This window comes from Salvia splendens, chromosome 19 (assembly GCF_004379255.2).
Source record: "Salvia splendens isolate huo1 chromosome 19, SspV2, whole genome shotgun sequence".
Classification (NCBI taxonomy): Eukaryota; Viridiplantae; Streptophyta; class Magnoliopsida; order Lamiales; family Lamiaceae; genus Salvia; species Salvia splendens.
In genome coordinates this window covers 20962789-21033108 of record NC_056050.1, presented here as the reverse complement: position 1 = coordinate 21033108, position 70320 = coordinate 20962789, and the positions used below count along the sequence as shown (strand labels likewise).

At 36.9% G+C, this 70320-nt stretch overlaps 8 protein-coding genes and 3 pseudogenes across 16 annotated transcripts in view; 5 read left to right on the top strand and 6 right to left on the bottom strand.

The window, feature by feature from the left end:
- Positions 1-4916: 4916 nt before the first annotated feature.
- On the bottom strand, positions 4917-5637 carry LOC121778675 (lachrymatory-factor synthase-like). Its single transcript, XM_042176066.1, has one exon. It carries the CDS (start codon positions 5538-5540, stop codon positions 5073-5075), a length of 468 nt encoding a protein of 155 aa, XP_042032000.1. The 5' UTR covers positions 5541-5637; the 3' UTR covers positions 4917-5072.
- Positions 5638-10905: 5268 nt separating this feature from the next.
- On the bottom strand, positions 10906-11626 carry LOC121779350 (lachrymatory-factor synthase-like). The gene has a single exon (XM_042176679.1). It carries the CDS (start codon positions 11556-11558, stop codon positions 11064-11066), a length of 495 nt encoding a protein of 164 aa, XP_042032613.1. The 5' UTR covers positions 11559-11626; the 3' UTR covers positions 10906-11063.
- A 1793-nt stretch (positions 11627-13419) lies between these two features.
- LOC121778521 (protein SAWADEE HOMEODOMAIN HOMOLOG 2-like) lies at positions 13420-17665 on the bottom strand. Of its 6 annotated transcripts, XM_042175886.1 has the most exons (10): positions 17156-17665; positions 16335-16423; positions 15661-15746; positions 15529-15574; positions 15294-15429; positions 15146-15209; positions 14750-14801; positions 14383-14526; positions 13811-13930; positions 13420-13726 (listed from the first exon to the last, which is right to left on the bottom strand). In XM_042175886.1, exons 2-10 carry the CDS (start codon positions 16386-16388, stop codon positions 13673-13675), a joined length of 756 nt encoding a protein of 251 aa, XP_042031820.1. In that variant the 5' UTR covers positions 16389-16423; positions 17156-17665; the 3' UTR covers positions 13420-13672. The 6 variants fall into 6 exon arrangements, 5 of the variants coding, with proteins under 5 accessions (XP_042031820.1, XP_042031822.1, XP_042031823.1 ...); XR_006045683.1 differs by lacking the exon at positions 17156-17665 and having other exon boundaries at positions 13811-13964; positions 16335-17135; XM_042175888.1 differs by lacking the exon at positions 16335-16423 and having other exon boundaries at positions 17156-17664.
- A 3244-nt stretch (positions 17666-20909) lies between these two features.
- On the top strand, positions 20910-24468 carry LOC121778282 (pseudo histidine-containing phosphotransfer protein 5-like). 3 transcript variants are annotated; one of them, XM_042175600.1, is made up of 6 exons: positions 20910-23036; positions 23555-23685; positions 23774-23842; positions 23930-24001; positions 24160-24181; positions 24305-24468. In XM_042175600.1, the coding sequence occupies exons 1-6, from the start codon at positions 22692-22694 to the stop codon at positions 24323-24325; spliced, it is 660 nt and encodes a 219-aa protein (XP_042031534.1). In that variant the 5' UTR covers positions 20910-22691; the 3' UTR covers positions 24326-24468. The 3 variants fall into 3 exon arrangements, with proteins under 3 accessions (XP_042031534.1, XP_042031532.1, XP_042031535.1); XM_042175598.1 differs by having other exon boundaries at positions 24160-24232; XM_042175601.1 differs by lacking the exon at positions 23930-24001 and having other exon boundaries at positions 24160-24232.
- A 783-nt stretch (positions 24469-25251) lies between these two features.
- Positions 25252-28722, bottom strand: LOC121778281 (annotated as a pseudogene).
- A 7551-nt stretch (positions 28723-36273) lies between these two features.
- On the top strand, positions 36274-37295 carry LOC121779151 (signal recognition particle 19 kDa protein-like). The gene is made up of 4 exons (XM_042176484.1): positions 36274-36369; positions 36585-36668; positions 37024-37048; positions 37168-37295. Exons 1-4 carry the CDS (start codon positions 36274-36276, stop codon positions 37293-37295), a joined length of 333 nt encoding a protein of 110 aa, XP_042032418.1.
- Positions 37296-44807: 7512 nt separating this feature from the next.
- On the top strand, positions 44808-46425 carry LOC121778178 (annotated as a pseudogene).
- LOC121778177 lies at positions 46324-47713 on the bottom strand (annotated as a pseudogene).
- A 360-nt stretch (positions 47714-48073) lies between these two features.
- Positions 48074-52013, top strand: LOC121778545 (RNA polymerase sigma factor sigC-like). Of its 2 annotated transcripts, XM_042175919.1 has the most exons (8): positions 48074-48297; positions 49605-49762; positions 49887-50072; positions 50187-50450; positions 50544-50774; positions 51018-51158; positions 51243-51443; positions 51625-52013. In XM_042175919.1, the coding sequence occupies exons 1-8, from the start codon at positions 48207-48209 to the stop codon at positions 51910-51912; spliced, it is 1560 nt and encodes a 519-aa protein (XP_042031853.1). In that variant the 5' UTR covers positions 48074-48206; the 3' UTR covers positions 51913-52013. The 2 variants fall into 2 exon arrangements, with proteins under 2 accessions (XP_042031853.1, XP_042031852.1); XM_042175918.1 differs by having other exon boundaries at positions 48075-48297; positions 49887-50450.
- Positions 52014-53414: 1401 nt separating this feature from the next.
- Positions 53415-54201, bottom strand: LOC121779150. Its single transcript, XM_042176483.1, has 2 exons — positions 54103-54201; positions 53415-54021 (listed from the first exon to the last, which is right to left on the bottom strand). The coding sequence occupies exons 1-2, from the start codon at positions 54199-54201 to the stop codon at positions 53506-53508; spliced, it is 615 nt and encodes a 204-aa protein (XP_042032417.1). The 3' UTR covers positions 53415-53505.
- A 6684-nt stretch (positions 54202-60885) lies between these two features.
- The window catches only part of LOC121779753, a 10636-nt gene continuing 1201 nt past the window's right edge, over positions 60886-70320 (top strand). The window contains exons 1-19 of the mRNA XM_042177148.1: positions 60886-62068; positions 62832-62947; positions 63025-63230; positions 63405-63524; positions 63764-63892; positions 63973-64098; positions 64254-64309; positions 64393-64492; positions 64636-64753; positions 64950-65159; positions 65411-65738; positions 66880-66973; positions 67475-67583; positions 67886-68157; positions 68247-68374; positions 68538-68772; positions 69428-69616; positions 69749-70038; positions 70318-70320. The exon at positions 70318-70320 is cut by the window's right edge and continues 199 nt beyond it. Coding sequence (XP_042033082.1) covers positions 61167-62068; positions 62832-62947; positions 63025-63230; positions 63405-63524; positions 63764-63892; positions 63973-64098; positions 64254-64309; positions 64393-64492; positions 64636-64753; positions 64950-65159; positions 65411-65738; positions 66880-66973; positions 67475-67583; positions 67886-68157; positions 68247-68374; positions 68538-68772; positions 69428-69616; positions 69749-70038; positions 70318-70320 — 3731 coding nt within the window. The 5' untranslated portion in view covers positions 60886-61166. The remainder of the gene's footprint in view (positions 62069-62831; positions 62948-63024; positions 63231-63404; positions 63525-63763; positions 63893-63972; positions 64099-64253; positions 64310-64392; positions 64493-64635; positions 64754-64949; positions 65160-65410; positions 65739-66879; positions 66974-67474; positions 67584-67885; positions 68158-68246; positions 68375-68537; positions 68773-69427; positions 69617-69748; positions 70039-70317) is intronic.

The window sequence follows — 70320 nt, the reverse complement described above, 5'->3', positions numbered from 1 at the left end:
CTGAATCCAACATAGCACAAATCTTTTCATTAAATCCATTGTAAAGGATTCCTACCTGATGGTCCACGGTGAAACCGTGGTTGGGGCACTTGCGGAGGAGGGCTTTGAAACGAGTAAATGCCTCGTAGAGGGGCTTGTCATGGTCTTGCATAAATTGGAAGATCTCACCCTTGAGCTTTAAAATTGTGCCCGACGGATAGTACTTGTCAAGGAAAGCAGCCACTATATCCTTCCATGTGGAGACTCGTTCCGTGGGCATACACTCAAACCACTCTTTAGCAGAATCAATCAAAGAAAAGGAAAAGTCTTACCCTTATGGCGTTGTTGTCGACATCATTTAATTTATAGTATTGGCGATTTCCACGAACTTCGAGAGATGGCGGTTGGCGTCTTCCGTGGCCCTACCTGTAAAAGGACACTGCTCAACCCTTTGTATAAGGGTCATTCGCAGCTCAAAATTGTTATCATCAACACGAGGGCCCTCGGGAAAAGTAATCATATTCCCGTGATTGAACATGTGCATCACGGGTACTATCTCATTTTCTTTCTTTACCTGCGCCTCGCGAGCAGCCTTTTTCGCTTCTCTCTCGTCCATCAACATCTTAACCATGGCTTGAAGCCTCTCGAGCTCTGTTCTGTCTGCCATTGATCCTTGCTCACTTCTTATTTTCCTTCAGGTCCTTTCAAGTTTAACATCGAGCGGTTCTAAGTTGTCATTCCCAGAACGCGTTCGCATGCACAACCTGAAAGAAACAAAAACAAAAACGAATTAACTAAAATTAAAAACAAAAAGCAATTAACATCCAAAGTAGTAAAATTTTCCGTTTGAAGATATCAATCACAAAGTGAATGTCTTCCCTGGCAACGGCGCCAAAAACCATGCAAAATCCGGGCGTATCATACACACACTACACACATTTCACACACTACATACACTACACACATTTCACACACTACACATATTTCACACACTACATACACTACACACATTTCGCACATTTCACACATTTCCCACACTACACACATTTCACACACTTCACACATTTAACACACTACACACACTTCACACACTACACACATTTCACACACTACACAAATTTCACACATTTCCCACACTACACACATTTCTCACACTACACACACTACACAAATTTCACACACTTTCACACTTTACACACATTTTACACATTTTACACATTTCAAGCATCCGATTTTTAGATTTTTTTTTAGATCTGAATAAAAAACTGAAATTTTCCAAAAGTTTAAATTGAACCAAATTTAAAATTTTGGTTTGTGAATAGTGTGTGTATTTTGGGTATAGTGTGTGTATTTTGTGTGTAATGTGTGTAGTATGTGTATTTTATGTATAGTGTATGTAGCGTGTGTATTGTGTGTAGTGTGTGTATAGTGTGAAATGTGTGAAATTTGTGTAGTGTGTGAAATGTGTGTAGTGTGTGAAATTTGTTTAGTGTGCGTAGTGTATGAAATGTGTGTAGTGTGTGAAATTTGTGAAGTGTGTGTAGTGTGTGAAATTTGTGTAGTGTGTGAAATGTGTGTAGTGTGTGAAATTTGTGTAGTGTGTGAAATGTGTGTAGTGTGTGAAATGTGTGTAGTGTGTGAAGTGCATGTATTTTGTGTAGTGTGTATGAAATGTGTGTAGTGTGTGAAATGTGTGTAGTGGGTAGTGAAACTATCTAATTTTATGATTATTTGGAATTCCAATTTTCTACATTTCATATATAATTCAAATCATGAAACTGAAAATTTTGGAATTATAATTCAATTCCAATTCTATACATTTTTGTGATACCAATTCCAATTCCAATTCCAATTCCAATTCCAATTCCAATTCCAATTCCATGTTTCCAAACACACCCTAATGGGCAACGAAAACGAAAATGTGTACGTGCCATGACTTAATTGAACGTATTAATCTAAACGTAACAATTCAGCTATATTATAAAACAATTACTAGAGTAAAAAATTACAAAAATCACACAAATTAATTAATTAAAGAGTAAACTATATAGTTACTGAGTTATGAACATGAACGTGAACATGAACATGAACATGAATAATTTCTCGAGATTTTTTATAGCCTCCTTTTATACTCCCTACAAGCATGGATGTGGGTCCGGACCCACTTTTATTACTTTTTTACTCTCTGCTCTTCCCCAAGAGCACAACACTCACATCTATGCTCTTCCGCAAGGACATGCTCAAGGGTCCCACCATTCCATTATTTAATTTAAATACTTCAATTACTAAAAAGATTTCTACAATATTAAAATGCATTAAAAATACCCGGAATACTATTACAAATTACAAAAAAATAAAAATTACATAATTAAAATCCTAAAAATTTAAAATTACATAATTAAATTCATAAAATTAAAAAAATCCACTACTCGTGGCCGAATTTCGCCCAAATGAATGATGAATGTGTTTATTTATAGATGACTTTGAGATTAAATTTTTTTAAAATTAAAAAAAAATGGTAATAAAACGGCTATATTTTTGGAAATCCGAAAATAATTTTTTTTAAATTTTTGGTATTATTTTCGATTTAAAAAAATGAAAATGAAAATGAAAATGCCAACAGCCAATAGAAACAAGCCACGTCGCCCTGCTCAGCGGCACGGACGTGCTCGATGTATCGAGCAAAGTCGTACCGTTGGCAAGAGCACAGCGGCGGACATGGGTGTGCCGTGCCAGCGGCACGAACGCCGTCCCTGCGGAAGAGCACTGCTGCGGATGCTCTAAAAATCACATTCATAGTACATGAGTCAATTTTTTGGCCCAAAACGCCTCCAAGTATAAAGGGTATTTTGGGACTTTTCATCCAAATATTAAATATAATATTTTTCTCATGTTTAGATATTTGAAATGATATTTCAAATGTAAATTTATCCAAAATACATAAATAAAATTTAAGCCATATCATCTCTCTCCGTCTTTCTTAATTAAATATGATGTTAGGGTTTTGTATACTAGAAATCACCTTTCGAGTGATTGGATACTGTAAAACTCTAATGGTTATTTTCCAATAAATGCAACAGATTATTTTTGTCATAATATTGTTATGTTTTACATTTAATGGTTGTTTATTGCATATTTAAATGTATGAGCAAACGTAACAAAGTCTAAGTCTTTGTATTAGTTGACCGGTTGTGGACGTCGTCCAATTTAAGGTAACACGGTCAGTTCTATACAAAGAAAAATAAGAATTTCACAACCTAGATAGGCCTAGACTACCTATCGCGAAAGGTTGCAATGTCAGTCCGATTATTTCTAAACCTTATTGAAATAAGATGACGTTGGTGTGGTATAGCACTGAATGGATCTAACAGCAAGACGAGTCTTTATGCTATCTACTGAAAGACGAGGTCTTGATAATTAATTTCTTAATCAATGTACGTTAGCATTGAGCATACGATATTGAGTATCCACTACTTTGACTTACCAAAGGTGCGGGTTTTTCGTAACCCAACGATCCAGGTATATTGGGTAGTGGTGATCATTATCTAGAGGTGCTAGGATTGCTATTATGTTGAAACGTGCGCGAGGAGAGTCTCGTTTGATAACATCCACAAGAGGAGCTCGAAACGAGGTTTTATTATTCGGAACCTAGCTAGTTGGAGTTTGATTACTCTATGAATAATAAATAAGAGTTTCTTGCTAAGTCCACTCTTGGAATTCGAAATATGTTAATTAATTAAGTCTATAGCAGACATTAATTAATTAATTGATGTTTCCATCTTAAGCGCGGGAAATAAATCAAATGCAATTAAAGGAAACCCGGAATACTTGTAATTTCGGATTTGGAAGGCAGTGCAATATTACTTCTGTAGTGGTTGCTCGTAATATTCCAATATAAGCTTATATTAAATTGTGGGTTCAATTTAATTAGTAAAAAGCTAATTGGGTGAGGCCTGTTCCAAATTCTTCCTTAGATCCCTGACTGGGCCAAATCTGTGACTTAATATAAATAGGAGAATAAATGAGACAGAAAAGACACAACAACAATTATTTGTCAAAATTTTCGTCCCCCCTCTAAAGAGAGATCTCGAAAATTGTGCCTCCTCCGTGAGCAGTTTCTGTCTTCCATTATTCGAGTCCTAGTACGTTGGTGAGATTTGCCCACACAAATATCAGCGTATAGTCCGGGACACCAGTCAGAAGATCTGAGGTCTTGTATCGAAGATCTTCACGTGGAGACGGAGCAAGCCATCATCGATTCTTGATTGAATCAACAAGGTAAATCGGATAATTCCGTAGTAAGCATGTTTTAGGAATTTTATGTGCTAAAGCATGTTTTAATTCAAGTTATGAGCATGATACATGTGATAATTACGCGAATAGATTTTGTCTAAATAATCTGCTAAATAGATTAAATTCATGTGATCCGTTTTGTGCGCACGCTTCCGCTGCCAGCCCCTTCATAAGACACATATTTTTTTCCTACTTCTTTCTCTCTCTTTGATTTTCTTCTTTTTTTTCCCTTCATTATTTCTTCTTTTGGTACCATTTAAATTAAAATAAGAAGAAAAAGCTAATAGTAGTGTCTAAGATATAATTCATTTTATGGAGTAAAATGGACTAAGTGGGAGTATTAAAAACATGTTTTATGGTACATGAACTTTGTCAAAGTTTTTTCGAACGAAAACAACCTCAATATCTTGAAGGATATATATTTTTAATAAACTTATCACGTACTCATATTTTTTATAAATATCTTTACATAAACACAATGGACTGTTTATATAGTTCATTCTTAATTAAAAAGTTTGTACTTTCGATCGGTAGCTAGAAAACCTATTACTACTACTTATTACTCACGCGAATGAATTATTACTAAAGTTGAAATCCATTTTACGAAAGTTGAAGTCTCAAGCATTTATGCTTCAATTCGAATAAACGTTAACGTGAGCATTATTCGAAAAGTTAACAAGGCTGGCATACCAAAAATTCAACTGATTTTTTATAAAAATCAAATTTAAAACATATCTTCTTTATTATTTGAAAAGGGAATAACTTATTAATTATGCATAAATAAAAATGCACAAAATTAATTAAAAAGCAGATTCCAAAGCTCTCTCCATATTGAGAGCCATGCCTTGCAGCCCTATCCCAACATACTTAGCCAAATCCTCGCAGCTCAAGCCTTCGACCGGATCGGTCTCGAACGACCATTCGATCTGGCAGCCGAGACCATCCCCACCGTCGATTGGGACGACTTTCATCGTTGACTTGTAATTCTTGAACCCCATGTTGCTATCAACGACCTCGTAGCTCAGACACATCTCGGCCGGGTCCATGCCCGTGAGGCGCTCGCGGCACCACTGCGCCTCCGAGCTGCAGTGGCGGACGAGGCCGTTGACGTCTTCGTCAACGACTTTGAAGCACGTGTCGATTGTGGGGAGCCACTTGTGGAGGGTGCAGAAATCCTCTAGGAGCGGCCACACCTCGCTTGCGGTGGGTCGGAGGAGCTTTGCGGTGGCTTTGCCTTCCCATTTTGGAATCTCGTTTGCTTCTTCCATTTTTTTTTTTTGAGTTTTTTCTTGCTTAGATGAAAATATTGTGAGCAAGAGTGGTGTAGAAATGAAGTTTTTATAAGGGAGAGGAGTTTTGCCCGTTTAAGGTTAACAAGTTGGAATCTATTCATATACTTTAATGTTTTTACTTTTATTAGATTTGTTGAGTGTGATATAATGAGAGCATCTTATTAATTGAATTGCACTTTAGTATGCAAAAATTCAATTGTATCATCTATATATAGGTTTAAGGTAAAATTAACAGTGCATTTGATGTATTTTTGTATAGAGACGATTTATTTGATATTTAAAATGAGAGAAGAGAAACGTTTAATTATATAATTAAAATAAATATACATGAAATGTTTGTGTATTTTTTAAAAATTGCCACGAACCGGTTCCAACAAAATTTAGTGTATATTGCATATAACATCAAATGACACAAGTCACACACAAATGGGTGTGTGTGTGTGTTGATGTAAAAATCACATTTTTTGAATGGACTGTTGTAAAAATCGTTTTTTTGTACGAAGTGAGAACATTAAATGTGTGTTCATTTAAAATCACATTTTTTTTGTGCGAACGAGAACATCAATGTGTGTTATGTAAAAATTACTTCATCTGTTCACTCATAATTGAGTCATTTCTGTATGTGATAACTTTATTTCTTTTTTTATTTTACTCTCTCTTATTTTATTCACTTTTTTACTTTATTCTCTACATTTTTCTCTTTCTTACTTTTTTTTCTATTTATTTAACACACTCAACATTCATTTCTTAAACTCCGTGCCGAAAAGTTTCGCCTCATCTATGAGGGAACGGATGGAGTACATTTTTCGTGCGAACTAAGAACATCAATGGACTGGGAATGGTTCTCCTTAAAGCGATCAACGAGGGAACGGAGGGAGTACTATTTTATACAAGTGATTCATCAAATAATCGTTCGGATGTACATGTTTGTGGCGTCATTCATATCATGGTTCGTTCGTTTGCTCTCGTTGTTCCATCTTATTATTTGTAGTTGATTTTTGTCATGTGTGTCAAGAGTTTTGATGTCTTCTATGTGTGCCAAGAGTTGTATTTGGTTTCCATCTAATTCTTCATGATGTACAAAAAATTTGGGCAATGTTTCTCGTTCATGGTCGGTGACTAACGATGTAAATCATAATTAATTCACTATTAAGGGTATTCAAAATTATGATCTGTAGAAGCATTAGATCACAATCTGCCAGTATTTATTGTGAATTACATTCAAAATAGACTAATTCACTCTGATTAATTTTTTCCACTGAACTCTGCTTCACATTTCTTAAAACCTATACCAATTAAGTTTGACTTTTTATATTCATAGATATGTTTTGACTTTTATTTTATATAGTGATTACTTTTTAAGTTGACAATATCAATGTCGACAATTTGACTTCCCTCAATTTTTATTGGGTTGTGATTAAATTGCAGGTTGGAATTATTTTTTAGATTCGATTTGACTCTGTGTTAATTGTTTGTTAGTACTACGTACATTTGATTTTGAGGGTATTTGTATTAATGAATTTTGTTCAATTCCATCGGAATAAATTAAAGAGTATTAGCATTAGCATGTAAATCTACTGTAGCATGTTAATGTGGATGACCTTATATATTTCTGCAAATTAAATTAAATTAAATTAAACTAAATGAGCAGTAGTCTATAGATATAGATGCTATATTCCGTGTTGGAATTTATTAAGTTATTTTTTATTAATTTTATAAAAATATGTGTGACCATTTGTTTTATGAGATAGGTCAAATTTACATATGCATATATAGTTTATTGTTATATGCATAATATTTATATAGTGTATAAAATTAGATGTTAATTATAATGATGCTGAAGGGACGCATTGTAGGTGGATTGGGGACTCCTTCACGCGAAAGCTTGTGGACAGTCCGCCTTTTTAGTATCTATTTTCATTTTTTTAATTTGCTTTTTTCCTTTTTCTTACATTTACTTTTTAAATGTTATACTATGGTAATAAATTCATTAGGAGGATATTAATTGGCAAAACCAACTACTATTTTTTGTTTAGTTATAATAAATAAATTTTTATTTGTTATTGAATTTAATTTAATTAGCTTTTATAGTATATAAATTGAAGTAAATAAATAAATAATAAAAATGTGGGATCAATTATAGTTAAGAGGATGGTGATGGGGGTATTATTTTTTCACTATGGTGCATTGATAAATTCTGCATGCTATTGTTATTAAATTTGATATCAGTTTTATTTTGTGATATGATTTTAAAATCTACAGCAACTATACTCTAATTTAATAGCATACTCCTCCTTACTTATCCCTCTAATAAAATGTAAAACAAAAAATTTATTAAATATTGACATACTAAGAAAATAAATTATGATGCAAAGTAAAGAAAGTAGTCATAATTATTTAAAGTAGGCATACCGCATACACATAGAAAGTTTATTCATAGTAATTATTTTACTATTGTTTCCACTAATTATGTCATCATCAAAAATTAAGTGGATTTTAGAAATTGACACGGAATGTAGAGCAATTTGAAACTGTGGTCCTACAATTTTTATTGTAATGGCAGAGCATAATATTTAAGAAGATGAGTGTGACTTGATTTTTTGGAACAAATTTATTAATGGTGAAGTTATTATTGTTATGCCTTAGCATTTATGCTCTACCCCACCACTAATTATCGTGCACCGCCCATTTCAAGGTGTATGCTATAAGAAAGGAAAAAAATTCATTATTAAGCTTTCAATCACAATTGAATGATGATAAGGAAAAATTAATACACTAATTACACAACTTCTACTCATTTTTTTGGTCGATTATATGACTTTAATACCGTTGCATAAATTAGAAAGCATAAATTAGAAATACTATTAGTATGATTTATAATTTATAGTTTTAAGATGCCTATTAAAATTGGAAATAGTTAAATTTCATGTGAAAAGTTGAAAAAAGGGCAATTGTTATTTAAATTATAACTTTTCATTAATATTTGGTAAATTTCATAATTTTTTAACTAAAATATAAAGTCACAACTTTAAATTTTTTTCATGTATTCTATGATGGTCAAAATCAAAACTAATATGAGCAAAAAAAAAAAGTATTATGACAAAAAAATGACACCATTTTGAATATATCAACATATTTTAACTAACACTTAAATATATAATGACATTATTTTATAAAATTAACATTATTTTATTTTCATATCATATTTTATTTTATTTTTGTTTTAATTCTATTCTGATCATTGTGGAACAATTGAGAAAATTTTAAAAATTATACTATAGGAGTATATTCCAGTTATAAGATGAATTAGAAGTTAATAAAAATTACTCCAAAAAACCAAATATTAGGATGCAATGACAAATGAACTCCATACTTATTTCTTAAGTTTCTTTTATCATTTTAATATTTTAGATCAATAAATCATTTTTCGCCAATCATGAATTACGTCATGCACCTAATAGTCATAATTTATGAATTCGGTCCGTACCTATATTTTGCAATGCAATTTAAAGTCCCAATTTCAAGTTCCCATTTATTTATTGATTGATTGGTGATTATATTATTATTAACTAAGATGTGATACCAAATTTATTTATGTAACATTTCTACATTAAAATATTCTAAATTGTTTATACGGAGTATGAGTTAATCTCGAATAAATTGATTAAAAATTATTTTTTTTAAATTTTATTATAATATTAAAAAAAATTTATATCAAAATTAATTGAATATGGCTTGATGTTATTTCTATATAAATATATACATTTCAAAAAATAAAAAATATAGCTTAGAGTATTTATTTTCAAAAATAGTTGAGGAACACGGATTATGCATGTTTTTAAGGCTTGGATTTGACTCGTTTAAAATGTCAATAATGCATATTATGTTCATTATTTCATATATTATTTTGACGTGTTTATTGAGAAATTAAAGAAGAATACTTTTAAAATGTACAAAAGTCCAAACTGAAGTCTGGTGCATGTAGCCGCCTTAGTTAGGGCCAATTTTTCCGGCAATGTTGAAGTCCAATCAATAGCTTCATACATCGAACTAATTCGAAAGAATATCACTTAATTAAATAACGTATGGAGTATAATTATGAAATAAGTCAAAATATATTTATTTTTTCAATTGAAAATAAAATCTTATTGCAACTTTCAATATGAAATAGTTGGAGAATAAAAAAGATACGTCCTTAAGTTCAGTAAACAAAGGACTTGTAATATATTCTCTTCATCCCATTAAATATGCAACATTTGCTTTTTGGCACGAGATTTGTGAATTAACGAAGAGAGGGTAAAGTAAGAGAGAAGAAAAAGTAGAGAGAATATTGTTTTCATTTTTAAAAATATTTCATTTTTAATGGGACAAACGAAAAAGAAAAATGTTTCATTTCTAATGGGACAAATGGAGTAATATTTTTCATTTTATAGAAATTCGTGGTAATAATTTTCATTTTCCATAAATTTAAAAGATGCAAATCTCATTCAAGGAATAAATTTGGAGCCCCCACTTAATTTACAAATCGGGTGGCATTAATAAGTATGGAATCCATAAGTGGCCAAGTATTTTATGTGATGGCATTAATAAGTAAGGAATCCATAAGTGGCCAAGTATTTTATGTAATGGAGATATTATGAATGGCATAAACGATTCAACGTTTTAGCAAACACCCTTCATTGTAAATTCAGAATACACTTTAAAAAACTTTTAATTATTAATTGAGCAAAATTTGCAGACTTGTATCCTACATTTGGAGTCGTCCTTATATAACAATCATCGAAATTTTAGGTTGGTGATGTCACAAATAATGTGTCGTATCTTTCCATGCTAACCTCGTTTGCCATTATAGGTTGTTTAAAATAAAATATTTCATGTCTGTTTATTTTAAATTAAATAAATTGTGAAGTCATCATCATTAATTGGTTTTTACTTTAACTTTTAATTAGTGATTACTCAAACGTGCAATATTTACATCAAATCTTGACTATACCTGATCAAATATAACTTTAATACGATAAATATGATTCAACTTATCTTACTTCTTAGTTTTATTTAAATTAATTTTATTATATTTTTAAAAAGTTATACTTTAGTTTAATTTTTTAAGTTCATGTAAATAAGATTTAAACCATGTTTAATCATATAATAGCATTTTGAATCATATAAATTAGGTTCAGGTTATTAACGGGATTTCAAAGTAGTAGATCGGGTTCATATTGATGTTTAGGTTGAAATTTTTCTTAATAGATTGAATTTAGATTAGCCTTTATTGAAATTGGATTACTAGTCTATATTGACTAGATAATGACTCAATGCACAAGTTGCCGCCGTAGATACATTTAACCACAACCGAAATAAACTTCATTCATTATATAAACAACACACGAAAGATTAAATTAAACAACAACAACAATATTGTTATTAATAACAAAAAAAGTACTAGTCAAATAAAAAGACATACACAATCACACAAATTGTGATTTAATATAATTAAAATCATGAAGATCCAGAAACAGCACCCTCCTCCATTTTCTTCACCATAAGCTGCAAAGCCACTTGATACTTGGCCACCAAATCCTCCAACTTCGCACCCTCCACCGGCTCAAGGCTGATCCACCACTCCACAGCGCCTCCTCCTCCTCCTCCGGCGGCAGGAACAACCTTAATGGTCGAAACATAGGACTTGAACCCTATGTTAGAATCTACCATCTCATAAGTAAATGTTTTTTGGGCATGATCTATTGCCACCAACCTTTCCATGGACCATTTTATCTCATCCGCTTCCTGCCTGAGCCCGAAGCCCGAGCAGTAGCGAATGCACCCGGGCTCTCCATTGGTTCCATGGATCCCGTGGCAATTTGGGAGCCCCAAAAACCATTTGTGGAGCCCGAAAAAGTCTTGGAAAAAGGGCCAGATTTGGTCGGGCTCCGCCTTTTCGAGAGTAGTGCAAACTTTTGCCTCCCATTTTTGTTGTGTGAGGTTTTGGTCCATTTTGAGTTGGGATTGTGGAGATGACAAGGAATCGTTGTATATATATTTATAGTAGGCTGGGACTTTAATCTTTTGTAAATGTTATTAACTATAAAAAAAATGAAGGAAAATTATGATAAATGTTTTTTAACTTTTAAAAACTACAAACTTAACCAACGTACTCAAAGCGACTCTATTCCTGAGTTTATTAACTAAAAAGAAGAAAGATAATGATTAATAATTTGACTTCAATAAAAGATACTGTATATTTTATTGAATTACTAGCATATGACCCCTAATAATATTATTACTAACTTAGATAGTACCGCAACAATTTATTCTTCTCGCTCAAAGTGACACATGCATATCTAAAATTGAAAACACCCCTCACTTCAAGGATAGTATAAATTTTTTAATAAAGACTGTATATTCTCAAATTTGAGTTGTTGACTTTATTTTATCTCAGTTTAAGTATATTAAACAACAATGAATAAAGCTTTATGCTAAAGAGGCTTCTTTTTGAATGAGACAGAGGACTATATTTTAAAGATACACTTACTGAGAGCACCCGCAACGCGTTCCGCGTTTCGTGCCGGCGGAACGGAACCGGCGCGTGACGCGTTGCGGAGGTGCGTTCCGTCTCCGTGTCGTGCCCATGCCGTCGCGGTTGCCGCGAGACGCGGCACGGCTTGTGTCACCACGCGTTTCGGCGACGTGGCTCGCCCTGCGTCGTGCGTGACGCCCACTCGCCGGCCCGCGAGTGGGCGTCGTCACGCTGATTCAATAAATTCATTTTTTTAAAAAAATAAATTTTTAAAAAAATATTTTTTATTTATAAAAAATATTTTTTATATTTAAAAATAATTTTTACAAATAAATGAATACTAGAAATTCGTATTAGCCCATATATATTTGATGGGCTTGCGAATTTATGAAACTCATTCTTGGTTGTCTCTCTTTTATAGAGACATCATTGAATGTTTCATGTTCCACTTTCGATGTGGGACAAACTCATTCTTGATTATCTCTATTTTATAGAGACATCCTTGAATGTTTTATGTTCCACTTTCGATGTGGGACAAACTCATTCTTGGTTATCTCTATTTTAAGTTGTAATGTTATTTTAATTTTAATGAAGTGTGTTTGTTTTAATTGAATTGGGTTGGAAATAAAAATAAAAAATGAAATTGAATGAATAGTAATTTAAGGAACGGATAAGAAACGGAGGGTTGCAGGTTTCGTTCCTTAGTTAAGGAATGGAGTAAAAAAGTACAGTGGGGCCTGCAAATAGTAGTTTAAGGAACGGTTTAGGAATGATGGAGGAACAGCGTTGTGGATGGCCTAATATTTAGAGACTTAAATGCAATGATGGAGGCAGAGCAAAGCTGCATGATTAATGAGGTTGATTTCATGTAAAATGAAAGTAGTTGGCAACGGCAAGTCAATTTCTAAAGAAGATTCGACAGATGTCCATATTATACTTTTACGAAGGAAACAAGCGCAAGAGTTACCCATCCTTGACACATTAATATTTAATATAGTCACCTATAATTGACACACAAAAATATTGGTAAATGTTTTTATTAGATCTAGTAGTATTTTTTATAGTATATGTATTATGGTTATATTATATACTCCATGTACATCCAGGTTTAGTTCTGGTGTATAAAAAATGAAGATAAGTCTGTACATTTTGTAGCATTATCGATTGTAATTTGGAAGAGCTAATTATAAGTAAACTCAATAAAGGTTTTATAATCACAATTAGAATTTAATTAGAGCGCACTGATACATCGACATAGGACAAGAGTGTGCCTCGTGAAATAATATATTTGCAACATTGCTAAGTTCCTAACACAGTCGATGAGACTGAATTCCAAACTAAACGATGTAAATTTTGTTCATTTCATTAAACATTTCCTTTAGAATTCTGTGAACCAACTTGTAAACGCGTCACATAAGCAAAGATCATAATCATCAGTCATCACTATCAAGTTGAACTAATACGAGCCTTGGACGCGATAGACAGTGCAGCCAAGAACACGAAAATAAAGGTGGAATGCACGACGACTCAAACTTTTCAATCTTGATGTATGTAAACCCGAACATATTCTTCAAGGGAGCTACTATTACTTCTACTTCGCCACTATGGTAGGCCGGCAACATAGTCTCCTCAAACGGACCCTTTCCTATAAAACAGAGACACGTATCATATCAGATTGAATGCACCAAAAGTTTAACTTGATTATGATCCAAAAATGGAAAGCATTCACCTCTGCATTGTCATGTTCGTATCTAATCAAGAAAAGGCATCTGCAACCTCTTATATCATGCCATCTTCTTTGAATTTCGAGTACACGAGCATCATAATATCTTGCTTGATCCTGTCTCTCCTGGTTCCAAACATATATGAGCGCATGCCGGCGGCTAAACCAGAAATGACTTGTTCATTTCAGTGAGTTTTAAGGTGTTGGAAATTTTAAAAGGCCGCGACAGACATTGATTTATCAGCATATTTATATATGTATTTGTACTACATGAAGTCTTGTATTGCATTTTATACACTGATGGAACAAATCAGTAACCTCAGACTTTAGACATGGTTTTTCACAGGTTCTCTGCCAGTAAATTTTGGGTCGTGTTTTTTTTTTCATCCTAGAGCCTTATTTGAAAATGAGGTAAACTAACTGAACAGTGCATACTTCTTATTTCATACTATACATTATCCATATTGCTATCGGTATCACTCAAACCTCCCAAACATTCTATTTGTAATCTTGCTGACTGACATGACTTCTGAAGGAACAAACTCTAATAAAGTCCCAAAATATAGGAGAAAACATACCTGAAAGCACACTACTAGATCCCCAACCTTTACGTTTTGGCATTCCGTATGCTCCAAAGCAACAGACCGCACCCTCACAGAATCTCGTGCATTCACCCATTCATCTTCCTCGGCTCCAAACCCAACAAACCTTACAAGGACTTCCTGCAGTTAGTTAAAGATATCAGACTTTGAGCTGATACATACATACAATGATAAATACTTTGTCCCTCTGCTTATATGCACTGTAGGGTGAACAGAAAAGGCTCGGCCAAATTTAACAGCGAAACATGTAACTGAATGGTTGATATCAGCTTCAGAAATTGAAAGTAGGAGCCATCAAAAGAAAAAGGGCTGGTAAGAACGATTGCAGGATAAAGTAACTCACAGGTTCCCCAGAACTGAGAAATCTATGGGAAAGAAATGTATCAATGTCATACCTGTAAAAAACATCGGAACAAATCGGTAAATAAGACAACTAAATAAGTTGAAATAATTGCAGGTACATATCTAGGTGTTGGTTAAAATAGGAAAGCATGTTGCTTCTTTCTCTCTTGAAACGGATACTGTATTGAAAACTATATCTCTAAATAATGCAGTCTTAGTCGCTGCTCTCAGTTTCATTTTCATATCATAAAGAGACAGGAAAGAGTGCTGACATAGAAGATTCAACAAATTCTGACCTTCATTCCTGTAATACCCTAATTCAATATGCAAATAATGCACAAAAATTCAAACGCATAAATGGACAAAGAGACCCATCAAATGTTAAATTTAGGACTACCATGCTCTATCCTTCGAGGACCGTGCTTCAAACTCCAACCTAGATATATCTGCATCCTCGATTCCTGCCACAATTACAATGTCAACCAGGATATAACATGTCAACTAATCATTTAGTTTGTATTAGAAATTTTGTAACCAAAACACACCCTCAGGCATCTTCGCATTTCCATTTGCTTTGTTCTGAGTGAGAGTTTCTGGGACATCAGGTAACTTGTTAGCTTCATCAAACGAAGCCTCTCTGTAGAGGCCCTGCTGTTGATTTTTCTGAAACCACCTCTGAACCTTTCATATTTCGGAATGACAAAAGTGTTACAAAATTCTATTCAACTCTAAGAGATCAACTTATGATAGAAACCGTCAAAGGAAAGGAAATGATTAAACCTCAATCCACTTTACAACTGGTTTTCCAGCACGGCCTTTCACACGACTGCATAATGCCAAAGCAGTGAGGCATACCCCATACATTTTTTTAAAAACAGGCAATCTTTAAAGAATTTTTAAACGATAACTCACTTGAAAAGTCTTGCTAATTTCTTACAGAACTCATCTTCCAAAGTTTGCTCTTTATGACTATCAAGTAACCACTCCATTTTCTGAACCTGATCAAAGGCATAATATGAGGTCCCCAAATAAGAGACTGAGTTACTCACATAACGCATAATTCGACATAAACAATCTTACTAGCCAATACTTCAATAACACCTTATCACACAATCTGAAGCCACTCAAGCATTCTAGCATCCCTAAAAAGTTAGGGCTTTGAGACCAAATTGACATAAAAAATTACAAATAAATTGGCTCAGCACCACCATTACCTCTACTTTGTTGATTTGTGCCAAATTATACAAACATGAGTCAAATGGTTTTCAATCAAAACCATCCAACTCCAATATACACCTATCCTTCCGTCCTGAAATTATAGTCTCATTATGCTAAGAAAATGTATTACAAACAGTTATATACCCTTATTCAATAAAGACAAAGTTCCAGAATACAAATAATTCGACCTAATTGAATACCTAAACAGGAAGAACCGAAGAATTATACGCCTAATAAAAAACCTTCAACGCCTTGGTAACAAATCAACCTTAAAAATTTCACCGATAACAAAGATCATGAGTAATGAATACATATTTGGGGATGATTAGGAATGCACATATAACTTGAGAAAATTATAGGTCAAAAACCTCGGATTTGGTGAAGCCGGAGAAGGATTGTCGAAGCCTCGGCCTGAGGTCCATTTGCCGCTTAAAATCTCAACGAAAAGATGTTCACTCTTTGTAAACAGCCATTTAAAGAGGCGTTACTTATTTAACTATTCTAAAGCAATAATTGGGATTATGGTATGAGTAATGATTCTAATGAATAAAGCATGAAATTAGAGAAATTAAAAAGATATAGAATATTGCTCCTAACATTATTTAGATGAATCGTAATTATATCAATTCTATATTCCACTTTATATGTTATTCGGGACAATGTATCATTCCGCTCTACACGCGTCGAACATACTTATGAAATTATGAAATTAAAGCTAGTTGAACACATAACCAATAGTCCTACTCATTAGAATAAAATTCCCGTGAAAACACAATAAACATTAAACTACAAACCGACAATTCTTATGGTTAGCGGAATACGTAGAACAGAACATCATCTCATCAAATTAAACTGTTACTGAAGCATTGTAACCTATAATTTAACTTCAAATATTCTGTCACAAATATGTCCATTTATAAATTAATTTCCAAACAATGTAAATCCACAAGTTCACATCATCCAATTTCCAAATAAAAAATACATATTATTTGAAAATAGTAAAATATAGGAGTATAGTACTATTTCTCATAAAATAGCACATGAAAATTAATTCATAGATATAAACCAAAGTAATAGATTTAATATAGAATCTTAACAAATGACCCAATCAATTCATTTAACTAATGTTATGAGCAACTGAGAAAAAGCAGTCATACGTGATAAAGTAAAAACTGCTACTGCAACTCACTCGATTATAAAAGTTCCATTATCAACGATTCCTCAATTAGTAACAACAGTCGATTGCTCTTCATCAGATTGAAATCATCAGCTTAATTTCGCTTTTTATTGTAATCGATAATCATCATACCCGTAGAATCTGCTACTCTTTAGGTTTTCATGCTAAGATTTTCGCGGAGGAGCTGATGTTTCTGCGGAGACGACTGTTAAACGGTATGCGATTATTGTAGGTTTTGTAGCTCAATACTTGGCGACACGCTACTTGTTTAGCTGAATTTTGGTATAGAAACGATGAGATTGTTGTTGATGAGAAGTAATGGTAAGTGATTATTGTAGTTCAATAGTAGGCGACTCTACTTTTTAGCTGAATTTGGTTTGCAACGATGACATTGTTGTTGATGACAAGGGGGAAATAGTAATTCTGAATGTTGTGGCTTTAACGGTTAGCGTTTACTGTTGTTCAACAGCAGACATCACAATTTTTCAAGCTGAATTTTGGATGAGATATTATTGTTAAGAGGATTAGCAGTGGGGCGCCCTAAAGCCCGCCCTATGCATCGCCATGTAAGCATTTTATCCCCCTATCCTTCCACCTGCAGTGGGGCGCCCCATAAGCCGCCTTAAAGGCCGCCCTATAGGTTTCACTATTTTTTTGTTAATTAATTTAAATATTTTCAAATATATCAATGCAAAATAATTAAAAAATACCACGATTAATTAAAAACGGCAAAACATACATTGATTAAAAAAAGTTTTACACGAGTTAGAAATGAAAAAAAGTTGACTACTCTGCAAAAGTCTCAACTTGCGGCGCAGCTCATCGATCATCCCGGAGATATTCGGCTTTGGCCGGGTCCTGACATTGCATGGGGGCGTTGTGCGTGTCCAACAACGTCCTCCGGTTGGCGGCCGCTGCCAACTCCGCGTAGGCAAGTGCAACCGGGGTCGGCGATGGGGGGCGGCCGCAACTTGCGAGGAGGATATAGCCTTCGCCTTCCCCTTGTTCTTCGCAGCCTTGACGCCAATGGGACGTCGGGAAGACACCGATGTGCCGGAACTCTCCTCCTCCTCGTACATCGTCCGGTTGAGGTCCATCGGATATGCGCCGCTTTCGCTGCTTGTGTAAGCGCCGGCTTCGGTGGTCCTCCTCCTCTTTCGCGCAGCCGATGGCAGAATCTCGCCCTGGAACTTCTGTTTGTCCTTCAAGAGCGCCCAGATGTTGAAATACTTGAAGTTGTCATACATTGACTGGTACGACAACAGCGCTCTATCGCGCACATCGCTCAAGCTCTCGCCGCTCCCCTGCTCCTTTGAGCACTTCTCGTACTCCACCGAGAACATGTTGACTTGCTTCTTCACCTGATCGCAGTGCTTGCGGAGCTGCTCCCTATGGTGCTTGTACCCGCTCGGCGGCTTCGCCTCATTGTAGCGCTCGGCGATGCGCTCCCAGTACGCAACCTGCTTTTGGTTGTTCGCAAATATCGGGTCCTCCGAAATATCCACCCAACACCTCGCCAAGACGAGGGTTTCATCCGATTGGTAGTTCGTCCTCCCGGGGGAGTACTCTTCATTCGTTTCCGGAGGTGGCACCTTGTAAGCCCGGTGCCGGTTCCGCTTCTTTCTGGCGGCGGCGGCGGAGGGGGCGGCGGGGCGAGTTGGAGACAGCTCCATGTCAGACAGACCGTACTGAATTCGGGATCATACTGCGTGTTGGAGTCAGGGTCTGTACCCGGTCAACGTGCACCACCCCCAAACATCGGACTATTCGGACTTAGGTATTCACCGGAATCCATTTTATAGTGTAATTTAAGTGTGGAAAAGTGAATGGAAAGGTTACAAATGAAGGTGGGGTAGAGGGTTAATATATAAATAATTTTTTTGGAATTAAAAAAAAAACGCGTTGCATCGTCCGCGCCATCGTCCTCGTCGCCCACAGTGGGCAAGCGATGGCGCGGACGATGCCCTATCATCCGCGTACCATCAGCGGACGATCTATAGGGCGTGGACGATGCATTGGGCATTGTCCGCGCACCCACAGTGGAAATAATTTTTTAAGCTGAATTTTGGTTTAAAGCGATGAGATCGTTGCCGATGAGAATGGGGAAATAGTAATTCTGAATATCGCGGCTTAAATGGTAAGTGATTATTATAGTTCAATGTAGACCTGCCCAAGGTTTACTGAATCGGCGGTTAAAACCGAAACCGTAACCGCCGGTTACGGTCCAAACCGAAACCTTGAGAAATTACCCGAACTGAAACCGTCGATTTTTGAACCGTGGTTCGGTTCAGGTTCAAAAAATTTTGAACCGAAACCGTACCAGAACTGCCGGTTCCGGGCGGTTCCAAACCGGAACCGTGAAAAACCGCCGGAACTGCAAAAAACCGGCGGTTCGGAATCGTAAAAAACCGCCGGTTCGGAACCGAAACCGAAACCGGTGGTTTTGGAACCATACCGCAAAACTCCCTCGCGGTTCGGTTCGGTTTGGCAATATCCAAAACCAGAACCGTGGGCACCTCTAGTTCAATGGGAGACTAGGCGACACGATGACAATATAGCTGGATTTTGGTTTGCAACGATGAGATTGTTGTTGATGAGAATGGGGAAATGGAAATTTTAATATTTTGAATGAGATTGAGGTTATATGAAGTCATATATGCTCATTTTCACCACTTATTGAATGAGATTGAGGTTATATGAAGCCTATATGTTGGTGTGATGGATCTGCAGGAGTTCTGCAAGCAAATAAGTAGATTTCAGTCCCAAAAACCCGAAGCCCGAAGATGATGGAACTGATTTTCCCCCTTTGTATACACCAGGATAAAAGTAGGTTTGAGCATGTTGAAACATGGCTCCAAAGAAACATCTTGTACCGTAAAGGTTTGGAATTTGGAAGCTTATTGGATGCAAAGGAATATTTTTATTCACATTTACTTTATGTTCTGGACTGAAGCTGAACATTCGTGAAGATTATCACATCCTCCATGGTTTCTTATCAACAACACAGAGGAGAACCACTCAAAATCATTCTTATGGATGCCTTTTTTCTTTAAAAAAGCTGCTTTTGTGACCACTCATCCACATCAACACGTGGACAGAGTCTGCAGATGGGCTAAGAGCATCCGCAGCGGTGGCGAAAGACGCCACCGCCGTCCGCGCCGTTGGCAAGGCGCAGGACCGCCGCCGCTGCAGCCGCGCCGCTGGCACGGCGCTGCTCGATGTATCGAGCACGTCCGTGCCAGCGGACGCACACGTGGCGCGCTCCCATTCGTCAACGGCATAGCCGTTGTGTTTAAACTTTTTTTTATTTTTTTTTTAAAAATCGGTATTTAATTATAAATAATGCTAAAAAATAAAAAAAAATATTTTCCAAATCCCAAAAATATGGCCGTTTTTTTCCCATTTTTTCTGAATTTTTTTGATTTTTTTTTGATTTTTTTTTTCCCCAAAATCATCTATAAATACACACATTCATCATCCATTTATCACATCAAATCATCTCTCATTCATAATTCTCATACAAACCATTTAACACATTCATTTTTAATTTTTAGGATTTTAATTATGTAATTTTTAATTTTTAGGATTTTAATTATGTAATTTTTAATTTTTAGGATTTTAATTATGCAATGTTTAATTTTATTTGTCATTTGTAATATTTATTGTGAGTTTTAAATGAATTTTAATATTATGGAAATGTTTTTGTGTAATTGAATTTTATATTAATTGTGCTCGTCCTTGCGGAAGAGCACAGTTGTGGGTGTTGTGCTCTTGCCAGAGAGCAGGCATGAATAGTACCGTCCGGGCCCACAACCGTGCCGCTGGCAAGAGCACGGTTGTGGATGCTCTAATAATCATTCATGGAACATCTCTCAACTCTGATTTCACTATGCTAATAGTGCTAGTGAACACTGACAAATCTTTTGAAGGCTTGCTGTTAAATGATTGCAATAAGAGTAAGAATACTATGTTTTTTGCTTAATTTATCAAGAGAATTAGGCGATGAAACAAAGAAATTGTGATATTTTCATTGATCCCTTGGAAGTGGCACAAAGGTATCTTAATTTTGTGGAAAATGTTATAAAAAGTCATATCAGCTAAAAGTTGTACCCCAATTATTAACAAACGACTGACTAACAAAAGTTTGATGTGGATAAGAATTCCTTGTGACACAAATCCACCATGATTTGATTGTTGAGCAGAATGATCGCTCTAGCATATAAGAGCATCAGCAATGGCCCGTCCCGGCGGAATTCCGATCGGCGTGCCGGAATTCCGTGGCGGACGTCCGCCATTGTGCATGGTATGCACGGATACGGAATTCCGCCGATGACACCGCAGTTCCGCGGCGTTACGCGGAATTCTGTCGCGACGGGTGTGCGGACATCCGCCATTGCGTTGACTCACACGGACATCCGCGCGGAATTCTCGTTTATTGCATTAAATGGAATTTAATGGAATTTTTCCCTATTTGTGTCGAAATTTTAATTCCGTAAACTGTTTAATTCCGGAAATTGTTTAATTTGTGAATTTGTGGTTTTTTTAATTGTGGAAAGTCCTTCGGGAAGTCCTTGAGGATGTCCGTCACTGTGCAGTGGGAAGTCCTTATGATATGGCAGTGCAGTGGGGAGTCCGTATGACGTGACAGAATGTGTTTTTGGGAATTCCGCGGGGAATTCCGCGCCACTGCTGATGCTCTAATTCACTCGTAGCACACTATTATGCTGAAATGTCCTTATATAGTTATCCTTAACACCTTATTGTTTTTTGGTCTTGTCTTGGTTCAAAGCACCATTTAGTACCATTGGATAAATTGATCTTTTCCTGCCAAAACAACTATTAGTTGAATTCACCGATTATATGTTATTAGTTCTATGAAAGAAAGACATGAATTTGATTCTAATCCAGTGAGTTTAGAAGAGAGATTAATGCCAAATTTTTATTCGAATGTGGTGTGGGATCATCGGGATTTTGGAGGGGGAGCAAGAAGGGACCAGAACATGAAAACTTTTAACTATGAAGGGACACATATTGCTAGAATCTGCTGGTATGACAAAAACCTCAGCTGTAAGAATATTGTGTGTGCATGTCAGTCTTTGTATGTGTCTCACTCGCACAGTTTCTGACACAACTACTTCGATATTTTGGGGGCGTTCACTTTCGCTGATACGATTTGATGAGAAAAATATAAGCTAAGCTGCCATGTACTTTGATAGATTGATTAATTCCAAACTTTTTTGATCATCTAATCTCTCAAATAGTTCAGTCAATAAATACTAGTAATATATATATAACTAATTAAGTTTTCTTATTAATATTAGTAGGATTTGAATATTCTAAAATACTATAAAATTATCCGATATGGAAACTATAGCTTAATGTATCTTAATTATGTATGTGGTTTGTTTATGAAGAAAAAATACTCATTATTGAGCTCAGTGTCCCCATATCCATGCCATAGGATAGCTCTTCATTAAATTATGTCTCACTGTTGAACATGTAAAAACTGTACTTTTTCTTTAACACATTCAAGCCATGTTTCCTGAACATGTTAAGTAAATATGTTTCCAAATCGCATAGAGCGATTGTGTATTTTGCATATTTTTTCAATATAATTTCAAATGCTTTTTGGACATCTCAAAACAACTGCAAGATGTTACACAGTTTTGAAACCAAGACAACTCATACACTAAAACTACACATGGAAATGGGGGGACCTTCCTTGGATCTTTTTCTCCATTTATACATCAATATTTTCACCTATTTCCTATTGAATCCAGAAATACAATCTGTTTTATCTTTCACTTGCTTCGTGCTATTTCTTTTTATTACAATGGAGGGTAATCAACTGCCATGCCAAGCTTCCTACATGAGAAATGCTCTATTCAACCAGGTTAGTTTATCCTGTACGGTAGCAAAATATTTTCTCTAACGAAGTTTGGTAATTTTTTAGCCTGCCACATTTGAAACATATGAAGTTATTTGAAGCTTCCTACATGAGGAATGCTCTACTCTACTCAGTTAGGTTAAAAATCTCCTTGAAAATGGCAAATGTATTTTCCTTTTAAAGAAATTTGGCAATGTTTTTAGCCTGTCATATTTGAACCATATGAAGTTATTATTCAAATGAATTGTTGTTGCGTATTTTCACGATAATCAACCTTTATTTTATTTGGCTTTTTATATAAAATTCCTAAAAGTGGAAACCATCCCCATAAGATTTTCTCCTAATACAATATTGAAGAACTGTAGTGCTATTATCCAAATTCCCAGCATTAAGTAACTACCTTTTGAAGATACTACTATTATTTAATCGATCAATAACGTCAAAGGTGTTGCATTAATATTCCTTCCATTTCTCATTATCAATATCATTGTTGCCTCCTTAGCTAAGTGTTGCTTCTCTCTCAGGGATATCTCGATGATCAATTCCTTCAATTGGAAGATTTGCAAGATGAAGCTAACCCTAACTTTGTGGAAGAAGTGGTCAAGCTATTTTACTCAGACTCAGCCCGCCTTATTCGAAACATAGAACTGACACTGTAAGTTGAAAAATTATATCATTTTCAGATTCTACCTTAATTGTTCGTCATTGAAAACGTTATTTTCTATCGTTTATCTTCCGTTCAGAGAAAATACTCCCTGCGACTTCGAGAAACTGGATAATATCATGCATCAGTATAAGGGTAGCAGCTCTAGGTACGTGTATGATACTATAGCCTTATTTTCCTATTCATTTATGGTGTCTATATGATCATACTCTGCCCGAATTGCCCGAATCTGGAGCATTGGTGCCAAAAAAGTCAAGAAGGAATGCACACAATTTCAAGAATACTGCAAAGTTGAGAACATTGATGGGTATTTTTGTTTCCCTTTGGCCTTATCCCATGTAACATGCCAATTTTAAATGTATGCCCATATTTTATAATAATACAGATTACAGGGTTTTCATTTATTTAGTGTTACTTACTATTCTGATTTGCAGTTATAAATTTTATAACTATTGAAATTTGTAGGTGCATGAGAACATTCCAAGAGGTAAAACAAGAACATGCATCTCTGAAGAGGAAGCTTGAGAACTATTTTCAGGTCTTCCTCATTGTGGGTTTGTGTATGTATGTGTATATATCTATTAAACGTGTTTTCTTGTCGTAATTTCAGCTTGTAAGAGAAGCTCGATAACTTGCTGGAGGAACGACGCTACGAAGATGATGATGCCAAATAAGTGAATGACTGTTACTACTTGTAGAGTGGGAAACTTTTGACTAAATAAGTAAATGTTGCTTTCTGTAGAATGAAATAAATTTTGACTAGTCGAATACGAATGATCAGTTATCCAGAGTCTTTGTCCTAGCGATAAGGAGCTTAGACATTATTGCATGAGGTGGAATTTATTTGTAATTTCCTCCCTTATATAGGAGTTAATTTAATTAATAATAAAAAAAAAGAATACCGATGATCAGTTTCCGTACGTTCTTGTGTTGATTTCGATGCTCCATCTCCAGTTTTTGCTTGTCTTTACATAATTGAAATCGCAATGAAACAATTTAGAGTCTATTTATAAAATCCTACTTTCAATTGGGTAATAAAAACCATTTTAATCGTATGAAGATTCTTGGACACTAGAAACTTCGTTATTCGATTAAAGATCCATGATGGCCCATGTCACATATTCCATTCGGCATGATGAAAAAGTTTCTTTCAGTGATAAATCAAAGTGGCTTTAACGCATTTTTGTGAAGGCCCAATCTCATTATTACTGGAAAAAGGAAAAATAATTAAATTTTAAACTTTAAAGAGATGAATCGATAAATAGAGTTTAAATAATTCTAAATCTGTTCCACAGTAATTCTTTTTTACACACAGATGAAAAGTGAAAAGATAATAAATAAGAAAGAGAACATAACATAAAAAAAAAAGAAAATTTGTTTATTATTACTCCATATATAGAAATGACTTAACTATAGAAAGTCCCAAAATTAAAAAAACGACCCAACTATAGTGGAATAGAGGGAGTACATGACTTAGAACAAGAGCTGCCGATCTCAAACGGAAATATATAACACCGATTCATGCAACCGAAATCAATAAATTTATGTAGAACTTACTAAATCCAAGACACCATGATTCCCATTAAAGCAGGTTTTTAACACACTATAGTGAAAAATGACATAATTTCTTAAGATAAAACAATGCATAAGATAAAACTTGAAGCAACCAAAAGCAAACCATAATATCTACTACAGAGCAAGGCAAATCTAAAACGTCTTAACAACCGAAACCGATCCTACAACCAACCCAACAAAAATGAAGCAATCACAACCACACAAGGAGAGCGGTAAGCAAGTGAAAGAGCGAGCTACTGTTAAGTCCTGAGTGGCTTTGCCCGGAACAACAACCCAAGAAATCGATAACAGGTAACATTACCCGGATATCATGCGTTTAATAAATATACATTTGCACCGGGATGAGGATAATTCCTTATTAAGGGACAAAGTCGATATCCTTCAAGTACTCGTGCTCAAGAGCAGTTCTTGCCGTGATTCTTTGCTAGGATCCAAGCAGAGCATTTTCTGCAAGAGAAACAATGCATGAGTTGTCTTGCCATCAATTCTTTTCTTTGTTTGTAAAACATGCATGCTGCTAGTCTCAGCAGACGTAAAATCAGGATGCCTGTCTCGTATGTAATCTAGGTGAAGATTAAATTCAAAATGAAAAATGAAGGTACAAGAATTTCATGCCGGTGATATCTAAAGGCAAACCACTAGTATATTGCAAAACAGATTTATGGTAGAAACTAAAAAGGAAGGACGGAGTGATGTAATCTTTATTTAAAGTTCTAATACTATATGAAGAAATAAGAAAGTTTACATTAATATCATTCTACACAACTCAACGAGAAACGCAAAACTACTTTACAAGAATCATCCTAAACTCTAGATGACTCAAGAAACATCTTCAACGGAAATGAACTTACACGAAGGAGGTCAAGACCAGATGAATCAAGATTTGGTACGACAGTTGCCAGATCCTGCAAATAGAGATATGCTTGAATATTCTGATAGTTTAGGAGAAAGAAACTGAAAAGGTCAAATATGCAAACAATATACCTTGGATGGCCACTTTGGAAATGATGATTTAAAATCAGGGAGGGATGTTACTCCAGGCCATGTGTCTTCAGTTGGGGTACCCATGACCCTTCATTACGTTAATACACATCATATATAGGCAACTCTGGCATGAATTTTAATTATAAAAATGAAAGGCGGAACAAAAAAGGAAAACTTGATGATTGTGTAAAATAATTTGTTGTTCCAGATGTATCACCTAAAAATTCTGAAGAGCTCGTCAATTTCAGAGTCCCCAGGAAACAATGCATGCTTGTTTACCATCTCTGCAAATATACAGCCTACGGACCACACATCAACAGGAGTAGAATAGTGCCGCGAACCAAGGAGTATCTCTGGAGCTCTGTACCATAAAGTCACAACCTGCAAAAGAGATTGATGGTCGAGGGAAAGAAAAGGAAACAGTCAATTTGTAAGAGATCCTTTCTCGAGTCAGTTATAAGATGGTTGTATCATGCAAAACTTCTGGATCAGTTTTGTTAGAGATATCCACAGCCAGCGACTTTGGAAAGAAATAAGGTCATAACAGGACCATAGATAGAATATGAGGCAGTTTGCAAAGGTCAGGTTTTTCTTGTAGTCATGTTTTAAAAGATGGAAAAAATTCTCACAAGTCACAAATAGACTACACAATCAAGGCTGACAGAATAGAAGTTTCAGGTAGAAACCAGCAAATATAGTATCAGGCTGTGAAGCATTTACCTCATGTGTAAATGTCCTAACAGGAATACCAAATGCTCTGGCCAGTCCGAAGTCTGCAAGTTTCAGTGCATTGGTGCGTCGATCTATTAGTAAGTTTTGGGGTTTCAAGTCTCGATGAAGCACACGATGAGAATGACAATAGGCAAGTCCACATAGTATTTGGTACAGAAACGCCTGTAAGAGTATGAGTGAAGTCCACTTAGTGATTACAACTTACAGGGAAACTATTCACAAAACTGTAAGACTTATTTTAATTTATGAATAAATACACATATTGTTATTTCTTTCTAGTCTGTATGTGATAAATTTCTCCTCCAGATCTTGCACGGTTCGAAATTCAACTTTTAGATCTAGCAGTCTTCCATAGATAAAAGATAAGGCAGATTGAAGTCACTCACTTTTATCAGACGAGGATCCTGTGAGAACTCTGGACAAGAATCCATGTGTTTCTTCAAATCCAAGTCCAGGTATTCAAAAACCAAATACAAACGCTTCTCACTGTGAACCACATCATACAATCTGCAACCAAGCATTAGAGGAAGTTTAATGCATGACTTTTGGCAATCAGAGATAGCTACATTGTATAATGAAGACATATCAATAAGATCATCAAAAGAATAATATAATATAGGTGAAAAAGAACTTTCATTAAGGTTTTCAAAACAAGATAATGGCATATATGTGTGCTGTGTGCATCTAGTTTCCTAGTGTCACATTTTCTTCTTTGGAATATTCTTTGTGACACTAATTTGCCAAGCAGCTAAACCATATGTGTTTTAATCACACCTTACGATATTTCCGTGCTGCATCTCTTTTAAAAGAGAAATCTCTCTGATGGCAGTGCTTGGCACCCCCTCATCCTCTTGCTCCAGCCTGATTTTCTTCAGAGCAATGGTTTCATTAGTTACACGATCACGGGCTTTGTATACCACTCCGTATGTTCCCTCACCAATCTTCTCCACTTTTTCATACTGCGTTGTTAATCACAAAATATCAGAACTCATTACACACACTGCATTATTATGCAGAAATTAGGGACACCGATATTTACCTGCTCCATCTGAGTCACCGTTAATTTGACCCACAGTCAGTCGCCAAAAATGTAAGGAGGACAAAAAGAAATGTCAGGACACGAAGCACTGTATCTACAAATTCTACTTGTTCCACAATGTTTAGCAAATATCATACTACAATTCTTAGGAAAACACTGATGAAAGCACTATAGTAAACCACATTCAACTTTTCACAAAAATTGACTAGATCTGTGATCTAAATCAATTTAAAACCAGCAATCATACATACACCATCGGGAAACAAATTCCATATCCAATGTAGACATCCAGAATACAATGCCAGCAAAACAACAAACAGATACTGCATTGAAGCACGTCACAAGTCAAATTCCGGCATAGAAACTACCGAAATAGCACAAAAATGAGTAAAATCAACATGCATTCTCTCGTTTCGAGAAATTGACACGAAAATTAGAGTAACTGCACAAATTCAGTAAACAACAACCGATTGGTTTGAATCACCGTCGCATCCACCGATTCTCCGGTTAAGATACACAAACAAGATCAATCAGAACTAATCAATCAAAAAGCAAGTCAATAAAAAAAATATAAAAAACACTGGAGCATTAAAAAATCATATGATGACAAAAAAACAAAGTTACCTGAGTTGCATTTTGATTAAATGCAAATGATGCAAAATCAAGCAGAAAAAAACTAGAGAAATGATGGCGTTTGTACGTACCAGAGATCGATGAATTGCTGAGAGAGAGAGAGAGAAGAGTAAAAAAAAGGAGGGAATGGGGTGAGTTAGTTTAGCGCAAAGCAGTTTCACCGAAAGAGAGCATTCATATCGCATAGGGTTGGTCTTTATTTATTCATCTTTTTTCCATTTTACAGTTCATCCATTGGTTCAACGATTTGACCACAGGTAAGTCAAGTCACTTTCTTTGCTTTTCCTTTTATTTTTCTTTCCTATCAATTTTATTTATTTAAAATTGATTTATAAATATTTTAATTATTTTAAATAAAAAAAGATTAATTTTGAAAATTTTATACGTAGCTATATAAAATTAAATTTTTTATTAGATGTACCAATAATTATTTGCAAATCAGAATGAAGAACAATAGAACATGCGTAGATCATCATAACTTTTAAATTAAACTTTTCTATTGATCTCGTAATATAAATGTTTCATTTGTTTATGAAATATAGTCTTATTTTTTTTGTTCCGATCTGCCATCAAAATTAGCAAGTACTAGTAGTATTATTTTTATTTATTTCAATATTTTATATTTCAGATTTAGTATGTTTTCACTTTACCATATAGAAACCGTGCGTGCTTAAAATTTGATGGGATGTTAATTATGCTGACAAATAAAAGAAAATTAAATATAATAATATTTTATATTATTATAAAAAGATAATTGAAGTGTGAACCACTTTTTTTTATCATCAATTAGTTTTAAGATTTAAGTAAATGAATTATTATGGTATCAAAATTGATCTCCAGTATTCTTCTCATCCCATAAAAAAATAGATATTTAAAATAATATGAATTTTAATACATAATTGGTAATGTAGATCGCAGAAAGAAAAAGTAATTGTACTCCCTTCGTCCCTACCTAAGCGAGACGTTTCTATTTTGGCATAGGAATTTAGGTAATGTTGTTTAGTGAATAATATTATTAAAAGTAAATTACTAGTAAAAGAAAATAAAGTAAGAAAGAGAAAGAGAGAAAAATGTAAGAGAGTGGATAAAGTAGGAAAGAGAAAAAGAGAATAAAGTAAGAGAGATGATAAAGTATGAGAGATAAGAGAATAAAGTAAGAGAGATGCGTGAGTTGATTGTTGCCAAAAAGGGAAACGTCTCACTTAGGTTGGGACGTACCAAAAAGGAATACGTCTCACTTAGGCTGAGACGGAGGGAGTATTATTGTTAGCGGAGAATGAGATCCACTTTATTAAAAAGAAAAGTTACTAAAAATAAAAAGATTTTTTTTATGAAATGTAAGAAATATATCTGAATTTTACATTTGAGCCAATTTAATAAATTTGAGCAAATTATTAAAGATTAGTCCAATCATATAAAAAAGTTAAAGTTCACCTTGAAAAATTTGGACAAAATTCATTGAATAATCAATATCAGACCTGCACAAGGCCCATTAAAAGTAATTGGTGGCCAAGGTTAGGGGTGGTTCGGTATGGTATACCGTACTGTGAGTGTCATACCGTATACCGTACCGAAAGTTCCGGTATGACAAAACACCATGCCGATACCGTACCGAATTTTTCGGTATACCAGAAATTCGGTAAGGTAGTTTTTGATACCGTTACCATACCGTGTTTTCGGTATATCGTACTTTTGCGGTATACCGAAATGCGGTACGACATACCGTTATACCGGAAAAAAAAATTCTATTATACCCAAATATTCAAAAAAACAATTCTAATGTTTAACTACTTAAAAAATTCCAAATCAATTAAACTTCACCACAATCAAATCTTGTTCATACAGTCATTCTTTTTAAATTTTAGTATAAATATAACATAAATATATATATATGGGGAACGTTACGGTCCTACTACCTCCTTAGTGTTAAGCATCAAACAGATCACAACCCTTAGATCATTGGATTGGATGGTTATGATAAGCTACATATTAGACTAAAATGCTACATTATTAGTCAAGTTACATTATAACACTAAAATGCTACATTATTTTACTTAAATAGTACATTATTAGTTAAGTTACATTATTAGACTAATAATCTACTTTATTAGATGACACGTGACATTAATCTAACCGTTAGATCACAAAATCCAATAGATAACAAGTGTTTTACCTGTTGAAACTGAATACATCACCCCTATTATAAATATATGTTTATATATGTAATAATCAATCAGTATACCACAGTATACTGCGGTGTAGGAAATCTAACACCATTATCGTACCGAATCTTTCAGTACGGTATCATACCGTACCGAAAACTACGGTATACCGAAAAATCGGTATTTTCGGTACGGTAAGTCCGATATTTTTGTATAATTCCCCACCCCTAGTCAAGGTGTGTGTTAGTTATTTTCATAAATAACAATAATGAGTTATTTTTCGTATTTAATCATATTTGAATCCTAATTTTACAAAACAGATACCAACTAGGGTACGTTTTGTTTTTAAAAATGAGAATTCGTTCATTAGTCCTACGTTAGGATTATGATGCACGGTTTATTTATTCATTTTATATATTTAGTTAGATTCTAATATATTAAAAATCATATTGACATTTTAAATTTTATAAACCTTATAAAAACTAAAGCTCAATCTGTTTATTTTCTTATAACTTAATATAACATTAATAAAGTATTATTAAGATGTAGTATAATGTGGATCTCAACATTTAATGTGTATAATTGTATATAGTAATAATTTAGCACCAAAGCGTTGCAAGTGATACACTACGTACCAAAGGAAACTAAAACTGCCTGCTGTCCATCTTCCTAAATAAAGATTTTGTTTATATGCCTTAAAAGTGAAAAGAGTAAAGATAAATTTACAAAAATTATATATACAAAATGCCCTTCAAATTTAATTAGGATAAGACTAATTAACATCATTAATTACGTATTTCTATGACTAATATAACCCTATTTATAATTATAGGAGGAAATTTATATTATCACAATTTTTTTCTTATTAATTCATTTATTTAAACTATCACGATGATATGAAGATAAATAAATTGTTCCTTTTACAAAATAAAAATTGAATAAAATTTTTTTATTTGGAAATTCTCTTAGTTACTTCATATATATATATTTTTAAAACTATTGATATTTTACTGTTAATTTCAACTTTTAATTTCAAGTACCATTATAGTACATATTGGTTGATCTTTCAAAAGGAAAAAATTATTCTTTAACAAAATAAAAAGATATATCATTTAAATTTTTTTAATATTAAATTTCTTCGTAACAAGTTATACTAAATTGTTTATGGATAAAAAAGTTATGTAGTTTGATTTAATAAATTTTAAAATAATTATCAATATTTTCACTGTCTTAATTTTATTTTGTTTTTTTACTTCTTTTAACTTGTTTTCATATTTTTTTGTTAAAAGTAGATAAAACATAATGTAAAATATTTATTTAAATTTCTGAAAATAAAATATTTTTGTTAGAATATAAGTATTTTCTTTTTGAATTTTAGTTGAAAGTGTTATTGTTCATTCTTTAATTAATATGAGGGGTTATAATGTAAAACTAAAGTATAATTGAAATAGGCAAGTTCCTTAATTTTTGCATATAATAAAAAATTACAAAAATACCCCAGTTTTGTATATACAATTTTGTTAATTTATCACTACAAGTGAAAAATAGTACTGTAATGGATAATGTACTCCACAAAATTAAATTAAAAGTATCTTTTAATAATCTTCAATTCATATCATTTACGTAACAATTACAAACGGATTCCCGAATCATATATAATTACAACATGATGATCATGTAAACCGCTTTTAACATCCCTCAATAAAACTGGTATTATTCATTGAATCACATATAACTTTATGTCTTTATCTACACTTATATTTTTCTCAATTAATCTCATATTACCTTAAAATTTATTCTATAGTAGTGAATTGGACCCCCAATGTGAAAATCATGCGTTCGCGCATGCCTTAAATGTCATTGCAAATAACTTTAATTTTATACACTTATATTTTTCTCAATTTAAAGTAATATATTAATGTATCGCATGATCTATACTACTAGTAGTATATTTTACCCATATTGGTTGAAAAATATATTTTTCAAAGTGTATTAGTAAATACTATGTGTTAACTTGGCATTGCACTAATATTGCAAACCAGATAGCTTTTCAAACTAAAATTTAAGCTTATTTTATATGCATCTCATTATTATTTTATCTAAGAAATTGAAAGCCACTTTTATGTATAAAAGAACATATTACAATACATCATATAAATAATAATATGGTAAAAATTCATTACAAATACAAACAATTTTTATTTTCACGGATGGATCTGATCTCAAAGGAGATACCGTTTGATATAATTGTAATGAATGTAATTATTTGGTATTACAATCATAGAAACAAGTACATTGGTCGGATTCTTTACAACGTCCATTAGCAAGGCGATCGTGCCTTTTCTTGCAGTCTGTCATACATTTTTTACGGTCACATAGTTCTTTTGTTGCCGGAAGTTCTTCGCTACATTGCCCTTCCCCTGCTGTCGTTAAGCTACCTACACAAGTTATATTAGAAATGAGTCACTCACCCATTAAAATGCCTTATAAGGGGAGGATTATCCAGGATTATCCACACTTATATATAAAGGGGCTAGGATCATCGACTTGCCACTCACCTCGTAAAAGGCCTTATAAGGGGAAGGGTTATCCACACTTATATATAGAGGAGCTGGATCATCACCTAGTCGATGTGGGACAAGATTTAAGAGTTTTAACAAGTTATACAGTTCCAACTTAAATTAATTTTAATATACAGAATTTCACATGACTTAATTATGTTTTTTTACTAAAAGGGGAAAAATTAAAATACTTTATCCGTCTTCAAATGAGTGGCGTATTGTGAAATTTATTTCACTTGCTTAGTCGTGAATTCTCATTAATAATCTCATCTTACTGTAAAATTAAAAGGCTGACAAATGCAATCACATATGGTGTTTTAAAGTTGAAGGTATAATACTATGGTATAAATGTAAAATATCATCTGTATTGGTATTTTTTTGTTACATGATATAGTATTTATTTGGAGACATATCATGTGAAATTGAATTTCAAAAATCTTACATGTGTGGAGAATGAGAACAAGGATAAGAACAACTTGAAAGATGGAGCGCTTCATATCTACTATTGATTGTTGCACCAAAAAAATAATAATACAATGATGATCTTATGGGAATTGAATAATTTTTGGGTGTTATATATAGAGCTAAAAACTGGTTGAACATAAGATTAAGGTCCAAATTATTTCTAATGATGTGTGATTTATTTGGAATGAGATCATGGCATTGAATTGCGTGAACCACACTATTTTCATTAGGAAAAGAAATATGTTATTACAAATACGTTAACATTGAATTAACTTCAGCATAACATTCAAGGTTTATTAGCACGAGAAAAGATTTCCTAGTCTAGACATACATTAGCGAATTAGTATGTCAAACAAATAATTATTTGACAAATGAAAATCTATAAAAATCATATTCCAACTATGCATGACCACACATGAAAACTAATAAATGTATATCTAAATTTAATTATAACTTTAAATTATGGAAAATTCTCCAAAAAATTTAGAACATTCCTTAATCATCTCACACACCACCACCGGCGTTCCTCTCCAGATTTCTCAAATTGCACCGTTGCGCCGCCTGAGGTAAAATACCAATTCATTTTGTCCTTATTATTTCATTCTTCAAAAAATTATTTCTTTGATCTTCGAATTTTTCGTTTTCCGTTCTATCTCGCGACATTAAATCAATAAGGGCTCGTTTGGTTGGCATGTTAGAAATACTAAGATAGTTATCACTAGATAGTATTTTCGGGCCGAAAGTAAGCTAGTGATAAAGATAGTGTTTTTATGATGTTGTTTGGTTGATATGTTAGTCTTCAAAACTATAAATGGTTAGAAAGTAAAATGACCAAAATATCCTTATTACAAATATTATGTTCATTTTGTGTTGGAATATTATAAATATACTTTGTGACTAAATTAGCTTAATTAATAATATTTTATTAATTAAATTAGGTCAATTATCACTATAATTAAAAAAAACTACTTGTATTAGATACCTAATCAAACATTGTCGCCGAAGAAGATTTGTAATGAGGAATTAGATCTAATTCTAATATTAATTTCCCAAGAATCTGACGACAAATTTTGAAAGAAAGTTTGGCCACAAAATTCACATTTCCCAAATTTCATTGGTATCAAATTGAACCAAGCATACAAAATCAAGCAGAACAGGAGCATAAGTCCAACATCTAGCAAGCCAAAATAGAAAAAAAATGAAAATCGAACAGTAGAATGATGCAATTGTGATGGAGTTTGGCGGTCGTGGAGTCACCACCGCGGATAGAAACCACAACCATGGCCGGTGAGGGGATGGCACACGAAGCAAGGTAGGCTCAAATCTTCTATTGAAATCATTACAACCTCAAAAATATCAACACAATCCAAAGAATCGATGAAGGAATTCATTCGGTCTCTTCATTGCCTCACCACATCCAGCCCGATGGCCATAGATTGGCAACACCAATGGTGCAACGGTGGATGCCAGCGGCACGCTAACGACCGTCCGGACGACCATGGAGTCATGTGCACGCTTACCGCCGGGGGAGGTGATGGTTTGAGGAAGGGGTTGCAACGGTAGAGCTGGACGAATGTAGAGAAAAATGATAGGTGCGAGGAGAGAGGAGATAGGTGAGAGGAAGAGGAGAGAGGAGGGCATATGTGGGTATCAAGACGTAACAGTGCACAATCGCACCAAATTCTTGAGATAGGAATATCACACTTTAATGGATAGTTTTTCGGGCATGGACGGGCTTTCGTCACTTTCTTGGGCCTTGTGATAGCACAAACATGGCAACCAAACAATGAGAAAAGGGTGGTTAAAGCCACTTATCTGTGCCTAACATGCCAACCAAACGAGCCCTAAGGTGAGATGTATAATAATTGAGTGGATTGTTCATATACACAAAATTGGGGTTTTTTCTTTTTTTGTTCTAGAATAGAACTTAGATTCCGTGTTTGTACTGAACTTTTTTTTTGTTCCGGGTTTAGGAGAGACGCATGACCCTCATGCGTCTCCTTTTAATGAAACGCATGACGGAGATGCATCTTTTATAGAGACGCATGAGGGACATGCGTCGTTAAATTTTTTTTTTTCTTTATTTTTTTTGAAAGACGCATAAGCGTCATGCGCCACAGGCAAAGACGCTTAAGCGTCATGCGTCTTTCATTTTTTATTTATTTTATTTTACTATTAAAAATAAATAAAATAATAATTTAACGACGCATGTCCCTCATGCGTCTCTATAAAAGATGCATCTCCGTCATGCGTTTCATTAAAAGGAGACGCATGGGGGTCATGCGTCTCTCCCAAATGCGGAATAAAAAAAGTCCAGTACACTTGAGGAATGTTATCTGTGGTCTAGAACAAAAAAAAAGAAAAAACCCCACAAAATTGTAAGGGGTATATTGAATTGATTTACTTTCATTTATTTTAGGGGAACATTATGGATGTTGATTTGCAGAATATAAAAAAATGGGTGATCTTGTACCCAATTTATATAAATTCAAAGAAAACCCTGGCCGAGGGATGGAGAATCAATGTCTAATATGGATTTGGTATGGTTGTCTCTTTTAAATTTCAAGTTCATTTGTCAGTGATTAATGATAGCATAGTAGAGGTCTATGATATGTTCGATAATTATGAACTTGGAACTGTATATTAAAGGACTTGGGAGTAATCTTTCAGCCGGCCCTACTTCATTACTAGCTCAATGGTCATGTGTGTGCTCTGCACAGCATGGTTGATTGTGTTCAGTTACTTTTGAGACAGAAAACTTTTGCTGAAAGTGCTTGTCTCAGGCAGGCAATGAAAAGGACGTTAGACACATTTACAGAGATTGTAATGTTTGTCTAGCTCTAACGAAGAATTGTTTTTTGAGGTTTACATGGTTACCTGTTATTTCAGATGGAGTCTTATTTTATCCATCTGCAGCCCCACATGACTGAGTGGGTGCTTGATTGAGTTAGTGAAATTGACAAACCAATTTTCTTCATAATCCAAATTAGTTGCTGTGAAAAATCTTAATCAACCACAGCTATTTCAAGTTTTCAACACGATTTCAAAGTGATTTCTTATGCAAAAGCAGTTTCTCCCCTTAATGATCACCAATTGAATAGAAGATAGGGGTTTGTTCTTGCTCGTGTGTGTATTCTACCACTGTTGTTTCGAGCACTTGCCTTTGGTTTTCATTTAGTGGAATTTTGAATTAATGCCTCCAAGTATGTCGTCATTTTGTGCGTGTGTGTGTGTGTTTATTTCTGGGTGATTGATTACTTGCATTGCTACCTTGACCTGCTCAATCCTTGACTTGCTAAATCAGTCATTTGATGTGTTGCAGGGAAGCAACTAATGCTTCACGTTGCAGAGCTGGTTCCCCGACATCCGGGTCGGACGAAGAAACAGGAGCCCACCACGTCCGCTGCCGCCGGTTCTAAATCTGGAAAGGCTGGAAAGAAGAAGCGGTAGGACGTAGTAGGGCTCTGCAAACTTGCCAACGCTGTTATGAGACATTTTTGGAGATGATCTTAATGGTGGATTGTTCAAATGTCAATCTGTAGCTGCACTAACTAAATTAGTTGTTTAATTAGTACTACATTTTTTCTAAAAAAATAGTAATTGTTGTACTTATAACATTGCCCCAATATATTAACTTTTGATATTTTTCCGAATATGCTAATGAGCACCAACAATTATTTTCTCTCATTTTTACAATCTCTTTTAGGCTTTCATATAGACTTATAATGTTACTACCTGTGGCCATTTTAGCAACCTAAAATATTAACTTTATATTATTCACCACTTACAACCAATATGATTTATTATTTACATTTTATCCCCGAAGTTTATATAGCTGGCTAGATTCAATATTTTTAATTTGCTATTTATGAAATAAATTATGTAGCTACAATTTTATAAAATCTCGATTAAGAGCATCCGCAATGGGCGGACGATGGCACGCCCGATGGCACGCATCGTCCGCGCCATCCATCGTCCGCACCCATTGCGGGTGCGTGCCATAGGGCGCAGACGATAGTCGCGCCCTATACTTCGGTCGCGGAGGATAGCGCGGACGATGGTCATCGTCCGCGCTATCGTCCGCCCCATTGCGGCTGTCACGGACGATGGCCATCGTCCGCCCCATTGTGGAGGTCGCGGACGATCGACGCGGACGATGGCACGCGGTTTTGATTTTCTATTTAAATCTCGTTTCTCATTCAGTTGTGCATACGAACATATCGACTCTCTCTTTACATATTCTCTCTCTACATCCAACCAAAATGAATCTCGGCGACGACACCAATAGTTCTAGTTCGTTTGAATCCGGTGGTTCGCTTGACGAAGCATTAGATGCAGCCGTTGAAGAGGCCATGGCAGCATGCTATGCGCAAATGCAGCGCGAGAAGGAGGCGGCCGCCGCGGCGGCTGAGCAAGTCCATTGGCCTATTCGACATAGGTCGTATGTCCGACGCGACCACCAGGAAGCTCACAGACGTCTGGTTGAAGACTATTTTGCCGATCAACCGCGATGGGGCCCGACTGTTTTCCGCCGCCGGTTTAGAATGTCGAAGTACCTTTTTCTCAGCATTGTTCGTACATTGTCTTCACGTGATGAATACTTCACGTTTCGGGAGGACGGCATCGGGAAACCCGGCCTTACACCATTGCAAAAGTGCACGACTGCTATTCGTCAGTTGGCATACGGCACCTCGGCGGACCTTTTTGACAAGTACCTCCACTGTGGGGAGACTACAGGCCGCGAGTGTCTGAAGAGCTTTTGTCGGGGGATAGTAGAGGCCTATGGCGACACATATTTGCGCAAGCCGACAACCACTGATTGCCAGGGTCTGATGCAGATGCACGAGAGGGCGCACGGGTTTCCCGGGATGCTCGGGAGCATCGACTGTATGCACTGGGAGTGGAAGAATTGTCCTACAGCGTGGAGAGGCCAATTCACAAGTGGATACAAGGGCAGCCACCCGACGATGATCCTCGAAGCCGTCGCTGACCATCGGCTCTGGATCTGGCATGCTTACTTCAGCGTAGCCGGGTCGAACAACGACATCAACGTCCTCAACTCGTCCACCCTCTTCACCGACCAATGTAACGGCAACGGCCCGGCCATCGAGTTCACTGCCAACAGACGCCAATACCATATGGGGTACTACTTGGCCGATGGCATCTACCCACGGTGGCCAGTTTTCCTAAAGACGGTCAGCTGCCCAATTGGTGAGAAGAGGGTTTTATTTGCGCTGTTGAAAGATATGAGTATTATTCATTCAACTTGTTCAGAGAATTAATAGGTACGCCTCCTTTAAATAGGCCAATGGTTACATAAAATTGGCAAGATTTGCCATAAAACTCATTCCCTAATTAATTTTTTTTCCTTGCTTACCTATTTTCCTTACTTACATATTTTCCTTTCTAACACTCCCCCTCAAGTTAAGTAATGGGATTACCGATACTTAACTTGCCCAATACCTCATGGAAGCTTCTTGCATCGACAGCTTTCGTGAGTATATCCGCCAACTAATCTTCAGATCTCACAAAAGGAAGTTCTACCGTCTTGGCCTCTATATTGTCCTTGATCAAATGTCGATCCACCTTGACATGTTTTGTCCGATCATGCTGAACTGGATTTTCAAATATACTAATTGCCGCCTTATTATCACAGAACAACTTACATGACTTCTGTGAGTTTAAGTTCAACTCAGTCATCAATTTCCTCAGCCACAGAATCTCAGTCAACCCACTCTTAATCCCTCGAAATTCAGCTTCTGCACTTGACAAGGCTACCACTTTTTGTTTTTTGCTTCTCCACGTGACAAGATTTCCTCCCACAAAGGTAAAATATCCAGCAGTTGATTTTCTGTCATTTGGGTTCCCTGCCCAATCAACATCCGTGAATCCATGAATCTCTAAATGTCCATGATTCTCGAATAGAATCTCATGGTTCGCTGTCCCTTTCAGATATCGAACAATCCTCAGTGTTGCTTCCCAGTGAGCTACTTGAGGTGCATGCATAAACTGACTAACTACTCCAACTGCATAAGCTATGTCGGGTCTAGTGTGGGATAGGTATATCAATTTCCCAACTAAACGTTGATATCTCGTGCGGTGAGTGGCTTCAGCTCCTTCAACTATCCGCAGACCATGATTCTGAACCATAGGAGTATCTGCTGGCTTACAGTCTAGTAGTCCTGTCTCGGTTAACAAGTCAAGTACATATTTCCTCTGACTGATGAAGATCCCCTTCTTTGACCTTAGCACTTCTATACCCAGAAAGTACTTTAGTAATCCCAAGTCCTTCATTTCAAACTCTGCAAACAAATTCTTCCTTAGCTTGCTTATTTCCTCTTCATCATCTCCCGTGAGAATCATGTCATCTACATAGATGATGAGGCACGTAATCTTTCCATCTCTTTTCTTCAAGAATAATGTATGGTCTGAGTTGCTTTGTTCATACCCATACTTCTTCATTGCCTCAGAGAATCTCCCAAACCAAGCTCTAGGTGACTGCTTTAGCCCATATAGTGTTCGTTTTAGTTTGCAAATTTTTCCTCCTTCGAAATCTCCAACAAATCCAGGTGGTGGCTCCATGTAAATGGGCTTCTTCAGTTCCCCATGTAAGAATGCGTTTGTCACGTCAAACTGATGTAGTGGCCATTCCCTGACTGCCGCTATTGAGAAGAGCACTCGAATAGTACTCATTTTTGCTACCGGTGAGAATGTTTCAGCATAATCAACTCCATAAGTCTGAGTGTATCCTTTGGCCACAAGTCTCGCCTTATACCTTTCAATCGACCCACCTGGCCTCCGTTTGATAGTGAAGACCCATCTGCATCCCACAGTTCGAACTCCATCAGGTTTAAGACATACTTCCCATGTATTGTTCTTCATCAGAGCCCGCATTTCTACTAGCATTGCTTCTCGCCAGTAAGCAATTTTCATAGCCTCCTCGGCCGTATATGGGATTTCTTCTTCTTCGTAAAGTGCTGCTTCAAACGCCCTAGCCATCTCTGTTAGATTTGCTTTAGCCATATTCGCCATAGAATATCGGCTTCTACTAATCCTCTCAGGACTGTATCTCTTAGCCGGGACCCCACGAGTAGTTCTGTTGGGGAGTATATAGCGGCCGGTATCACCATCAATTGCTTCATTCTCATTCCCGTCTACACCAAAAGTGTCAGGAGTAATAACTGTATTATCTGAGCTAGTTTCAGGAATTACCTCGGATATCACTGGAGGAGGACTCGATTCAGGCGTAGGCGGTTTAGGAGGCTCTACAGCAGATGTGACTGACTCGGCAGTGACACTAGCTTGTTCTGTTGGTTCCACGTTCGAGATACTTGGATGTGGCATCGGAAAACTGAGGGGTCCAATTTTATCACACTCCCCCTGAACAGCACTCCCCCTGACCCCGAGGTTGGGTGTGATAGAAGTATTCACTTTCTAGAAAATTACAATTCATGGTTGTTATAACCTTCCTAGACCCCGGGTGATAGCATCGATAGCCCTTCTGATTTACCCCATACCCCAAAAAAACACATTTTATTGCACATGCAGAAAATTTTCCTCTTTCGTGTTTCGGTACATGCACATAAACGGAACAACCAAAGATTTTGAGCGGAAGTATGAGAGGTGGGGGAATATCAGTAAGGGATGCGAGAATCTGCAAAGGAGTTTTCATACCCAAAATTTTTGTAGGCAAACGATTAATCAGGTAGACAGCAGTGGCAACAGCTTCGGGCCATAAAAATTTAGGAACATTTGAGTAAAAAAACAGGGCTCTCGTGACCTCTAGGATTATCCTATTCTTTCGTTTAGCTACAGCATTTTGTTCAGGAGTGTAAGAACAAGTAGTTTGATGAACTAACCCCTTTTCTTTAAAAAAATCAGTTATGTCTTTGTTAACAAATTCCCTACCATTATCGGATCTAAGAATTTTGATCGTGGTTAGGAATTGTGTCTGGATCATTGTAAAGAAACGGATAAATTTTTCAAAAACATCAGATTTATGCTTCAAAAAATATACCCAAGTCAATCTAGTACAGTCATCCACAAAAATGAGAAAATATTTAAAACCATGATCACCAACAATAGGAGCTGGACCCCAAACATCGGCATGCACTAGAGAAAAAATAGTCTTAACACGAGTATCACTTGATCTAAAGGATTGTCTGTGGTTTTTTGCCAAAACACAAGATTCGCAAGTAATATCCTTAAAATGGGAAAACTTTAGAAAAAGCAATTTTAAATAACCCGAGGATGGATGCCTCAATCTGCGGTGCCACAACCAAGCTTCCCGATTTGCAGATCCGTGAGCATGCATCGCGGTGCCACCTTGTTGAGTAATCTCATCCACATAATAAAGACCTTGACGCTCAGTGCCACGCCCAATTATCCTCCTCGTCCTGATATCCTGTAATACACAGAAATTTGGATGCATTAGTAACGTACAGTTTAATTCGTTCGTCACGTGGCTGATAGACATAAGTTTATGAGATAATTTGGGCACATAGAGGCAATTTGTAAGCTTCAGGGTTGGGGATATTTCAATGGTTCCACTCCCACCCACATCGGTCAACTCTCCATCGGCAGTTTGAATTTGGCTTTTAGTTGCCCCATTAAATTCACAAAAATCTTTCAGATCGTAGGTCATAGTATCAGTTGCCCCACAATCAAAAATCCACTCACTCTCCTTAGGGTCAATTTTACTTTGGGCAATGCATGCAATAGGTATATTTTCCAAGGGTGCAAAACGATTTGGGCTTAAGACGGAACTTTCAGACAGTTTTGGGGTCAAACGTGGAATATAGTTTTTTTGGGGTCCTAACTGTAATTTTCCCGGGTCATATTGCATATATTCTGAACTATAAGGACCAGAAATTAAATTACTCATGCTTTGGGGTTTATTCTGAAAATCAAATTGGGGATCGGGGTTTCTCAACCCCAATCTGTTACCTCCATATGACCCGCCTCCTTTCTTCTCCGCGAAGGCTGCCTCGCCAGGCCTGCCGCCTCCACCCGGTTGAGGACCGGTATCTCCTGCTCTCCCACGGGTGTTAGTCATCTCCCTATTCCCTGCTCCTTGCAGAAATAATCCGCCTCCATCTTCGACTCCGATGGCTAATCGAGCTTTAGCCTTTTGATTTTCATCCCATCATTCCGGAAATCCAACGAGGAGGAAACATGTATCTCGAGTATGTCTTTGTTTTTCGCAATGAGAGCACCAAAATTTTGATTTGTCGGGTTTGAAACCTCCTTGGCGATTGGGCTGTTGCGCGGCGGTTCGTGGTGGTGGCTGTTTTGGTCGCGGTGGTGGCTGGTTTCTTACGGTGAAACCGTGTCCGACTTGGCCCGATGATGATCCATCGTTGATTGCGCCGGTCTGGAGATCGATGTCTGCTACCGGCATGATTTTCAACCGCGTAGCTTCTCGTTTTACCAGACCGTATGCGGTCTCGGCTGAGGGCAACGGGGTTTCCTTGAGAATATCCCTTCGGATCCCGTCATATCTTGCATTCAAGCCTGTTAAGAATTTGAACAGCCGTCTTGTTGCTACATACGTTCGAAGTTGGCTAATCCCCTTGTTGCAGCAATCCACAGGTTGATGTTGGCATCGGTCAATTTCAACCCAGATTCCGTGGAGATGTCGCCAATATGTTTCTAGCCCATGTTCCCCTTGCACGATTCGGCCTGCCTTTTCCTCTAGATCGTACAACAGATATGGATCTGCAGTACTTTCGAATGTAGTTTGTAGGCTCTCCCACAGAGCTTGCGCGGTTTGGTGATGTGCAAAGTCGACAACAATTTTTGTTTCGACGTTGTCAATTATCCATGAGAACACTGTCATATCGGCTTCCTCCCATTCTGTGTACCCCTTCATTCCAGGTTCCGGCGGCTGCGGTGTACCGGTGATATACCTGTTTGCTCGTCTTCCCACGATGGCTACTCTCATCAGCCGTTTCCATATGGGATAATTCATCCCGTTGAGTTTAACGGCTAGAGTAACATTCTTACTCATCTTTAATCGTGTCTCCTCCATATTTGGTTTCTCTTCATCGTCTGACATGTTGCAGGTTGAAAATAACCGCCTTCTTGGTCGGGAAAGGTATTAGGCTATGATGATTTTGTTATGAGCCTTTGCTCTAGTACCATGTTGAAAGATATGAGTATTATTCATTCAACTTGTTCAGAGAATTACAATAGGTACGCCTCATTTAAATAGGCCAATGGTTACATAAAATTGGCAAGATTTGCCATAATACTCATTCCCTAATTAATTTTTTTTCCTTGCTTACCTATTTTCCTTACTTACATATTTTCCTTTCTAACATGCGCAAAAGCAGGAGGCGGCGCGGAACGATGTCGAGCGGGCATTTGGGGTGCTCCAATCACGGTGGGCAATTGTGAAAGGGCCGGCTCGTTTCTGGTACAAGGAAGTCATCGCCGATGTCATATATGCGTGCATAATCATGCACAACATGATAGTCGAGAGTGAAGGCGGAAGCATCACCGACTGGAATGAAGACGACCGTGCATCTAGCTCTTCCGGCACATCGACCGACACACCCGATAGAGGGTTACCGTTAGGCTTCGAAGATGTTCTATCTAGACAGGCCTCAATGCGCAACCAACAGGAGCATGCGCAGCTCATGTGTGACATGATTGAAGAAGTGTGGGCTCGTAACCGCCGTCGCTGAGTTTGCATTTTTTTAATTCGCATTGTAATGTATTAATTTTTATTAAATGAAGTTTATGAAATTTCGTATTTTAATGTATTATTTTTTTTAAAATTCGTATGGACTTTGTAAATATTAAAAAAATGATGACGTGGCGCGCTATAGGGTGCGCCTTAGGACGCCCCACTATAGGTGGAGAGGTAGGAGGATAAAACTGGTAGACGTGGCGCGCCTTAGGGCGCCCCATTGCTAATAGCCTAATGTTTGAAGAGCCCAATTCCTCCGATTAGGCCAAACTATTCAAAAGAAAATTACTCTTTCTCTCTCTGTGTCTCTCAATCACAAGAAATCTCTCCACGTCACACCCTCTCCACCGGCTTTCCCTCTCTCTCTGTCTCTCAATCACAAAAAATCTCTCCACGTCACACCCTCTCCACCGGCTTTCCCTCTCTCTCTGTCTCTCAATCACAAGAAATCTCTCCACGTCACACCCTCTCCACCGGCTTTCCCTCTTTCCAGAGTTGTCCACAAAAACCCAAGCATTCTGAGGTAAATCCTAGTTCCAGCTCTTTCTTTTGTGTTCTCTTGAATTAACCGGTGCGTAATCTAAGAGTGCAATCTGTTTTTTTACAATAACTTCTCGGCGAATCAATCGGCAGACTGGAATTTCTCTGTGATACTATCAAATACGTTGGATTTCTTCACTCCACAATATTAGTGTTTAGATTTTGCTTAAGTAGTTGCTTTTTCAGCTCGGTATGGTTTTTTAATATTGCTGAAATATTTCGAAAGAAATGGATACTACTTTGAATGCCATGATTTTACCGAACTGGATATGTAGGATTCACTCAATCGATCAACAATTGAACTGGAAGTCAAGTAATTTATGACCATACTTTGTGTGTGTGTGTGTGGTGAATGGTAATCAATGAATTTTAATGGAATAGTAGCTGGATCTTTGTTGTGTAGAATTGATATTTTCAATTATTGAATCAAGCATATGTGCATTATTCTTGAGAGTTGTTAATTTGTGTTGTCAATTATAGGGGATGTGATCAAGTTCATTTGATTCACCAGGAATAATTTATTTGTGTACCTTTGGCTCACGAGGTTTGATCCATGGGCACGCCGGAAACATCTAGAGAGCCTATCCTGGATGACGTAGGTGGGGCATTTGGGATGGGGGCGGTTGGTGGCGCAGCCTTCCATTTCTTGAAGGGAACCTACAACTCTCCTAAAGGCGAGCGTCTGGCCGGGGGCTCTCAAGCAGTACGCATGAACGCTCCTCGTGTTGGTGGCAGTTTCGCAGTGCGGGGTGGGCTCTTTTCCACCTTCGACTGCACAATGGTGTACATGCGGCAGAAGGAGGATCCTTGGAACTCGATCATAGCAGGTGCAGCAACGGGGGGATTCCTGCAGATGCGCCAGGGAATGGGTGCTGCCTCTCGGTCAGCATTGTTTACTTGCTTTGATTGAGGGAGCTGGGATTATGTTGAACAAGGTCATGAGTGCACCGCAGAACTTACCTCCCATGGAGGAGCCTGTTCCGAATGTGGCTGGATACCCCGGGCAAATGCCTGGTCGACCTTCAGCAAGCGTTGGCGGCTTGGGTGAGGGATCTTCTTCTTCGCCGTCATCACCATCTTCTTCTTCATGGCTTGGAAGCCTGTTTGGTAAGAAGGAAGAGACGGCGCCTAGCGATGGAAGTAAGACGAAGGTGTTGGAGAGCTTTGATTCTCCAACTCCTCCATCCTTCCGAGTACAAATGATGAAGAAGGGAAATCTGGCAAAAGAGATACTGTATATGCTGCTAACCACCAAAATTACGCATTTATTTTCATTAGCTTTATTGGAAATGGTTTACAGTTACAACTATAAGAATTAAAATTTCTCAACTACTGTACAAGTGAGGATCAATCTCAATCATGCTATAGCCATGGACCTTTTTAACAGCTAGATTTCTCATTCTTGCCTTCACCATGGAGCTATCATCCCATTTACCCTCTTCTTGATATACATTAGACAACAGTGTGTAAAACCCCGAATCATCCGAATCCATCTCCAAAACGTCTTCTTTAATGCTATCCAGAAAATCCATACGTCGATGGATCCTACACCCGTTCACCAATGCACCCCAAATGCTAGCATCTGCAGGGAAGAGCATCGAGCTAATGACCTCATACGCTCCACTAAGATCACCACCTTGACTCAGCAGATCAACCAAAACACCGTAATGCTCGGAACTGGGCGTGATTCCAAAATCCCTAACCATTGAGTTGAAGTAAAACTTCCCCTTTTCGACATATCCAGCATGACTGCAGGCTGAGAGAATATTCATGAATGATTTCATTTGGTTTTATTCCCAATTCCACCATTCTATTAACCAACAGTATTGAATCATCAACATAGCCGTGCATTGCATAACCCCCGATCATGGAACTCCAAGACACAACGCTCCACTCGGTCATGCTGTCAAAAACTCTCCGAGCCATATGAAGGTCTCCACAGCGAGCATACACGTTCACCAATGCCGTATCAACATACATATCTTTATCAACACCAAAAGTAATGAGCTTATGATGAATCCATCTCCCCTTATCAATGTAACCAAGATTCGAGCAAGCTTGAACTGTGCTCAAAAAGGCCACTTCATCCATGTCACGATATGTGGCATACATTTCATCAAAGAGAGTGAGAGCCTCATTAGAGCAACCATTTTGAGAGAACCCACACATCATAGAGTTCCAAGCTACAACACTCTCTTGTTGAACGTCGCAGAATATTTTAAATGCGGAGTTTATGAACCCACATTTGGAATACATGTCAATCAAGGCATTCCCAACAAACTCATCTGGGAGATAAGACAATGAATCAGACATCCCATTTCTGAGAGCTCGATCATTCCACAAGCCGATAGAGCAGGGGCCAAGGAAAACGAATCTGGTAATATTCCTTGAACCAACATTCCAACAAAAAGTGATAGAGCCTCCTCTGCCTTGTGTTCCCTGACACAACCTGATATCAAAGACCCGACAAGCATAAGCTAAGTTGCCACAGCTAGCCTAGCATACAGATCAATCAGTGAGGACCTAAGAAAATCTCTATCAAGCTCAATATTATTCCTCAAAACGTATCCATGAACAGATTCCCCTTCTCTAAGCCATCCTAGTCTAGTCGAGCACAAGAACACACGGCATTCATGAAAGAAAATATTGAGCTCTATATCTTTTTAATCAATTTATCATTTTCATTTTTTTTTGTGAAATTATATTCTGCGGTCACTATCCTAAATTAGAAGATATTTTTGTTAGCATATTATTTACTCAACTAAATATCTCTCGTTTTTCATAACTTTTAAATTTTACTTTAACTCGATTGTATAAAAATAATTTAATCAGAACTTCGAGCTACTTTACTTTTACCAAATAACTGAAACCCTTAAATTTGGTCGGACAAATAAACTAAACATCAAACGTTATTTTGTTCTCTTAAATACCGACTACTTATAGTAAAAGGGTAATGAATTTTGTGTAACACGGAAGTAAACGTGTGAAAGGGAACTGACCCCATGCTTGAGATGGGGAACCAGTGGCTGAGAGACATATACTCATCAGTTTTCATTATCAATAAATAAATATTTGGTGCTTACTCTATTTCCCCTCTGTTTCTTGCTTTCAAGAAACGATTTTTGTTGATGGGTTTTAGGCTAAACATCAAATGGGGGGGTCTCTCAGTTCAGTCGCCTCTCTCCACAAGTTCTTCATCTTTGCCTTCTTCATATTCTTGTGAGTCTCATCACTTCTTCAATTTTGATTTAGTTTTATATATGACTATTTAATTTATGTTGGTTTGGTTTGTCTTATGTTAATTTAGGTTCGTCTCATGATAGATTTTCTCAGTGATTCTGCTTCAACAAATGTTTTTATTAGTATTATAATTGGAAAAATATGAACTTTCAACTTAGGTAGTTTATGTGACGGTTTGGGATAAATTTTTCATTTAATTGCATATGGCATGACCAATGAGAAAAACAAATTGTGATATTTTCTAATATTTCCATGAGGATCAAGGCTATAAACTGAAATAATTTTGTTGGGTTAAGACTTAAGATTGATTCATAGACTAATGCATTGCATTCTAGATTCAAGATTGTGTATGAAGGCTTTACCTCTGTGTAAATTGTGATGAAAAGATTGTGATATTAGCTGAACTTCTTGTTTTCGACTCGGGAAAGGGCTATTCAGGTCATAGCTTGTAGTGGTTATGACAATGGTAGGGTAGGCTGAAGCTCCCCAAACACAAAAACTGTTATATATTCATGTAGGGATGTCGAACTCTTTTGCAATAACCGCCGTCTCAGTTTAGAAGGACAGTGGAGCCCTTCCAACATAATTTTCTAGTTCCAACACACTCATATACGAGACATCTTGTTTTCTCGAAATGTGTATCCCGTACCCTGAAAAATAGTCTGTTTTGTATCCCTTAGTCGTTCAGTGAGGGTTTATTCGTGAATCTGATGAGGCTTTATTCGTGAAGATTCTGATAAGCTGCTCTGCTCTCATCCTTTTGTTTCGATTCTATGCTGCAAGCAAGCATTTCTTTCTTGTTAATGTTTATGAGACTCTCTGAGCTGATAAGGCTCACTTTAATCTCCTCATAAAAGTAGAAGAAATGAAACTTCAAGTGATGTCAATATTATCACTATTATTATTTTTTTCCTGAAATTAAATTACTCTAGAAGTAACAGCTGAGTAATTCTACCCTTTATAATAGTAAGAGGGAACCCAAACTACTTTGTTTTGGGTTGTTTCGAGCTGAACAAATCTGTCACTTTCTTGGGGTTGAAAAGAATGAGTTAATTTTTATTGTTTCACCATTCTCTTAAGGTACAACTGCATGATTTCGATGGGGCCGATCATAGTAAATTTATCATGAATATGATACTTTTCACGGATGCTTAAATCTCTGCATCTAAACTCGTTCTGGTTTCCTATTTTTCTTGCCTCTCTTCAGAGAGAGGGTGTGACATGCCAACATGCATAAATACACAATAATCATGAAGTTCTATACTCTTCTTCATCTTACGACGCAGGTAGAGGCAGGGACGTTTCGTATATTATGGCGAGAGTATCTGCTGCTTCTGTCCTATATGGCGAGACCGAAACTCAAAACGATACTTCCAAGGCACAAGCTTCCTTGTCTTCCCATCAGCTCTTGGAGAAGTATTTCCTGGAAACTAGAGAATTAAAGGTTGTTTTTTGTTTGCTTTTAGTCCTTTTTGCATAACCGATGAATGTCTTACACATGTTTTTACTGATTCGTGTCGCTGTTGTCTTTAACACTCTTTTGCTCACTTTCTTATCTATTCATTCAGGTGGGACTTGGAAAGGGCTCCGGAGATAGTAGTGTGTACAGGTTACTTGATAACGACACTCAGCTTTCTAGCAAAGAGGATGAGTCTGTCTCCCTTACCACCGCACGAGCAATGCAAACATCACAGTACAGATTGTTGATGAAGAATCTCGATGTGTTGGAGTACATGTTTGCTGATTCTGACGTGGTAAGGTTGGAACGAGATATTCTGGAGCAATTAGAAAGACTCGGTGCTCTAAGATTGTTCAATTCATTTCTATCAAGTACCATAAAATCCTCGACTTCTTTTGATTTGTCTAAGGCTCCAACTGAGAATGTTGATGAGTCCAAGGTAAATGACTCGGTGGAGAATCGTACAGGCAAGGTGATTGTTCAATCTGGGAAAAAAGAACTCAGAAAATTGAGAAGAAACAGATCGTTGGAGAAGGAAAGTGCTATTTTGCAAGAATTGCCTTCAAATGATCTTCATAAGGCTAAACTTGCCCCTGCTAGAAGAAACTCGAGATCCAGAAACAAAAAGCTCAGGATTGCTGGGAACGAGGCAGAGATGTCAAGTGGAGTTAAGGTTGTTTCAATTTCTGTTATGCAAGCAGCGTTTTCGGCTCATTTGAGAAAAAAATAATTGTCTCATAGTTAAGTTAATGTTATTATATGATAGATGGTTGCAGAATTGGAAAAGCTGAGGGTGATACTGGAAAAGGATACCGGTAAAATGCCTAGGATGAGTAGCTGGGCCGAAGCTGCCGGAGTTGAGAAGAGTGAGCTGCAACGTCAGTTGCATTATGGATGGCTTTGTAGAGACGAGCTTTTAAGAAGCACGCGCTCCTTGGTTTTGTTTATTGCAAGAAATTACTGGGGACTTGGAGTAGCATTTGAAGATCTGATTCAGGTTCCTCCTTTTCTCTTTCTTTGTAATGTTTTGGTTAATAATTGAATCTGCCTCAGGAAAGCTCAACTTTCCTAAATCTATAACTATCAATCTTGACAAGTTAATAACCAAACTATGTGAAACTATGCAAATATGTCTCGAGATTTACTTGAAAGCCAAGTGGAATCAAACATGTAACTAGGTCGTGGAATTGGTCTCCATTGTCGTATCCAACTTTGACTCTGTAATCGTGTTGGTCTACAGGCGGGGTGGATAGGTGTCTTGCAAGGTGCAGAGAGATTTGATCAATCAAGAGGGTACAAATTCTCAACCTACGTCCAGTATTGGATCAGGAAGTCGATGTCAACATTGGTGGCGAGACATGCCAGAGGAGTCCGTGTCCCTGTACGTCCCGTTTGTTTACTACTTTTTCATCCATTCTATGTTCAGCAGAATCCATAACTTCAATTCTTTATACTTCTGTTGCAGTGCACATTGAGCAAGGCCATTAATCAAGTACAGAAAGCACGAAAGTCCCTTCGTACGAGCAATGGAAAGTATCCAGATGACTGTGAAATCGCCAAGTTTACTGGTCTCACCGTAGCTAAAATCGTCTCAGCTAGCAAATGCCTCAGGGTTGTGGGATCAATCAATGAGAAAATAGGGGAATCCACCAGCACTAAGTATATGGTAAGGGCCAAAGCTCGTAATCTTGGTTCGTTCATGTTTGTCGCCATACATTTCATTCGTGGATGAGCTATTTTGTTACTTCTAACGATGTCGATCAAAGTTGGCTCGGAAAAAAAAACCCGATTGGCTAAGTTGACATAGATTGTTGCTTCTCTGACCTCTTATCGTGACTATCTTGCAGGAGATCATACCGGATACATCGACGATGACCCCCGAAGAAGCGGTTTTCAGACAGCATATGATCAAGGATGTGCACACACTTCTCCATGGGTTGGATTCAAGAGAGAGAGAGGTAATAATCCTAAGATTCGGACTAGGTAAGAGTCAATGCAAATCTCTGGAGGAAATAGGGAGGCGTTTCAGTGTGAGCAAAGAGTGGATAAGAAGAATAGAGAGGGCTGCTCTTACAAAACTGAGGAATGAGGAATCTCTCAAAATTTTGGACCACTATGTATATCTTAGTAGTTAGTTCTTGTCATGAATATATGAGGTTGTTGATGATTTATATATTTCTTGTATAGAAATGATGATTATAGATGAAATTATGTTCATGGTGGGTGTTTTGTTTGCTGCCATTCTTGATTAATAGAAACTCCACCACCACATAACCGAGAAAATCGCGTTTATAGGCGACTTGGCCTTTAAAATAACGCAAGTGTACCCATTTTGTTAACAATTCCATTTATGGGAAAAACGCCGATGAAATTGGCGTGTTTATAAGTAAAAACGCCAGTGAAATTGGCGTGTCTATACGCAAACACGCCAACATAGTTGGCGTGTTACATAGGGACCGTATCTTGCTCGTATTTTTACCAAACTACTTAAATTTGAACACGCCAATCTTGATGGCGTCTTTACGATATAAAACGCCAAGGTCATTGGCGTGTTTAACGTAAAAAACGCCAATCTGATTGGCGTTTTTGGGTTGAACTATATTTCTCAGATCTCCCCCAAAATCGCAGACCCTAATCACATTTCCTCCCTCCCCAAAACGCGAAAAACCTTCCCAAAGCTGAAAAACGCGAAAACGCTTGCCTTGGTCGGGTCAACCCGGTGGTGGATTGAAGCGTGTAGATTTCTATTTTGGCCTTCACCTCCACCAAGATCGGCAGTTCGAGGTCGGCATTCTGTCAGCCACACTGGTGGTACAGGCGACGACATTGGGCTCAGTGATATCCCACATTCTCCACCTAGGTCTTCTGTGCGAGACGATTATTTCGGGGTTGATTTAGAGAATGTCGTTGTGCAAGATACTCCTCCGTCTAGACTCTCCACCGCCAGAATCGGGAAGGGTATCCGTAGCTTCTTTACCCGGAGAAGGCGAGACAATTGAATGTGTAACAACTATTTAGTTGAATTGAACATTGTTCTGTTTATTCTTTATAATTGTGGCTATTTATTGATTTGAGCATTGTAACGTGTTACTCTTCAAAATTTTCCGAAAAATTTTTCCCAAGGTAAAAACGCCATCGATGTTGGCGTTTTCCACTAAAAACGCCAACATCAGTGGCGTGTTATTTCAGAATGTCCGCTCATACGTAGGAAAAATGGGCAAAATTTTGATCAAGGTAAAAACGCCATCGACAGTGGCGTTTTCCACTTAAAACGCCAATAATATTGGCGTCTTTTTAAACACGCCAACGACAGTGGCGTGTTTATGCAGAATGTCCGCTTCAACTAAGGAAAAATTGGCAAAATTTTTCCCAATGTAAAAACGCCATCTTCGTTGGCGTTTTCTACTAAAAACGCCAATATTATTGGCGTCTTTTAAAACACGCCACTGTCAGTGGCGTATTTATGCAGAATGGGCACGACGTTGGGAAATTTGGCAAAATTTTTAGCAAGGTAAAAACGCCAATAATATTGGCGTTTTATACAAAATCTTAGTACAACTAAAAGGCCAACTGGGAATGGCGTGTTTGTTCCTATCGTCGACCAATAAGTAATATAAAGAGTTCAAAATATAAATATGAATACGTGTAAAAAGAGGATCAAATCGTCTAATATAACGAGTTCAAATCAATGAAAAACAACCAATATCAATACAAAGTATCAAATTAGTTTAATCATCTCGCCGTTTCCGCATAAACAAACCCCGTATCCCCTTCCCAATTTTGGATGTAGATCTAGGGATCCTTGAGGGAGGAGTATCTTGAACAACAGCGTTCTCTAGATCCACCCCAAAAATGTCATCTTGCACAGACGACCGCGGTGGAGAAGTGGGGACATCACTGAGGCCAATGTCGTCGCCGGTACCACCGGTGTGGCTGACAGAATGACGGCCTCGAACTGCAGATGTAGGTGGAGGTGGTTCCACAAAATCGTCATCGGAGCGGTGTACGGGCTGAGATGACGACTCTCCGCAGGCGGTTTTCTTTTTGGTTCGTCGTTTTGCCTTTTGCCTTACGGGTACGTCCACGTCCATTGCAGAGCGCTGCGAAGGACGGTAGTCCATCCGCTCAGCCTCTCCGGATATCCGCAGTCCTTCTTCAATCATCCTCGAAATGGTTCCCAAAGCCGGATGTTCTGTCGTATCTTGGCCACTTAGAAAGTGGCGCACGTTGTGAAGTGTCTCCACCTACAATTATCAAAGTTAAATACATATCATAATATGAATTTTAATAATTAACTAGGGTTTGGTTAAGTATGAATAATTTACCGCGAATCTATGAGAAGATGCCGTTTCGTGGAAGCCATGTTCAGCATGCACGCCGAGTTTGGTTAAATACACAACAGTTATCTGCCGAAACCAATCCATATATTCTTCGGTTGCAACGGGCTCATCACTGTACTCCAGGTCAGTCCACACCAAAAAGTGTCTGTTGTCCCACTCCTGTATATAATTGGCGTGCTAATCAACCCAATTTCGACCAGCTTTTCCACGGCGATCCTATTTCGCAAAATCAGTACCGTGGAACCGGGGGAGTTGCGGGATATACGGTTGGACAATCCCAAATTGGCGCAACACTCGGTGTGGCAGGTGTGGCTCAGCCAGATTCCAGCAAATAAGCATTGTTATGGATATCCATACAGGACGACCGGCATCACAACTTTCCGGCAACTGCCGTTGGAGATAAGGCATCCAAATAAACTACATGTAACACAAATTTATTCAAATTAATTTCAATAAAAAACAACAAACAAAAAATAGTTTATAAGTATATGAAGTACCTGGTTGGCATGCATCATGGAGAACTGATCTCGGAAATTTTCAATACAATGTCCGGGTGCTTTTACATATGACGACGGACCATTCCATCTACAAAATGTAAATTATGAGCGAATAACACGAAGACTGATGAACATAAAGCTTAAAAAATGAATTAGTGAACAACTTACGCGCTTGCACATGGTAGATAGTCTGTATGCACGGGATCTAGCATCCTCGGTCTAATATTTGGGATTCTCTCCCAAGCCCACAGCTGTAATAGAGTTAAGGCTCCCCCGACATCCGTCCTCTTAGCAACGGCAGCTTCACACAAATTGTGGTACAAGCAAGCAAACGTCGCACCACCCCAGCTATAGGTAGAACACCGTTCTATATCCATGAAAAATTGCAAGTAGAAGAACGGAATTTTATTTCCGGTGGCATTCGGGATCATCCGACCACCAAGTAATAGCAGACAGTAGATACGAGCCCGCTGAGCATATATGTTGTGTTCGTGCTCATCATTCAGCTCAATCCTCAATTGACGCGATAAGCTAGTCTGCTTAAAAGACATTTCCTTCAACTCGGATGCGTCCGGTATGAATCCTAGAAAATCCAAACACCTATCCTGCCAATATCCCAGTTGTGTCGGGGGGATGTAACCCATCACAGCCTCTCCATCAACTTTCAGGCCCCATAAAACCTCCACGTCTTCCAATGTTACAGTCGCTTCACCGACTGGGAAGTGAAACGTGTGAGTCTCTGGCCTCCAACGTTCAATCAAAGCGGTGATCAGATGGTGGTCAATTTCCTTTGGCTGACCACACCTCAATAAACCGCCGAACCCCATCTGGTCCACTAGTGCCAAACCACGGTGATATATGGGAACATTCCAAATTATTCCTTCATATCGTCGGCAGCGTACGTATTCGGATGGAACTCCTGCCCATATGTTATTAGAGACGTGTTGTCTCTGAAGATACAGTACAGAAGGATCCGCAGGACCACACGCAAGCCGACGAGCTAGGGTCGAAGATGATGCCATAATTTACCTACACAGCATTCAATAATTACATACAATTTAATCCAATTTCACAAAATGGAACACCAAAATCAAATAATTCACAATACACAAATTCACCTACACAACATTTCACACTCAAAATCATAACACAATTCATCTACACAAAATTGACAATTTCAATTACAAATTTGTCCAACCTAACAATTTCAATTTGTCCAATTTCAATTTGACAAACCTAACAATATAAACAAATTTAACAATTCAAACTAATCAACATACATCAACCAAAACTCACATATACCAAAACAATTTGCCCATTTTTTAGCTATAACAACCCTAGGGTTTAGGTTTATAATCAATTTTATACACAAATTCACTTAAACCCAAACAATCCAACATAATAATCAACAATAATGTCATTCAACCGATCCAAAATGCATAATATTTCAACTCAATTCACAACCCATTACAATATTTCAACTAATATTGTAAAAGATAAGCATACTAACCGAAGAAAATATATGAATCTGGAGAAGAATAGCACCGATTGATGAATGGAGTGCGAAATGACGGAGAGGAGGGCGAATTCGCGGAGATTGGCGCTGCTCGGAGAAAAATCGCAAAGTGTGGTGTGCTGTGATGTTTTCGCGATTTGGGGGTGGAGGCTGCTATATCAGCCTGTTAAAACACGCCACTCAAATTGGCGTTTTTTGGTTAAACACGCCGATGTTATTGGCGTCTTTCCTTTTAAACACGCCGATGTCATTGGCGTGTTTTATATACTACACGCCAACACCAATGGCGTGTTTTAACGTAATGATCATTGGAAAGAATACGCCCAAAATACGGCACAAGTATAAAACGTCAACTATGTTGGCGTGTTTAAGTATAGACACGCCAATGTCACTGGCGTTTTTACTTATAAACACGCCAATTTCATCGGCGTTTTTCCCATAAATGGAATTGTTATCAAAATGGGTACATTTGCGTTATTTTAAAGGCAAAGTGCCCTATAAACGCGATTTCCTCCACATAACCATTCTTGATGATCGAGGGGTTTCTATGGTTTTTTAGCTATGGGCCCATTCAAAATGCAAACCTTTTTCAAATTGTATATGGATCTACATCGGAGTAAGTATTTACTCTTTTCAAGCTTTTATGCTTGAACGACTGAAGAGATTGATCATGTCATATTTGAAGTGTCAAGAATGTGAGCCAATAGATAATGATTTCAATGTGATTTTATAATGATTTCGAATTTACATGTCACTTTCAATGACAGTTGACAACAATCCTTGAAAATCTCAAAAATTCCAAATAACTTAATTTCATATAACTCTCTTGATTTTAATAATTTTTTTCAAATACCACGTATCAAATCTCAGTTGCATACGTACGGATGAAGAAATTTGTACGAAAATGTAATTTGTATATACTTATAATGACGTACGATATAATGTTCTTCATTGCATTGTCAATGTACACATGACCTAAATGCCAATGTGTATAATACAAAATATGTAAATGTTGAAGTGTTTGCGAATTTGCAAGCAATTGTGACTTAATGAAGTTTGTTGTAATATTGTAATGAACCAAGTGCCGTGTATATAATGTTATGAGTGTAGTGTATATAATACAGAAAAAAATTGTATTTTCGAATTGTGTATATATATATTTAATATAATACTTGTAGTAATTGTTATCCCAATCATCATTTTACCCTCAATGCCATATTCATGCGTATATAATGAACACATAAGAGCATCCGCAGCGGTGGCGAAAGACGCCACCGCCGTCCGCGCCGTTGGCAAGGCGCAGGACCGCCGCCGCTGCAGCCGCACCGCTGGCACGGCGCTGCTCGATGTATCGAGCACGTCCGTGCCAGCGGACGCACACGTGGCGCGCTCCCATTCGTCAACGGCATAGCCGTTGTGTTTAAACTTTTTTTTATTTTATTTTTTTAAAAATCGGTATTTAATTATAAATAATGCTAAAAAATAAAAAAAAAAATATTTTCCAAATCCCAAAAATCGATATTTGAGACTCGCATACCAAAAAGAGGAAAAATACGATTCTTTAAATTATAGACAATTCAAAATGACAAAATGTCTCTTTACATGGTGGACAGAAGGAGTATAAATGTATAATCCTTATTCCGTCCACTAAAATTAGTCTTGTAATAAAAATAGAAACTTATTCTAATTAATTACTCAATTTTATATTATATCTTCAATTTTATTCATATATTTTATTTTTGCATTCATACTTACCTGCTTTATCTATTTATTTCTACCAATTTGATTAAAATCGTTATCACCAATCACTTAGACTATTTTTTATGTGCGAAAAAGTATCATATAGTCGGAGTACTATGTTTATACGAGATCCGTTTTAATAAGTTTATACAAGATCCATTGCCTCCCCCCTTCTTTTTGAAAGTTAAATGCCCAAACTTAGGTGATATTCGGTCTCCTATATAAAATAATACTACCAAAATACAATTTAGGATTGCGTTATAGATTATTTTAGTCTTAAGGTCATGTTTGGTTGTCAAGATTCTGTCTGAGAAAGTAATCTGATTCCTTAAATTTTAAATTTCTGTGTTTGTTTCCGTTTTTAATCAAACTGGGAAAGTAATCAAAATCCTGAAACAACGAAAGTTAGTACAACTTTCCAGGATTCTGAATCCTAACTTTTCTTAGGTATTCTTTTTCCCAGTTTTAGGATTCTTACATATTTAATGCAATATAGTACAATATTATTATTATTATTATTATTATTATTATTATTATTATTATTATCATCATCATCATCATTATTGTTATTATTTATTACAATGTTTTAAAAATAATTTAAAAGTATAAACCATACTTAATTTCAGGATAATAAATAACTATAATTCAAATTATCATAATTATAACTATATTATTAATATTTATTTTATTTTTATTATCATAATAATAATAATTTATTAAATAATTAAATATAATTATAGTTATATAATAATATAATAATTATTAATTTATAAATTAGTAATTAACAATAAAATTGTAGTGAAATTTTAAATTATAAAATTTATTAAATTAAAAATTAAGTAAATATGATAATAATAATAATAATCTTATTTATTATTATATATTATGATGTATAATCCATATTTAAACTATCCATCGTAATAATAAATAAAATAATATAATTATTATCATTTGTAATGAATAATTTATTAAATAATATGTATTATTGTTTTTATAAATAAAAAATGATAAGTATATTTTTAGTTTAGTGTTTAAATCAAATATATACTTTCAAATCTTGATATTTTCCAAATACAGGAAAGTAAAGTTATTAGAAATCATATTCCTGGGATTCATTTTCCCATGAATCATTTTCCTTGCCAACTTTACTTTCCCGCCAACCAAACATGGCCTAAAGGATTAGCTATGTTTAATTATCACATGTTTACTCATCTAAGATTGAATTGTGAGATTGAATCTTATGAACCAAATGCACTACATATTTAATCGGAATACAATCTTGCAAACCGAACATCCTCCTCCTAAATAGATGATGGGTGTTTATAAATCGTCTTAATTTAGCAAACTTTACTAATCTACTAATTACTCCAGTTGCACATTCATTTTAAGACTGCCTCGAAATTGAAATCGTAAATGTTAGTAAAAAAATCTCTTAAAATCTGAATCAATATCTTTATTGGTACTCCCTTCGTCCCATAGTAGATGTCACACTTTCCTTTTTAGTTTGTCCCACAACAGATGTCACATTTTCTTTTTTAGAAAAAGCTCTATCTCACATTAATATAAATATACTATTTTCCCTCTCCATCTAACACACAAAATAACACCTCCTAAAATCCTGTGCCAATTCCCAAGTGTGACGTCTACTTGGGGATGGAGAGAGTACTATTTTGTACTCCACAAAGGAGTTAAATAAGAGAAATATTTTTGCTATAATTACGTATGATATTATATCAACTAAAATATTAAATTACAAATAGGCGGGACTGCTATCTATATAAGGCGAGAAAATTACTTCAGATATTAGAACATAAAAAACTCTCACTTATTTATATTTGGGGATGATTCAATTTTACAAATTTTACTAGACCCATTATTACGACAAAAATAACTAATATTCCTACAAGAATGAACTATTTTTTAGAATTTGTCTATAAAAAATTGCATATTTACAGTATCTCATGAAAAAATAGCACCACAAATCTCGACAAGTACTTAATTTTGTTTTGAGAATCTTTTACATTATTTTAAGATAGTATGGAACATTTTCACTTTATTTAATTTATCTCTTATCTATATCTTTTCTCTACTTTTTCTTTCTTAATATTTATTTAATTTATCTCTTAAACTAATTAGTTATAATTCAGAAAATCTTTCTAATTTATTTAATTTCTCTCTCTAATAGAGTCTATTTTTATTAAGTAATAATGAACGTATCCTATCTAAATTATTATTTCATATAGTACTTATTTCGTAGTTCATTATTTCTATTATTATTATTATCAAAATTGCCATTAAGTTAATTTTTAAATAAATAAAAGCAAAACAGAAAAATACTAAGAGCATCTCCAGTGGGCGGACATCCCACTCGGACATCCACTAGGACATCCCAAAAACACCTCCTGCCACATCACTAGGACATCCCACCCCACTGCCACATCACTAGGACATCCCATGCATATCCGCCCTTCCCATCGCCCTTCCCACTAGGACATCCCGCAATAAAAAAAATCATAAATTCACAAATAAAACAATTTACGTTTACGGAAATAAAATTTGACCGAGAATACGAACGGGAAAAATTAACAACTTTATCGGAAAAAACATACATGATTCGAAAAAAAAAATTACACACTAATAAAAAAAAAATTCATACATTATCACGTCAACCCCTCCGAGTCCAAACCTCTTCGATAATATCCTGCACGAGCCGTATATATAGAGTTTCAAAAAAAATAAAAAAATAAAAACGGGACGTCCGACCGGACGTCCGAGTTGAAGCCACAGTGGCGGACGTCCGCCCGCCCGTCGCCGGGATGTCCGAGGACACCCGACGTCCTCACGGGACGTCCGTATCCGACCTCCGACCTCCCAACGGCGGACGTCCCGTCGCCCTTCCCGGTGTCCGACCGGACGTCCTACCGGAGGGGCGCCATAGGAGATGCTCTAAGTAATCTTTAAATTTTGGTGAAAGATACGTTAATGAAATAAAAAAAGAAAATTAACTGTGCCAGATTGCCATCTTCCCCCCAAATCCCCCACCCATCTTTCTCTCTCTATATTTCCCCTCTCCCTCTCTCTTTCTCTCTCTACTTTTCTCGCAAAACCACATCATCCTCCACCTTTACGCACAAGCCTGTATCTATAGTTTCGGCAGGCAAACAGCAGCTCACTGCACACATTCGCGCAGTTTGAGTTACTTGGGAATCGAGGCGGTTGCAAACTCGATTTCGGCGGCGGTTCCCGGAGCGATTTGGTTTGCGTCGGGGAGGATTCCGGGGAGATGCATTCCTTTCATGCTATCTCCACTCCCGGCGGCGCGGCGTGATGACTATTCTCACCGGTACATGGCTAATTGCAAGCTTCGATTCGCACTTTCACCTCATGTGCTGGTAGGACTAGCGGCAGTGCTGTTGCTGTCAGTCTACTGTAACCCTAGGTTGATTGCTGCAGTAGCAGATTCAGATTCGGATTTGGATTCCGGCTCGTTTTCTCTGCTGTTCCACCAGGACTACTCGCCGCCAGCGCCTCCGCCTCCTCCGCCGCACCAGCCGTCGCTCTCGTGCGAGTCCGATCTCGGCGGCGTTGGGAGTTTGGATACTACTTGCCAAATAGTATCCAGCGTAAACATAACGAAGAATGTGTATGTAGAAGGGAAGGGTGATTTAGTAATCGCGGCGAATGTTACTGTGGACTGCTCATCGTTTGCTGGGTGTGAGCTTGCTATAAATATTTCGGGGAACTTTACTTTAGGTGAGTATGCGTCGATAGTTTGTGGTGCCTTTCAGTTATTTGCAGATAACGCTTTTTTTGGCAATGGTTCTGCTGTGAATACTACTGGTTTGGCGGGGTCACCACCGGCACAGACTAGTGGGACCCCCCAAGGAGTGGATGGAGCGGGCGGGGGCCATGGCGGCAGAGGTGCGGCATGTTTGAAGGATAAGAGTAAGAATCCTGAAGATGTATGGGGAGGGGATGCTTATTCATGGTCAAGTTTGGGAAAGCCGTGTAGTTATGGGAGTAAAGGAGGGACGACGAGTAAGGAAATTGATCATGGGGGTGGAGGAGGGGGGAAGATCATGGTTGTGGTATCGATGTTATTGGAGGTGAATGGCAGTGTTTTGGCTAGTGGAGGAGATGCAGGTCCAAAAGGAGGTGGAGGGTCTGGAGGCAGCATATACATCAAGGCTCAAAAGATGTAAAGTCATTCGTCATTCTCTTGTATTTGCTTTACTTGAAAAAGTTGATCTCATGCTAACCATATTAGTTATGTAGTGTGGAGTGAAGAATCTGTTCCATTGTTACTAATCTGAATCAGATATTATGATTTCAATAACAACTTCTCGATACTGATTAAATATGCTTTGTAAATATAGGGAATTGTAGAGCTAGTTGTTCTTGAGTTATTGTGGGTTACAGGTAGGCATGGTTTGGAATCAGCTGGACCAGTATTTCATATAATAACTTAACTACTTTGTAACTTTATAGGTTTGTAGGATGTTACAAACCCACCAGTTTCTTTCCTATTGCTGTCATTCTGTAATTATATTTGGTGGTTGACTGTGTATGCCGTTATTCTTCTTTTGGTTAGTGTTCTTCTTTCTAAGATGCCATACCTTTAGGATAGATTGTTTTGTGGTTCTTTTCTGGTCTTTCTGATTCTATCCCTTTCCATAAATCAGCTGGATTAATTTTAAGTGTGAATATTCTTTTTAGCTCATTCAAGATTGTTTATAACAAGCCTAATATTTTTCATCTAGCTGTTGCAAATACTGTGTTCTTTCCGTCCTTAATTTTTGTAACAATTTAATAACATTAATAGTTTTATAACAGAAGTAAAAATAAATAAATTCATGAACCTATATTCTTTTCTACTTTAGATAGCTATATGCTTTATCTCAGGCCAACAGGAAGACCTGGATCTCAGTAGATCTAACCATGTTATTCCTTGGAAAGTGCAGGACCGGAAGTGGCATCATAAGTGCTTGCGGGGGTAGTGGTTTTGCTGGAGGTGGTGGTGGCAGAATTTCTGTAGATATTTTTAGCAGGCATGATGACCCTGTCATTTCTGTATATGGTATGCTCGACAACCATATTTGTCTTTAAGCACTGAGAATTGATCCTGTTAAATTTCTCTTTAATATCTTATTGCAGGTGGAAGTAGTGTTGGTTGCCCTGAAAATGCAGGTGCTGCTGGTACATTTTATGATTGTGTGCCTCGTAGCCTTACTGTGAGCAATCATCACAAGTCAACATATACAGACACACTCCTTATGGAGTTTCCTCAACCGTTTTTGACGAATGTCTATATAAGAAATCAGGCAAAGGCGTCCGTTCCCCTGCTGTGGAGCCGTGTCCAGGTCAGTAAAGTTGGTGTTATTACGTGTGTTCTGAAATAGTGAATTATATGGTCTTTCAGATCTTGTACAGATATTGTAAAAATATGGCACCAGAACTCTGCAAATGTTTTTATCATGTAACCAGGCATAGTTATTGCAAATAAGAACCTAATTCAGCCACGTTCTTGCTGCTAGGTTCAAGGACAAATCAGCCTATTGCGTGGAGGGATTTTGAGTTTTGGGCTTGCACATTATTCAACGTCAGAGTTTGAGCTAGTGGCAGAAGAGCTGTTAATGAGTGATTCTATGATTAGAGTAAGTGGCAGATTTTATGATGCATGGAAAAATTAGGAGAAGGATTTATAAACATGTTGGTCTCCTTTTTTTTGCTGCTTCCATGTATTTCCGAGATAAAAGTTTTTCAAATATTTACCTGCCACTTCTAACACCGTATCATGGAGGAATGCATAGCTTATGGTGGATTTTTTCATTCTCTTGTAGTTGGGTGTCTATCTTAGATATTTAATATACTTGAATGTCTAACTCCTTTCTAGGTTTATGGGGCTCTTCGCATGTCAGTTAAAATGTTTCTAATGTGGAACTCAAAGATGTTAATAGATGGTGGTGCGGATGAGACTGTCGAGACATCGTCAATTGAGGCTAGTAATCTCATAGTCCTCAGGGTGAGTACTCTGTCCATTACTTATAGTGTCATGATCTTGATATCCATGCATGGATTATTTATCTACTCTTTGTTTGACAGAACTCATCTGTTATCCATTCAAATGCAAACTTGGGAGTTCATGGCCAAGGTTTATTGAATTTGACTGGACCAGGAGATTGCATAGAAGCTCAGCGGCTAGTTCTATCATTATTTTATAGCATCAATGTATGGAGTATTTTAATCATCTACTCACTTTTTTACTCATGTTCATCAACTCGAAAAGCTAATGCTCTAGATGGGTCATCATCCTGATTCTTAGTATGAGACTGTCTCAATAGCAATATAATGCAAACTGACCTTTCTCTCATGTTTTGATGAAGATTGGACCTGGATCTGTTCTGCGTGGTCCTATGAAGAATTCCTCAGATGAGGCCGTGTAAGTTCTGGCTCCTCCTATTCAAGTAATATTAGGCATGGTGTTCTCATTTTGATTGAAAAATAAAAGCTTTTGTTCTTCAGGGCGCCAAAACTTTATTGTGATTCACAAGATTGTCCCAGTGAGCTGCTTTATCCACCTGAAGATTGTAACCTGAACTCTTCTCTGATCTTTACCTTACAGGTTGATAAGTTCTGTTAGACCATAAAAAGATTTTAATACTATTAGTTTGAACTATGAAACCCACTGCATTATCTTCTGTTTTTGTGTCACGAGGTTATTTTTCTGCTGGTATAGATTTTTAATGATTTTGTATTGTTACTTAGATATGTCGTGTTGAGGATATCCTTGTTGAGGGATTTGTTGAAGGCTCTGTTGTCCATTTCCATAGAGCCAGAACCATCAACGTCCAGCCTAGTGGAGTTATAAGCACATCCGGAATGGGTAATATTCTCACTGTCATGCAAAATGTCCTCTATATCACGAGCACCCGAGGAAATTCTCTCCACATACGAAATATTTGATGTTCTCCATTCTGGAGTTAATAAATTATTGTGCTTGAAGAATTGGCATTAAGATACATGTGATTAAGCCAGGTTGCCCATGTATCTTAACATTCCAGGATTTGATATTTCTGTAGGCTGCCATGGTGGTTTAGGTCAAGGAGATGTCTTGAGCAATGGTCTTGGTAGTGGTGGTGGACATGGTGGTAGGGGTGGAATGGGCTGTTACGATGACATCTGTGTTGACGGTGGCATATCATATGGATATGCTAATTTGCCTTGTGAACTTGGCAGTGGAAGTGGAAGTGATAGCTTGGAAATATCAACTGCTGGTGGCGGTACTTTAGGTGAGAACCGATTATTGAACCACATAAGTTAATGTTCTTTCTCTGTTTAGGGCTTGAGAATTAATTGCACGTCAAGACATTTTTACCATTGTGTTCGTGACATTAGATTAGATATTGCATTATTAAGTCAGTGCATAATGCTCTCATTTTCTAAACTAACCGTTCCGATTGACACCTATCATGAAAATCTGATTATTTGCTAGCATCCGTATTTAAGGATGCCTCTGAATTCTGTTCCCTGTCTTATGCAGTGATGGGTTCCTTGGAGCACCCATTGATAAATTTATATGTTGAAGGTTCTGTTAGAGCAGATGGAGACAGCTTCGTGGGGCTCCAAAAGAATAGTGCTTCGATTGATAAGTTTGTTGGTCCCGGAGGTGGTTCTGGTGGCACTATATTGTTATTTTTGCACAATTTGGATCTTCGCGAATCTGGCAATTTATCTAGTGCTGGAGGTCATGGTAGCCTTACCAGTGGTGGTGGAGGTGGTGGTGGAAGGATTCATTTTCATTGGTCTGATATTTCTACTGGAGATGTTTATTGGCCAATAGCTACAGTAAATGGAACAATACATACAATGTTAGTACAAACGAAACTTTTTCATGTGATGACTTGCTTCCAATGTTCCATGTTTTGCATTCTTTACACTTTTATTGTTTTTTAGTTTCTGATATTTTGTGTGAAGGAAAGAAAGATGTTTTGGTTGGTGGCCCATCTTACATGTTCAATTCTATTTGTTTATCATGATCTATATACATTGTGCCTTGATTTCATTTCTCCTTGTATTAAATGTGTACCACTGGTGTCACATTATCAGATCAGTCATACTAATTATGGTCAATTTTTTTATCATCAGTCAAATTTTGGGACATCAAAATTGAAAATACTTTGCATATTGCAATATACGTAATAGGAGTATTATCTTTATATATGGCAAAATAGTCCAGGAAACTGCTGTCCTGGGTAAATAAAGAAGGGAATATATTATGTACATTCTTTGGAGCAATAACACTGAAACATCTTTTTATGTTTCTATATGTATATGATATCTAGGCTGGGATCATCATGTCAATCATTCTTTAGAGTATTAGCCATGTTCATTATTTTAATATTTGTTTGACTTGTAATACTCCATGTATTTGATATTTGAGATAAATACTCGACTTGGTATTTTATACAAATCATGATTTGTGGAAACTTGAAAATAAGGTGAGCATTATAGTCGATGTTAATAAAAGATGAGATTGTTCATCACAGTGAATCAGATTTTCTGGCGATTATGCATAATGTGTGAACATTGTTAAAACTGTGAATTAACTCAAGTATATTTCAGCTTTGAACTCACCAACCCAGAATTTTGGATCTAAAATATGTCTGACAGACCCCTCTTATTATTCTCACTAGCTCTTTATGATGTTTGGACACTGTAGGTTTGCTTTAGTGCTCTAGACCAACACGTTTTCAATTTTTACCCCCCGGATATATGCTCACTGGGGTTCTGGTATCCATTTTGAGTCCAGAATTGGTGTTCTTCCTGCTACTAGTCCATGGTTTAATGATTCCCAGATGTATATTAACTTAATTGTGTTAAAAGTATCTTCCATGTGTATTTTCACTTCTGTGCATTGCATCTCTAGGATATGGTTTCACATCTACCATCGGTTGTAACTTGTATGGTTTCTTATTTCCAGTAATGTTCAAATGGTTGTCTTTTCCGTAGGGGTGGATTAGGTGGCGTACAAGGTCACATGGGCGAAAATGGCAGTATCAGTGGTAAAGCTTGCCCCAAAGGGCTTTATGGTATATTTTGCGAGGTAGGTCCAACTCGATTAAGTTACTTTCTTGAAGTTTCTGTTGTCTTCTTCGATTCATTATTAGTTAAAACATTGTTGTTTTGAACACCAAGAAAATCATGTTGAGAGCCGAGAACAATTAATGAGTTTTTGTTGTCATTTTTTGGTTGTAAAGAGTAGCATTTGTCTAAATATCTGTAAGCTTTTGATGGAATTTGATGACGCAAGCGCTTGTATGATTGTATCTCATGATGTTGCATTGAAGAGCAATGTTTGGAAGATTGTCTACTACTATAATTTATATGGGTGTTCTTTAGAGTATCAGTTTTCGGAAATAGAGGCTAATTTTGATAATCGATCAAGGAAGAAGAGCTATGCATATACTATATTAGGGCATATGAAGTATGCTGTATTACCTAGTGCATTTGCACACTTCGCTTTGATGTAATGCCAGTTTATAATTAACCTTGTTTTTCTGTTTCCCCAATTGATCTCTCTCCCCCCCCCCCACCAACTTTTCAGGAATGTCCAATTGGCACTTATAAAAATGTCACAGGGTCAGAGAAATCCCTCTGTTTTCCATGCCCAACTGATGAGCTTCCTAATCGGTCCATTTATGTTCACGTCCGAGGTATCTATAATTCAATAAGATATTGTTGTTTCTTGAAGAGAATTTCTATTATGGGACTATGATATCTGGCTTTTCACATTTCCCTATTATTCTTTGTTTTTTTGTTTTGATTTGTATATGTAGTTTCTTTTCTATAGCATTCCCATTAGTATTTATGCTATTACTTGAATATCTTAGGTTTCCAAAACTATTGTGCTAGTCATTTTCTCAGATTTGTGACCCCAAATATGTTGCTGTTATTTTCTATTTTTAAACGTAAATGCTAGCCAGCTATTCTAAGTGAGGTTCCTGTTCCGTTGCAGGTGGTATTACTGAAACACCTTGTCCTTATAAGTGTATTTCTGATAGATACCACATGCCAAATTGTTATACCGCTCTTGAAGAACTAATATATACATTTGGCGGACCATGGTTGTTTGGTCTCCTGCTTTTGGGTCTTCTAGTTCTGCTTGCTTCAGTTCTAAGTGTTGCACGAATGAAGTTCATTGGCGTGGATGAGTTACCTGGTCCTTCTCCCACACAACAAGGTTCCCAAATAGATCATTCATTCCCTTTCTTGGAATCTCTTAACGAGGTAGTATCCGTGTTCATGGAGAACAAAATTCTTGTCCTCCCGCTCACCATGTTAGACACCATAGAATTGATATTATGATTGCCAATCAGGTACTAGAAACTAACAGAGTGGGGGAGTCTCAGAGTCACGTGCACAGGATGTACTTCATGGGTCCAAATACGTTTAGTGAACCTTGGTATCTTCCACATACACCTCCTGAGCAAGTAAAAGAAATAGTGTAAGCTGTTACCGCATATTTATTCATATCCTAGTAACATGTTACTGCCACTTCCTTCGACACCATGGTATCTGAACAGCCTTTTTTTTCCTCCATCTAAGTCCTTTGCTTTTGCCTTTACTCTGGCTTGTTTTGGTAACCTAATGCTATTCTAACATGGCAGGTATGAAGGCGCATTTAACGATTTTGTGGATGAGATCAATGCTCTTTCTGCATATCAGTGGTGGGAGGGTGCGGTTCACAGTATTTTTTGCATTCTTGCCTATCCTTGTGCATGGTCATGGCAGCAGTGGCGCCGGAAAATAAAGCTGCAGAAAATTCGAGAATATGTGCGATCTGAATATGACCATTCTTGCTTACGTTCTTGTCGCTCACGTGCTCTATATGAAGGGCTGAAGGTAGATCTTACAGCATTGTGCGTGGTTGGAATTCACATTGAATTGAGATGCCTTATTCGTATTTTGTAATTGTTCAGTACTTGGTATGAGATCCCCATACCTTTTTCGTAGGCCTACTAATTGACGATCAAGATATATGAGACTAACAAAAAGTCGACCTGAGTAATAATTTTAGGCATTGTTTCGTTTCCCAATAACTGTTCGCACAACCTGAGCACTATGTGGAGCATTCTTGCTTTGTCAATGAACTTGCATGCTATGTAGTTTCATTTCATATATATTTCTCTGGATCTTGTCTATGCATCTGTTGCTTAGTTCTTTTCTTTGATGGCTTGGGCTTTATTTCTTTTGTTGCTGTTTCTCCTTTTTGTTGGATGGGCCAGGGCTTTGACAAGTACCCAGGAATCTTTCTTTTTTGAGATTGCTCTAGTATGGTTGCTCATGATGTAGAAGATTTTTCATTCTGCATCTCACTTCAATCACTTTTATTACTATTGGACTTGTAGTCAAATCTGATTTGTTTCATACACTCTTTCAGTGCATCAGCTTTGGCATAATACTATTAGATAGATGCATATTAGAGCTGAGCCCTTTTCTTTTAGCCTCATAGCAAAAACTTGGGATCTTTCTATAACAAACCATTTGTCTAACGTAGGTTGCTGCAACTCCAGATCTAATGCTAGCATATATTGACTTTTTCCTTGGTGGTGATGAGAAGAAAAATGGTCTTCCTCCTCGTCTCCAACAAAGGTTTCCCATTTCTCTATTATTTGGAGGAGATGGGAGCTACATGACTCCTTTCATTCTTCATAATGACAACATCATTACTAGTCTGATGAGTCAGGTTTGTTATTTAACCCCAGGAACTAAATACGTATCTTTTTGTACTCTGAACCAACAATATTCTGGAAAGAGCGATACTGTCTATTTACATTCATTATCTTCTGGACTTCACTGACTCCACTTTTTCTGTCAGTCTGTTCCACCCACCACCTGGTATCGCTTTGTGGCTGGTGTGAATGCACAATTGCGCTTAGTAAGAAGGGGCTGCCTGAGAACAAAGTTTCATTTAGTCCTTCAGTGGCTTAATACTTTTGCAAATCCTGAACTAAGGGCCTATGGTTTGCATGTGGATCTTGCTTGGTTTCAGGCCACTACTGATGGTTACTATCATTATGGACTTCTGATATATTCGATAGAAGAATTTGACCGTGTGTCATTCGTATGCCATGATGGAGAATCTGGAGATGATGAACAACATTCACGGTATGCATCTATTATCAAACATTTGAGCAGACGTGTAAAATGTAAATACAAGAGTTATATATTTGCAGTCACACCTTTGTATCCATGTGTTTCTTATGCAGAGGGATACTGCTTGTACTCATAACCATTTCAATCCATCCATGCATGTGAAGTCATATTACTTGTATCAGTGAAACATATTATTTGAATAAATAAGATGATGACAAGATACAAAACCTGTTATATTTAACTTGAGCCTTTTGTCTGATGTTCCACTTTTTTCTTCGTTGGGTAAATCAGCGC

Coding starts and splice junctions, on each gene's coding strand:
- LOC121778282 (XM_042175598.1), top strand. CDS start 22,692: ATGTTAAGTAAATATGTTTCCAAATCGCATAGAGCGATTGTGTATTTT. Junction 23,037..23,554: donor GAAATGCTCTATTCAACCAG/GTTAGTTTATCC, acceptor CTTCTCTCTCAG/GGATATCTCGATGATCAATT. Junction 24,002..24,159: donor AAAGTTGAGAACATTGATGG/GTATTTTTGTTT, acceptor TGAAATTTGTAG/GTGCATGAGAACATTCCAAG.
- LOC121779150 (XM_042176483.1), bottom strand. CDS start 54,201: ATGGATTGGTTTCGGCAGATAACTGTTGTGTATTTAACCAAACTCGGC. Junction 54,022..54,102: donor CATCTTCTCATAGATTCGCG/GTAAATTATTCA, acceptor TGATAATTGTAG/GTGGAGACACTTCACAACGT.
- LOC121779350 (XM_042176679.1), bottom strand. CDS start 11,558: ATGGACCAAAACCTCACACAACAAAAATGGGAGGCAAAAGTTTGCACT.
- LOC121778545 (XM_042175918.1), top strand. CDS start 48,207: ATGGGTTTTAGGCTAAACATCAAATGGGGGGGTCTCTCAGTTCAGTCG. Junction 50,451..50,543: donor AGATGTCAAGTGGAGTTAAG/GTTGTTTCAATT, acceptor ATTATATGATAG/ATGGTTGCAGAATTGGAAAA. Junction 51,444..51,624: donor CCACCAGCACTAAGTATATG/GTAAGGGCCAAA, acceptor ACTATCTTGCAG/GAGATCATACCGGATACATC.
- LOC121778521 (XM_042175886.1), bottom strand. CDS start 16,388: ATGGACCTCAGGCCGAGGCTTCGACAATCCTTCTCCGGCTTCACCAAA. Junction 13,931..14,382: donor ATCTAGTAGTGTGCTTTCAG/GTATGTTTTCTC, acceptor GTTTGGAACCAG/GAGAGACAGGATCAAGCAAG. Junction 13,727..13,810: donor ACGAACATGACAATGCAGAG/GTGAATGCTTTC, acceptor TCTGTTTTATAG/GAAAGGGTCCGTTTGAGGAG.
- LOC121779151 (XM_042176484.1), top strand. CDS start 36,274: ATGGATGTTGATTTGCAGAATATAAAAAAATGGGTGATCTTGTACCCA. Junction 36,370..36,584: donor CCGAGGGATGGAGAATCAAT/GTCTAATATGGA, acceptor GATTGTGTTCAG/TTACTTTTGAGACAGAAAAC. Junction 36,669..37,023: donor TAGACACATTTACAGAGATT/GTAATGTTTGTC, acceptor GTTTTCATTTAG/TGGAATTTTGAATTAATGCC.
- LOC121778675 (XM_042176066.1), bottom strand. CDS start 5,540: ATGGAAGAAGCAAACGAGATTCCAAAATGGGAAGGCAAAGCCACCGCA.